Below are 71,816 nucleotides of genomic sequence, written 5' to 3'. Positions count from 1 at the left end.
TCCTTCTGTAACACTCTAGGTTCTAATTGACTCCATTCCACTGCTACTGCCATTATTGGTGGTCATCCTATGTATGGTACTGGCATCTCCAATATGCTGGGGTCTTCCATTGCAACTAGGCTCCACCAAAAGCCCCTTGTAGGCTTTCTTCATGGTGCCAAGGTTCAACATCTTTGTATGACCTTTTCAGTCCTGGACCATCAACTGCAATTGAGGCTGGCTGCACCTTCACCAGTGGCCTGCCTTGACCTCTCACAGTGCCAAACCTCAGTTTTTCTCCATGACTCCTTCATGCCTTCAAATCCAGTACCACCTGGATGACTCTTACACATTACCAGGTCCAGCTTCTATCTCTGGAACACAGCTTCTTTCTGCTCTCAGAAAACACTTCCCAGAAGATTTCACCTCAGTGATTCTGGTCTCTTCTTAATTTCTTAGTTCTAGCTAATCAGCATCAAATTTCCCAGTAACTTTTTCTACGTTTGACTCTAAAGCCACAGCCACATGCTGAAGCTGCCAAGTCCTGCTGCTTGCTGGAGCTGGAACTTGGCTCCCCTATTCTATTACATCCCTCACTACCTATGCTTGGCTGTTCTAGAACTTGCTCTGTAAACTGACCTTGAACTCAGAGATCTGTAAGCCTCTGTCTCCTGGAATTAAAGGTATCACCATTCCTTGACCCCAAGCATTTTATTATAGATCTTAGTCAATTTGACAACTGATACTAGCCATTACAATCCATCCCTTATCAATTTGACACATAATTGTACCTCCTTATGTCCAAATGAAAACAATAACCAGGTCATAATAATGTCTAACATGATACAACTCTCCCTGTTACAATGGAAAATGCATGAGTTTAGCTGGATGGGTACTTGCTCTGAGGTCATCACTCTCTTAATCCCATTTAATATCCTTGAACACAGGATCTAGCCTCATTCCACTTCCTGGTACGCCTTTACTCATTGAACCATACATTTTGTATTTTACTTTCTAACTTTGCTACACTTGATCAAAGCAGTCTTTATGAGAGTAAACCACAGCACAGAATCTAAACTTGGTTGATTTGAAACTTCTTTTGTCAATGAAATTAATCTGATAAATCTTTTCACCTTAGCCATAGGCAGATTCTTCAGACAAGGTAAAAAAGCAGCCACACTCTTGTAGCAGGATACTTATTCTGCTACATTGTATTCGCAGTGGAGCTCGGTGATTAGGCAGTAGAAGAGGAGGTGAAGTTGGGAGAGAAAGAGGAAGGGGAGGGGAGAAAAAGAGGAAGAGAAGAAGAAGGCTATCAGCCATGGAGAACCACAGATGGGTCGAAAGCTGTCCTGGGTAGCAACTTCTATCAAAAGGTTAGACATTGGGTAACAACTGTAATTGTGTGGGCGTCTTGTTGATTGAGCATTTCTAAATATATAAATCCTTTAGATAATCATTAAGCTTTAAGAGTCTCATTTCTACTGGGTACTGCAAGGATGGCAGATATTGGCTGGGGTTCAGCCGAGCTTTGTGGCAGAGCCATCCCCCACACTGGTATCTCATGGGTGCCAGGGCCTGTGCATCTAGCTAGCTGGAGCCCTGGTCAGAGTCAAGGAACAGCAGGAACATGGTGGCTGCCCAGGACCATGCCAGACCAGGTGCCATTTTCTAAATATCACCCCATACATTCTTCACCAAAATATCAAAGAAGGGTATCTAGGTGACACACTAAAATTCTCCTTGGAAGCATCTCACAGTTCCAATCACCCTCAGGACCACTGTCTTCCATATTCCTATTAGGATGCCCCATTAAGCCCCACTTAAAGTATTCCATTGCTTTCTTTCCAAAGTCCCAGAATCTGCATTTCTCCAAACACAAACATGGTCAGGGCTTCATAGCAATATTTTAGTTTCTGGTACCAAATTCTGTCTTAGGGTGTCATTGCTGTGAACAGACACCATGACCAAGGCAACTCTCATAAAGGACAGCATTTAATTGGGACTGGCTTACAGAGTTCAGAGGTTCAGTCCAATATCTTCAAGGCAGAAAGGATGGCAGTGTCCAGGCAGCCATGGTGCTAGAGGAGCTGAGGGTTCTACATGTTCATCCAAAGGCAACTAGGACAGGACTGACTTTTGATCCTCTTCCAGGCAGCTGAGAGGAGGGTCTCAAAGCTTACCTCCATAGTGGCCCACTTCCTCCAACAAGGCCATACCTATTTCAACAAGGGCATATCTTCTAGTAGTACCAATCTCTGGGCCAAGCATATTCAACCACCACAACAGCCTTGAGTGTCTTTCCATTCTTACCTTTTGAAGTAGTTTGAGATTGGATCTCTTAAGCGATATATGCAAATGCTTGCTGCTCAAGTTTGATGACCCACATAAAAGTGTCTGTAATCCCAGTGATCTCTGCTCAAAGATAGGATGTGGTAACAGAAGCATTTCCAGAAGCTCCTGAGCCAGCTACCTGGAGTTCACTGGCCTGCCTAACCTGCTTGGCTAGCACAGGGCCAATGAAAGACCCTGTTGCAAAAAATAAGGTGGAAAGCTCTTAAGAAATGACACTTGAACCTAATCTGCACCCCTTCTACACACTATGCATGCACACACACACACCATGCATACACATGCACAAATATGAATACCCCCACATACATTTAAAGATACAAAGTAGAAGCTCTATACATCGTGCATACACCTAATTGTGACACTAATTAGAAAATACGCCAACAGTTTGTACGTGACCATGTATTGATGTAAGGCTTAAGAGATTTCAGCTGATGATGTAACATTGTTGATTAGCACCTTTGTTTTACACTGTAAGCCTCCATCTTCTTAACACGTTGTTACTCTTTCGCAAGATCCTGGGGAAGGAAACTATTCTGTGTTCTTATTCCTATTTTACAATGACACATTTATTTCACATTTAGCATTTTTGCTCTAAAATCGTTACATTTCTATTGAGATTGATCATGGTTCACAATGGGATTTGTTCCTTGCCAGGTATGCTGGTTGTTTTTGTTTGGTTGGTTTGGTTTAGTTTCATCAGCTTGATACAAGCTGGAGGCATCTTTGCAGAGGAACCTTAATTGAGAATGCCTCCACCAGATATCTTCTTGAATGGTAATTGATGTAAAAGGGGCCAACCTACTGTGGGCAGGAAGTCCTTAAGTATGTAAGAAAGCAAACTGAGCAGGCCAGGAGAAGTAAGCAGTGTCCCCCCTCCCACACTCTCACACACTCCCATCTCTGTCACGAAGTTCCTGCCTCAAGGTCTCCTGCTCTGATTTCCCTCAACATGGAAGGTCATCTAAGAGTTGTAAAACAAAATAAACTCTTTCCTTTCTAAGCTGCTTTTGGTCATGGCGTTCATCACAGCAACAGAAAACAAACTAAGACAATAGGGACAGTTACTCTGCAGGGACTGTTCAATCCAAGAAGCTGCTCACATCTTTACAGTGTTGCTTTGTTCAGAAAGATTGACAGCAGAAGCTGCTGAGAGCCTGAAGGCCTAGGCTCAGGACTCACAGAGTGTCACTTCTGCTGCCTTCTGTTGGCTAGCTGAGCTCACACCGTACCGCTTACTACAGCAAGCGGGTTACCCATTGTGTCTCCCCAGCCCCTACAGAAGGATTTTATCTAATGATGTCAATCTCTAGAAATTAGAATTTGTTTTAATTTATCCACTTTTAGATTTATTTTATGTATGTGAGTGTTTGATTGCATGTATGTGGACGCACCATGTGCGTTCCTGGTGCCCAAGGACATCAGAAGGCATCAGAACCCCTGGAGTTGGAGTTACGGGTGGTTGTAAACTGTCTGACATGGGTGCTGGGGATTGAATTCAGGTCTTTTTTTTTTTTTTTAAAAAAAACATAATAAATCATTAATCAGCAAAAATTATATCTCTAGGGGTTGGAGAGAGAGCATAGTCTGTAAAGTGCTTGCTGTGCCAGAATGAGGACCCAAGTTTGAGCCCCAGAAACCATGTACAAAGTTGTACATGTACAAACTTGTACATGTAGAGCTGTGGAGGGAGAGACGGAAAGCCCTGGGCTCTCTGGCTAGCCAGCCTGGCCTGGTACATGAGTACCAGGTCCAAGTGACAGATCCTGCTTCAAAATCAAGATAGACTTCTGCCTTGTCCTTTGTGAAAGAATAGTTCTGCATTTGTGTGTGCTGGGTACGTGCATGTGTGTGCATGCATGTGGCGTGCGCGTGCATGTGTGTGTGCGTGTGTGTGTGTGTGTGTGTGTGTGTGTATGTGTGTGTATGTGTACATGCACACAGCTCACTGAAACACTTTCACTGTGTGTGGAAAGAAAGGTTGCTGGAAATTCGCTCAGAGACTTTAGAGAGCTTTTTGGGATTTTTCTTTTCTATTTGAATTTTGTGTCTGGAGTGCATGAACACTGGGTATTAAAAAACCTCTCAACATGTAATCACTATGTTAAGATTAATTAAAGGGAGCATTTATAGAGGAGAGAAACAGAGCAAACTTTATTCTTTATGAGGAAAAACCAGTATGAATTTTAATTGCGGTGAGTTTCCCTCACATCTGTTCTTTTGTTCTTTAGTTGAACATGTTGGCTCATTCTAGCCTTGGTTTCTCAGGAAACAATCGGTGCATCTGTTTAGAGTTTCAGCGTGACTAATATTTACAGTTCCACTTCAGAATGCTCTAGCACCTGCTGATGCTTGTTCTTATTTTCTGTATTTCTATGCTCCTGAAGGTACCATGAGAAACTATTAGCTGCTGTGTAGCAATTCAGCAGGAAGGCTTCTTGGGTCAGCTGAAGTCAAGTTCCAGAAAAGAACGAGAACAGCTCCTTAAGGCTGGTGAGATGGCTCTGTGGGTAGGAGCTTGCCAGCAAGCTGGAGCCCCTGGGTACATAGGTGCATAGGTACATAGGTGAAGGGACTGATTTCCAATCAGTGTCACCCGACTTCCACATGGATCATAGCGCACACAGACAGAGAATAAATAAATGCAATTAAAAATAGAAACTGTCATTACATCTGTGGTGGTCTGAATAAGTATGATCCCCACAGACTCATGTGTTTGAAGGTGTGGCCTTGTTGGAGGAAGTCACTGTAGAGGTGGGCTTTGAGGTGTCCTGTGCTCAAGCTACACCCAGTGTGACAGTCCCCTTCTGCTGCCTGTAGATCCAGATGGAAAACTCTCAGCTCCTTCTCCAGGACCATGTCTGCCTGGATGCTTCCATGCTCCCCACTATGATGATAAGGGACTGAACCTCTGAAATTGCAAGCTAGCCCAAATTACATGTTTTCTTTCATGTTTTAAGAGTTGCCTTGATCATGGAATCTCTTCACAGTAACAGAAACCTTAACTAGGACAACAGCCATTATTATAAAGTCATCTAGGAACTGATAGTTCCTCCAGAGGACCCTGGTTCTATTCCCACCACCCACATGGGGACTTACAATCATCTCTATCTCCAGTCCCCAAGTGATTTGAAGCCATTTTCTGGCCTCTGAGGGCACACTATAGTATATAATGCACAGACTTTTTATTTTATTTTATTTTATTTTTTGTTTTGTTTTGTTTTTTGAAACAGGGTTTCTCTGTGTAGCCTTGGCTGTCCTGGAACTCACTCTGTAGACCAGGTTGGCCTCGAACTCAGAAATTCACCTGCCTCTGCCTCCCAAGTGCTGGGATTAAAGGCATGCACCATCACTGCCCAGCTGATGCACAGACTTATTTGCAAGTAAAACATACACACAGAAACACACAAAGGTGAAAATTGATTTTGCATTAATCTGCTCCCTGAAGGGATGCAAAGGGTCTGGGGATTTGTCCACCTGGAAGTCAGGGTCTGGATGGCTGCTGCTCTGGTCTCTTCCTTTGGAGTTTCTGAAATTGATTTTACTTTTTCTTTCCTTCTGTCACTAGCGCCCTGTGTTGAGTACATGAGGCATAGGGCATGCTTTGGTTATCCAACAAGGTATGGGTAGCATTATGTCATCTCTTTGATTCTGGGATTCATTCGCCATCATGGGAGCATCTGTGCTTCATCCAGATGACTTTGACTCTAATATCAACACCAAGGGGTGTTTTCATGAACAGTTTTCTTTCCTAACTTGAGGTATAAGGAAGTTATAAGACCTTAACTATGAGATTCTAATAATTATATTAGGAAGTGTTGTTTCTCAGGGGTAAAGTGCATGCTTAGCATGAATTAAGCCAGGGAGGAGGGGGAAAAGGAGGAGGGAAGAAATGAGGGAGAGAGAGAGGGAGGGAGAAAAGCACACACATACACACACACACACACACACACACACACACAGAGAGAGAGAGAGAGAGAGAGAGAGAGAGAGAGAGAGAGAGAGAAACAGACAGACAGAAACACACACACACACACACACACACACACACACACACACACACACACACACCTTTTACTTATTGCAACTGCTATATACCATCACAGACAGTACCTGATTAAGAAGAGTCAAGAGTTTTCTGTTTTAGTAGCTACTTGAGCATCATTGGGGAACCCCAATCAAACCTACTTGTTCTCATCCCTAGAACCAACTGGTCTAGCAGCGGCTGGCTCCTGCGAGTGCCCTCACCTTCCGGTGCCGCCAGCGGTCTTTCCTTTAGTTCCAACTCCTGCCTTGGAATCTTTAATCATTATTGAAAGGTAATTTTGCCAAATCAACTGGGCTTGTGCATTTAGCAAAATGGACTCCCGTGCACAATTGCACAATCAAACTGAGGGAAGGCAATTAACCCTGCTGACATAGCCTCTGTGTCACACTCATCTATAAAACATCAGGAGCAGACTTGCTTTTAATTAGGACCTCGAGGTTCCCTCAGACTGTCTGGAGGCAAGGCTTCCAGAGCTGCTGTCAGTGTGTAGCCTCTCACCTCTCTCCTCACCTCCTCCTCCATTGCCTTTGCCCTAACTTTAAGCAGCTCCACTTTCTCAATACTTCACAATGGGCCAACATCCACTTCTTCCTAGTACCTTCTCACCCACCTCTCTGTTTCTCCTTTCTTAGTCAGTGCCTGAGGTGGGTGCAGTGGTATGTGCCTATAGTTCAGGCATTTGTGTGGTGGAGGCAGAAGAATCAGGAGCTCAAGGTCATTATTTGGCTACATATGGCGTTTGAATCTCAGAACAGATAGTGTGGTTGGTGCAAGAAAACCAGCTTTCACCTCACAGGTCTTAAGAGTTTATCTGGGGCTGAACCATGCCTGGGAACAGAAATTTAGGTGTTTCACGGGAGTCATAGTTTAATGAAGTCTTTATAGTAACAGAATAAATAAAGTTATGAAACAAGACATTTAAAATATGTACATTTACATTTATTTATTCACTTATTTATTTACTTATTTATTGGGGAAGGGAGTAGGGCACATGACAAGGAACTTCTGTGGAGGAGGTTATAAAGAGTCTCCTTCCACCGTGTGGGTTCTGAGGATTGACTGACCCTAGGCCACCAGGCTCAGAGGCAAGCAAGTGCCTTTATCAGCTGAGCCATCTTGACACTTAAAAATATTGGTGAAAAAGAAAAGGAGGAAAAGGAAGAGGAAGAAGAAGAGGAAGAGAAGGAGGCAGAGGCAGCTCTGGCTACAGGCTTCGATGCTATCTGATGGCACTTAGCTTTTGTGTTGGAGGGTGAGAGGGGTCTGTTCCTACATTCCAAAAGACAGCTGAGTTGTACAAAAGTGTGCTGGAATTACGATGATATGGCAGACGTGGACGGACCAGGTTGGGAGAGTTCAAGGCCTCCAGGGTGTCCTGTGGACCCAGAGGGGCCAGGCCCTGGGGGTCCTTCTGAGCAATTCCTGCCCTCTGTGGGTACCCTCTTCCTCAAATTGCTGGGGGGGGGGGAGGCTGCAGCTTTCTTTTCTATTTTATTTTTGTTTTGAGATGGAATCTCCTGTTGTGTGGGCTGGACTTGAACTCCTGATACTTTTAATTCATTTCTTTGTCGTCGTTTTAAAGAATTTATTTTTATTTTATGGGTATGGGTGAGTGCCCACATGTTATGTGTCTATGTACGGTGATCGTGCCTGGTGCCCCTTGGAGGCCAGAAAAGGGTATCAGAGTCTCTGGGACTGAAGTTACAGACAACTGTAAGCTGGCTGTGGGTGCTGGGAATTGAACTCAGGGCCTTGGGAAGAGTAGCCAGTGTGCTTTTCCCATTGAGCCTTTGTTTTGGTTTCTTGAGAGTTATATGGTATATTCTGATCATAGTCATCCCCTCATCCCCAACTCTGTCATCCATACCTACCCAACTCTGTGTCCTCCTCCCTCCCTCATAAAGAACAGAATCATAGCACTTGGGAGGCAGAGGCAGTTGGATCTCTGAGGTCAAGGACAGCCTGGTCTACAGAGCAAGATCCAGTACAGCCAGGACTACACAGAGAAACCTTCTCAAAGAAAAAAAAAAAAAAAAAAAAAAAGGAAAGGAACAAGAACAATTTGTGCTGCCCAAATATTCATAAAAGTGTGATCTTCCACTGGAGCATGGTCAACTCTTCAGGAGCCACAGTCTTTGAAAAAAAAAAAAAAAAAAAAAACCCTCTCTCCCCTTCTCCCAGTAGCTAACAATTGCCAATGCCTCCTTAACTACAGTGGGATTGTGTGGCCACCATGCCTCTTAGCGCTGGGATTTGGGCTGGCTCGAGTTTGCACATGTTTTGTGCAAGCTGTCACAATCACTGTGAGGTCACACATGCAGCTGCCTTCTGTGTCCAGACAATATTTTTATTCACAGGGCACCAGGCATGTTCATGACACATGGCACACATGTGGGAACCAACTCTGGCTCTTAAACTCTTTTTGCCCTCTCTTCTGAAATGGTTCCTGAGCCTTGGAGGCAGGGCGTGTACAGAATATAGGTTGCATTTAGGACTGAGAACTTTGCAGTTTCTTATTCTTTGCACATCAGCCAGCTTGTGGGTCTCTATCTTGACGTCTACTGCAAATAGAAGCTTCTCAGAGGGGGATGGAAAGGTGGGTTCGTCTATGGCTACAATCCACTGCTAGCATTAGTGTTAAGGAGTGGGGACCATGGTTGTCTTGTATTTGTGTTCAAACAGCCAATCGAGGCCAGCTCATTGTATAAGGTCCCTTTCAGCCTCTGTCTCCTTTCCTGCATGGAACATTTTCTGGCTCTTCCTACAGTCCTGCTTTTGGTACTTTACCCATGATCCTGGTTTGCCCAGAACTATTCTAGTCTTATCAGTGATGGTCCTGTACCCTAGAACCCCCTGCAAACTTCAGCTGTTAAAACTTAGATATGATGTGTCCCAAGAAAGGCTTATGTGATGAGAAGTGACTGGATCATGAAGGCATTAAATACATCATTAATAGATTTATAGCTGAATGGGCTATAAGGAGATAGAACTGATCACTGAAGCCAGTTACTGAAAGTATACCTTTGAAGTGTATTGCCCTGAGATCTTTCCCATTTCTATACCCTTGTCTATGATGGACTGACCCCCTGGGGGTTATAATGCTCCAAGAGGCCCAGAAACAATGGAGCCAGCTGTAGACTGGTGTCTCTGAAAATACAAGTCAAAATAAATCCTTCAACCTTTAATCTGTCTCCTTGGGTATTTGTCACAGCCACAAAAGCGACCACCAAGCCAGTTAAGTGTAAGTCAGGACAGTTGACCACCCTGGTCGCATGCCAAGCCGGGAGTGCTATTTTGGCTCTCTGAACTCTCACCGTTTATCTGGTACCTGGTGTGTTTTACTTTACATGGGGGCCCTTGGCATATAAGAAAAGTTTCAAGATTAGTTTATAACACTGCTTAAGGGCAGAATGGTGTCTTTCATCATCTTTTATTCCAGACAGCATTAAACCAGTGTCAGGCGTGTAAAAGTCACTCAAGAGGTGGAATGAAAGAGTTCATTTGAGGAAAAAAATAACTCTCATCTGTTGTAGTTTGTCAGCCAAGGAATTTCCACATGGAGTCACACAACTGACAGCTAGGAGGTGCACACCTGCCTCTGTTTTTACTTCTGCACTCAAGACTGGTTTCCTGACTTCTGGTTACCTTTTAAAATCTCATCTTTCACTCCTCCACCGTGTTTCCTAAACCACAACTGATGCAAGAATGTCCAGGAGGTAAGACAGAGAGTGCAATGTATTTTCCCAGAGATTAAGTGTTTACACAGAGGTTGGTTTCTAGCACGGGTGAGTGGGATGTGTGACCTTTGACGTAATTAATGTGCTTTGTCAGGTTTCTTCATCTGGAATAATGTGGCGGACCACCAGAAAGTTCTGAAACAAACGTGTGTGTGTGTGTGTGTGTGTGTGTGTGTGTGTGTGTGTGTGTGTGTAGGCAAGGCTCTCAAAGGATAAACTTTGGTATGCTGAAATGTTTTTCTTTTTTCTTTCTTTGGTTTTCCAAGACTGAGTTTCATTATGTAGCACAGGCTGTCCTGGAACTTGCTCTGTAGAGCAGGCTGGCCTCAAACTCACAGAGAACCTCCTGCCTCTACCTCCCGAGTGCTGGGATTAAAGGTATTTGCCACCACATGTTTAAAATTTAATAACTACATGCACTTTAACTGGTTTAGGAATTGGGTAATGTTGGATAAAATGGTTCAGTGCTCTACAAGGTGATGAGAGAAGAAATGTTATTATTTCTTTGTTTGTTTGCTTGTTTGTTTTTTGTTTTAGTTAGCAAAAAATTGAAGGCTTGGAATGATGGTGAACATCTTTAATTCTGGGTTTCAGAAGCAGAGGTAGGCTGTGAGTTCCAGGGAATTCAGAACCACACTATGAGATGCTGTCTTAAAAAAAAATTAATATGAAAATGTACATGCCCCAACTTTATGTTATAGTAAATCAGGTCCTGGGAGGAGTGCAGATACAGATACCTCTGCTGCACAGCCATTCAAGTTCTCTGGGACACCGGGCAGGGAGTGGTGTACGCCTTTAATTCCAGCACTACAGAACCAGAGGCAGGCAGATCTCTAAGTTTGAGCCCAGCCTGGTCTACAGCACAAGTTCTAGGACAGCCAGGGCTACACAGAGAAATCCTGTCTCAAAACAGAAAACAAACAAAAAGTCCTCTGGGGCGCCTTCTAACATGATATGGTTCCAATATTTTTCTGCTGCCGGCTAGTTACCATTCCATGTATTTATTTTGATTTGAGGGTTCATAAAGAGATCAAATCCCTGAAGTATTCCTTGTACGTGTCTGTCATCAGTTCATTTCAGTAATAACTTCCTGTCCATACATTTCTTCAGCTAGGGAGGATAGCCATTGATCCTTGAAGCTAGGAACTAGCAGGCAGCCTGGCTCTCTCACCCAACCAGTGTTGTTTGCATCTCAAGAAGAAACTTTGAAAGGTGTCTGTCATCAAGAGAAAGAAAGCACAGCCTAGAGAGATGGGTAATAAATTTATTTATTTATTTATTTATTTATTTATTTATTTAATGATTTCTATGTGAATGGGTGTTTTGCCTGCATGTATACCTGTGTACTACTTTCAAGCCTGGAGCCCATGGAGACCAGAAGACTGTGACTGATCTAAGACCTGAGTTATAGTCGTGAGCTGTCACGTAGGTGCTAGGTGTTGGACCAGGGTCTTTTGGAACAGCAGCAGGGCTTTTAACCACTGAGTCATCTCTCCAGCTCAGCACTTGTTGCTCTTCCAGAGGACCCAGGTTAATCAACCCCAGTAGCCTAGTAGGACATCTTAGTCAAAAAACTTTTCTGAGGGGGTAGTTTGAAGACACGGCTTTGTTCTCTGGCCCAGGCTTGCCTTAAACCTACTATGGAGTCTGTGGTGGCCTTGAACTTTGGAAATCCTCTTACCTCAACCTCCTGAGTGCTGGGATCATAGGTATGGACTAACACGCCAAACAAGCTTTATTAAAATATATAATAATTTTTTGTGTGTTTGTATGTGTTTAGGCACATCCACATGTGCATCTGTGGAAGGCAGAAGTCTCTGTCAGTCTGGGGATCACTCAAACTCAGGGTCTCTCATTTTTATAACAATTCCTTTACCCACTGACCCTTCAGATTTCTAATAGATAGTCATTGATTATACTGTTAGTAATCAGAATTATCACTTGGATTTCTGGCGTTAACTAGCTTCTTTTTAAATATTTATTATTTTATGTAATATGGTTGTTATGCCTACCTGTATGTCCTTGCATGTGTGAAGTGCCCAAAGAGGCCAGAAGATGACATCCCCTGAAACTGGAGTTACAGATGATTGTGAGCAACCATGCTGATTCTGGGAACTGAACCCACGTCCTCTGAATAAGCAGCCATCTCTCCTGCCCTTTTACTGGTAATATCATTAGACTCCGGGGAGCTGAAAAGTAGGTAATAGGTTCTAGCCCATGGATGCTGTATTCGAAGATGGTTTTGTAGACTGACTTTTGTCTTCGGAAGTTTAATGCCTCTCCACCTTCCACTCCACAAGTCATCCACAGCGTCTCACTCTGACTCACGGGCTCTCTCACCTATATTAGTCCTTCGTTGTGCCAAAGAGTATATAGTAGGTCTGTGTTGCATGTTGGGTAATTGTTCTCTGTTGCATATGCATTGAGTATCCTGAGGATAAGAAACTTGAATTTCAACAGCTATCATTCTTCCTTGTTGGATTTCTTAAATACAGCATCTAGAAAGCTTCACTGTTGTTATTGTTGTTGTTGTTGTTGTTGTTGTTGTTGTTGAGGCAGGTCCCATGTAGCCAGACTGAGTTTTAACTTTAACTTTCCACGTAGCTGTGGATGACTTTGCACTCCTGATTTTCCTGCCTCTACCTCCCAGTCCTGGATTACAGATCTGTGTCACCACACCAAGTTTAGAAAACTTTCTGGAGGTGTACTTCCCACTTCCTATACATGTGATATAGTGACATTCAAAACCTGTTTATTGAGGACCTGCATACCATTACCGTGATAGATACCGTTCAGAGAGAGAGAGAGAGAGAGAGAGAGAGAGAGAGAGAGAGAGAGAAGAAAGGAGGGAGGAGGAAGGATACAGGTACAGGTTTATGTGTGCCATAGTGTGCACAGGTCAAAATACAACTTACCTCCTTTCACCTTCTTGAGACAGGATCTTTCTTGTTTATGTCATGCTATGACCAGACTCCAGGGTAGCTGGTCCTTGAGCTTCCAGGTGACTCTACTGCCTCCACCTCGCATCTTGAGGGAGGAGGGAAAATAATATAGATGAATACTGCCATATTGGGATTTTTTGCTTGGTTTTTTTTTTTTTTTTTGAGACAGGGTCTCATTCTGTAGCTGTGGCTGTCCTGAAACTCATTCTGTAGACCAGCCTGTCCTCAAACACACATAAATCCCCTCTGCTTCTGTCTCCCCAGTGCTGGGACAAAAAGCTTGCATTACCATCCCTGGCTGGGATATGTATATATGTATATGTGTATGTGTATATGTGTGTATGTGTATATGTGTATATGTATCTATGTATCTATATATCTATGTCTCTATGTATCTATATATGTATATATGTATAAACATATATGTGTGAGAGAGATGTGCTTTTTTGTTTTTGCTTTTTGTTTTGTTTTGGTTTTGCACATGTGTACCACAGCATGTATGTAGAGGTCAGAAGATAACTCTGTGGAATTGGTTCTCTCTTTCCAGTTTTATTGGGGTTTCAACAATCTAACTCAGTTTACCAGGCTTGTAACCATGCCTTTAACCATAGAGCTGAGGAAACAAATATGTAGTTTTAGCTCTTATGGTGCTTAGGTTTGAGCACAATCTAAGCACACACTTTTCCACAGGGCTCCACTCCAGCCAAGGAGGTGGTGCCACACACCTTTAATCTCAGTATTCAGGAACAGAGACAGACAGATGTCTGAGTTTGAGGTCAGTCTGGTCTGAGTGAGTTCCAGGACAGCTAGGGCTACATAGAGAAACCCTGTCTCAAAAACCAAAAACCAAGCAAGCAAGCAACCAAATAAATGTAGGGTTTCAAGCTGGAGAGATGGCTCAGCAGTTCAATGTACTTACTGCTCTTACAGAGAGGATCTGGGTTTGGTTTCTAATGCCCACAGATGGCTCACAGACATTCATAATTCTAGTTCTATGGGTTTCAGTGCCTTCTCCTGACCTCCTTGGGGACACCAGTCATGTCTGTGTTGCACACACATAACATGCAAGCAAAACACTCATGCACATAAGATAAAATACATAAATCTAACATATTTTTCAAGACTACAGTTTCCTGTTTTGTTTGTTTTGTTGTCTTCAAGACAGGGTTTATCTGTGTATCCATGGCTGTCCTAGAATTTGTTCTGTATACCAAACTGGCCTCAAACTCAGGGATCTGCCTGCTTCTGCCTCCTGAGTACTGGGATTATGCACCACCACCACTGGCTAGGTTCACAGGGTTTTCAGTATATCCAGAGGTTTGGAATTTCACTTGCAATCATTTTAGAATAGTTTTATGCTTCCCCAGAGAAATGGTATCTATGAGCAGCTCTGGACAACTACAGATCTGCTTTCTGTCTCTTGTAGCTTGGTTAACTTTTCTAAATATTTCATATAAATGACTCATAGAAACTGTGGTTCTCAGCAGCAGCCGTTTCCTTGATTAGTGTAGCACAGAGGTTCACCCATGTTGGAGCATGTGACGGCTCGCAGCTCTCGTCACTGCTGAGTAGTCTTCTGCTGTGTAGATGCCTCTCGTGTGTCTGCTCATTGGCACGACATGGCGAGTCATTTCCACTTCCTGCTGTCATGCACGAAACAGCTGTGGTAGTTTGGAATTCCACGTCCTGGTACTGGTGTTTTGGAGTCTTTGTTTCCAGTTCTCTTGGATCTTCTCAGGGCTGCTGAGCGTCATAGCGATCCTGCTTGACTGTTGCCCAGAACACTTGTACTGTTGTTGTTTTCCTTAAAGTCTATTGTGTTTGATAACCTATCTCCCAATAGCCACTCTGGCTTATAGTTTCTTATTATAGTCTGTATTTCTTCCTATCCTTTGAAAGGCCTGTGCATTTTGAATTTAATCTATGTTTCCTGAAGGTGGTGTTCAGTTAGGTCTTATTATGCAGTCCAATCACTTCTGGTTTAATCATTCTTGTTTTCAGTGGCAAGTGCCTTTACCCTCTGAGTTATCCTGATGGCTTGCTTTCTCCCCCTCCCCACTCTTGAGCTGTTAAAGCTGTGTTTTGAAATTTTTATTTAACAATTCCATATATTGATACGTGACAGGAGAGGTCCATACTTTTTTTTTGTTTTTTTAAATTACTGTTATGTGTGGGTTTGAGTGCAGTCCTGTGGATGTCACAGGGTCACGTTGGGGAGTCTGCCTTTCCTTCTTTCATGGGCTCTGTAGATTGAACTCAGGTCATCAGAAAGCAGCTGTACCTGCAGAACCGTCTTTTTTTTTTCTTTCTTTTAAATGTTTTATTACCCAATTTCTCTCTATCCCCCCCCTCTCTGTCTCTGTGTGTGTGTGTGTGTATGTGTGTGTGATGGTGTTCATATGGAGGTCAGATGACAACTTAAAGAAGTTCATTTTTTCCTTCTACCATTGGGTTCTGGGGATGGAACTCAGGGAGTCAAGCTTGGTGCAAGCACCCTTACCTGTTGGGCTATCTCACTGGTCACCCTTACCTGCTGGGCTATCTCACTGGTCCCCACCCTTTCCAGACAGGATCTTACTGTGCTGCTTGTTGCTCAGCCTAGCCTTAAACTCAGTATTCTCCTGCCTCAGCTTCCCAACAGGTGGCACTTCAGGCATGCACTGTTTGTCCTCAGCTATCATCACAATTGGTACAGTTGGATTTAATTGGGGGGGGGGGTGAGTTTTTGAGACAGGGTTTCTCTGTGTATCCCTGGCAGTCCTGGAACTCACTCTGTAGACCAGGTTGGTCTTGAACTCAGAGAACTGCCTGCCTCTGCCTCTTGAGTGCTGGGATTAACGGTGTGTACCACCATCACCCAGTGGATTAAATGTTTTGTTTTCATTCTTCCTCCTTTATTGTTTATTATAACAGATACAACTCATAACTTACCACTGAGCAAGCAGCCCTTTTGTGTGTATGCATATGTGTGTGTGTTTGTGTATGTGTGATAGTAATTGCATGGGATGAGATCCAGTGCTCACTTTGATACCTACAGGCACCAAGTATATACATGATACACATAAATATACATATATGCACTCAAAACAATTATACATACAGATAAAATGAACATAACAATATTTTTCTAAAGCAACGGTGGTGCTGGAGGGATGACTCAGTGGTTAAAAGTGCTCGTTCCCCTTCCAGAAGACCCAAGTTCCATTCCCAGCACCCACTGGGCAGCTGGTAGTTGCCTGTAACTTCAGGCTTCAGGGACTCTGATGCCCTCTTTGGCACTGGCATACACATTGTATACACTCACAGAAACACACATTAAATATACATAAATAAAAATAAATCTTAAAAAAAAACAAAACAATTGTTTTTAGATCTGTTACTATTTTGTGTGTTCAAGTGTTTTGCCAGGATGTATGTGTGTGTATCATGTGTATGCTTGAGAAAATTGGAAGAGGGCACCAGATCCTCTGGGGGATAGAGTTCCATAAGGGTGCAAGCTGTCATGCAGGTGCTGGGAATCAAACCTTGATCTTCTACAGGACCACCAAATGCTTTTAACCACTGAGCCATCTCCTCAGCCACAGTGTGAATCTTTGTATGTTGGTGAAAGCATTGTCAGTCCTTTGAACTTTCTCACATTGAATACACACATGCGGTACCTCTCTAGTGTGAGTTCTTTGAAGGGAATTGGAATGAGGAATGGTGTTCCCACACTGCTTATGCACAAAGGGCTTCTCGTGGCTGTGAGTTCTTTCATGTATTTGTGGGGAACTAGAATAAGTTATCATGGGTTATCCACCAGAGAAGACTGCTTGCACATGGATGTAAGCCAATAGAAAGTCTTTATCAGCCAGCCTGCCACTACCCTGGGTCTTTGGGATCCCAGCATAGCCCCCAAGCTGTTCTCAGGGTTAGCTTTTAAGCATAAAAATCATGTCATGGGTTGACATAATTTGGTTAACAAGAACAGTTAGCCTGAAGTGGGACTACAGAAGCCAATTTCCCACAACTATGGATTTTGATGGATTAGGCCTTTGTTTTAGCTTGGGTAGATGGTGCTGTCTATATGCTGAGTCTTACAGCCTGAATGGTAGGTATTTCCACCATGGAGTCAGTTGTGCTAAGGTCTCAGAGCCAACTAAGGACTGGGGCCTTGTTATAAAGTGAGGGCTTTTTCTTCACATATTATTGATGAAAGACCTCTCTATACTGTGAAGTTGTTCATCTCTTTGAAAGGAATAAGAAGAAATGAAAGCTTTCACACAAGGCTCAGCATTATGTACACTATGTTTTTCTCCAATGTAAGTCTTCTCTTGACTTTGATCAGTACAGAAATACTCAAAGGCTTCATCATCGTGGTGGTGGTGTGTGTTTGTGTGTGTGTTTTGCCTGCACCATGAGTGTGCCTGATGTCTGTGTAGGCCAGAAGGCATGAGCTCCCCTGGAACTGAAGTTTAAGATGGTTGTGAGCTGCCATGCAGGTACTGCCATCCAGGTCCTCTGCAAGTGCAGCCTGTGCTCTTTTGTTTGTTTGTTTTGTTTTTTGTTTGTCTTTTGAGACAAGGTTTCTCTGTGTAGCCGGGCTGTCCTGGAACTCACTCTGTAGACCAGGATGGCCTCGAATTCAGAAATCCGCCTGCCTCTGCCTCCCAAGTGCTGGGATTAAAGGCATGCGCCACCACTGCCCGGCCCAGCCTGTGCTCTTGACCAGGGAGCTAGCTCCGCCATTCACTCCCTTCTCTTGTGGGTTTAGTCACTCACTAGTGCCACCTACCTTCAGCCTAAAGACCTCTACTTCTTGCAAGGGGAATCTGTTAGCAACAGACCCTCTCAGTTTTGGATAATCTGGGAATGCCTGCACCTTTGAAGTTTTATTTTTTCCCCCCTGACTATACAATTTTTGGTTCACAGGTGTTCTCTCCACGTTCCAGTTACTCGAATATGCCACCTGATGGGTTTCTGGTCCTGTTGTTTTTGATGAGCTGTTAGCTACCGATCTTTTTATAGCTCCACTAGGTTGTTGCTTTCAGGATTTTGTCTTGCAAGGCTGACACTGTTACTTTGCTGTGTCTCAGTGTTAAGTGTATCCTACTTAGTGTCTGGTGAATGTCTTGGGTGTTTAGGTTCATATTCCTAATCAGCAATTTGTCTTTTTGGCTTAAGTTTTTTTTTTTTTTTTTTTTTTTTTAATTTCCCTTTTTCTTTTCAACTCTCTTCTTCTGGAACTCTTAATATATGTATATTTGGGCAACTTAATGGAAGGGACTTGCTTCCTTCTTATAACCCAACCGGAATTTTTCGATTCCACGAAGAAAACAGATTCTATTATTAGATGAATAAGAGAAGAAAAAAAGAAAAAAAGAAAACCTCAAACAATATATCAGATTATAAGAGCAGAAAAAAATGTACCAGAAATGATACCATTCTGAGATAACCATTTTTAACACTGTAGTCTTTGTTTTACCTCTTTGCATACGATACTTTATGCATCTTAGACATGTACAAGCGTTGACATTTTTTTCACTGAGTTTCCCCCCTATTTTCCTGTGTGTGGTATTCTGTGGGTGCACATATGTGGTGTGATTAATTCAGTTTGAGTGTGTGCATGTGGAGGTCAAAGGTTAATGTCGGGGACCATCCTTTGAACTTTGCTTAATAAGACAGGGTCTCTCAATCGAATCCAGAGTGTCTGAATGTGGCTAGTCTGGCTTGCTTTGGGGACTCTTTATCTTTGTCTTCTGAGGGTGAATTACAGGAGGAAGGGTCAAGTCCAACCATCTTTATGCAGGCACTGAGACTCTGGTTCTCATAGCTGAGTGGTAAATGCTCAATCAGAGACATTGCCTCAGCCCCGAGAATTTTTCTTGGCTTTTGTTTGTTTGTTTGTTTGTTTGTTAAACAGGCTTTCTCTGTGTACTTCTAGAACTGGCTATGTAGACTAGGCTAGCCTCAAACTCAGAGATCTACTTTGCCTCTGCCTTGTGAGTTGCTGGGATTAAAGGCATGGATCACCATGCCTGGCTTTCTTGACTCTTTTTGAAAGATTTTTATTTTAACTTTTTGTCAGGAGCCATAACGGGACAAGCTAATAATTAGCAGATGATCATCCTGAAATGCTTGCTTCGGATTATTATATAATCTGCGACGAGTGTGCTCCATCCAGCAAAGCTGTGAAGACGTAATTTTAGGAAAGATTCATGCTATTAATATGCTTTTCCCGTTATTACTATTATTAAACATATGTAACAATCACTAAGCAATAGCACACCCCTTTGTAGCAGATCTCTGCAGATCCATGAAGATGTACTGTCTATAGACAAACAGATGACTTCTTAAGTCTTAATGATGATCCTGTAAGAATTCCTAAAATTATATCAATGATTATTAAGCTCTTTTATAACAGGACCACTATTAAGTTCCCCAGGCATAGTCAAAACTGCAATGAGAATGCTGCCAGTCTCCCGAGTGTTATCAGTTAATTGCCCTGAGAGAGATAGTAACTAGACCTTCTCCTGCTCAGAGCACATTCCAAGAAGTTGTAAAACAATTAACCAGGATCACTAAAAGGGAATTCACAATTTATTATAGGTACCAGGACAGAAGAGAAAAATTGCCTGGGTTTATCTATACAAAACTTCACTAACTTCTTAAGTTTATAGTTTCAAACTTTCAGTGAACCTGTGGAGCTAGACAGGTGATGAATGTCTAGTTAGATATTTACTCCTAATGGATATGCATGTAAACATTTTGTGTTGTAAACTTCTATTTCAATTTATGACTCGAATTTTGGTGTGAACTTGTGATGAACTTGTAACATGTGACCATGTACTCTGAAAGATGTATAAGTTCTGAGGACAAAGAGAGTAGTCATTAGCAGTAGAGTAGTCATTAGAGTAGTTATAGTTGTAGACGTCAGTTAGGAGCCCTTCGTCCTTTCCTTTTCTTCTCCCTGCCTGGAATTTTTCTCCCTTAGAATTTTTACTTTGTTAGAATCTATTCCTTTTCCTCACTCAGGACTTTCCCACCTTTCCCCTCAGATAGCTGCATAGGATACCTTTTACACTTAAATAAATCTATAGCAACTTTTAAAAGTGTCTTTTCTTCCTGCGGGGACCTACTTGGATTAGCAGATGTAAGTTAGAGTCCAGCAGTTCCTGCTGAGATAGAACAAAGGCCACGTTGCCTAATCCTCTGCCGTTAGGCTGCAGGTGTTAATCACCCTAGCCTGCAGTCTCTTACCCTCAGAAGAAGTTTTTAAGATAGTACAAGGCTATTTACTTAACCCCTTGCTGGTCTTAGGGCTGGGATGCAAGTGCCAGTTTCTGGCCACAGGATCGCTGACTGCAGGTCAGCTACAGTAGCATAAGGCTGCCTCAAGAAGAACCCACAGGAGGAGAAGAAAGAAGAAGCTGCTTCTCCCCCTCTCACTCAAGCCGTGGGTAGCCCCCCCCTCAACTTTTAATTATGTGAATGCATAAGTGCTGTTTGTGGGTATGTGCATAGGGGTTCAGGTGTCCACAGAGACCGGAGGGCATCGGATCCCCAAGAGCTGGAATTTTGGGTACTATGAACCCCCTCGGAAACACCCAGGAGTTCCGAGAGAGCAACGCCAGCTGATATAAAAACGCCACAGATATAAACTCAGGTTTAGGTCGATAGGAAAGCAGAATTCAGAGCCGCCCTATAGACCTTCTCACATGTACAACTCCCTCCTTATCAAAATCCCCTCTAGTGGTACACTGTGTCAAATAATGGGCAGACACATCCTTGTCAACAACATATGCTGTTCATGCTGTTCATATGCCATTCACTGCTGGGATTTTTTATGCCCCACCTGCCACCCCCCTTCCCTGCAACCCTCAAACATAGGGTTTATCTGTGTAGCCCTGGGTGTCCTGGAAACACACCTTGTGGATCAGGCTGGCCTAGAACTTAGAGATCCTCCCGCCTCTGCCTCCTGACAGCTGGGATGAAGGGGCGGGCTAGAGACTGATGACTCTTGCACTGTGTATGTTAAAAACATCTCTTTGTAGAACACAAGTGATTCAGAACTTTCAAGATGACAAAATCACCAAGAGAAGAAGGAAGGAAGGAAATCTGTGTCTGACCTGCACTCCAGGCCTTCTGTTGGTTTATCAACTCATTTAAAAAGACTCATTTAAAGTGAAATACCAATGGTTTATTTTTTTTATTTTTGTTTACTTATTTTTTTGTTGATATAGGGTCTTACCATGTAGCCCAGGCTAAGTTGAAATGAGCCTGTTATCCACTTTGGACTTCTTGCTCAGCCTCCAGAGTATTGGCATCACAGGTGTGAACTACCTACTACAGATTATCACTTCATTTAATATTTAATGTGTGACACACAGGTATTGTGCTAGGTGTTTCCAAAAACTATAAACAGGACTGACCCACAGGATCAGGGTCAGTCGAGTGTATATGGGTTTATGTTTACGTTCCGAGCACGTGTTGGTTATTTGGAGACTGGTTCTCTCTCTAGCCCAGGCTGGTCTGGAACCCATCAGGTAGCCCAGTCTGGCAATTCTCCTGTCTTAGGCTTCTGAGTACTGGGATCAAAGGTGTGTATCATTATGCCTGGCCCTTCATTCTTAATCAACCTATTTTTCTGTATGTTTTAGTGTCCATGGTGGCAGACTTGAGCTGCCCATTTGGTGTCATTAAGTGTTCCTCTGAAGAACTAAGATGCTCAGTTTTTTGTTGTTGTTGTTTTGTCCTTCTGTCTGTCTTTTTTTTTTTTTTTTTTTAATCTTTTTTCTTTGAGACAGGGTTCCTCCATTTCTGGTCTGGCCTGGAATTCCCTATGCAGACCAGGGTAGCCTTGAATCACCTGCCTCTGCATTCTGAACAGCAAGATTGAAAGCAGGCATCAACTTGCCCTGCTAATGTTCACATACTCTTAAAGTTCCATCTCTATTTTAGCCTTTCTGTAAAACCTAGCACGTTCTGGAAAAGGGGCTCAGAGGCACTGCTCTCCTCTGTCACATCAAAATCTAACTGCATCTCCAATTAAAACGTAATCTGACTTTTATATTTACACTTTTTCTTCCTTCCTTCCTTCCTTCCTTCCTTCCTTCCTTCCTTCCTTCTTTTTTCTTTCTTTTTTCTGGTGCTGGGGACCGAAACCAGGGCCTTGAGTTTATTAGGCAAGCCCTCTTGTGAACCAAATTCCCTAAGCCCTGTGATTTTCTGTATTTGGTTTTATTGCCTGTAGTAAGTATACATCATTGATATAACCAGACAAAACATAAAGGCTAGTTTGCTTGCCTTGTGTTCAGTTCCTTCAGGTCTCAGAAGGAGTGGAGTAATGTGGCTTAAACATTAACCTGAGTGAAGCCTTTTCTTGCTTCTTCTCCAGGATGTATGTTCTTACCTCTGTCAGCATTGAATCCTGCAGCCTGCTTTCTAAGTCAATGCTGAATACACCATTAACTCCCACAAACAGAATACTACTTTATTCTGTTTTTAAAGATGTTTCAAATATCAGTTTCCCTATTCTTTGGGGCGGGGTCTCATGGCAGCCAGGCTAGTCTCAAAGTCCCTGTGTTGCAGGGATAACTTTGAATATCTGATCTTCCTGCTTCCACTCCAATGCTGGGTGACATGGTGTTGAAGATCAAACTCAGGGCATTTTAAGTATACTGGGCTAACAACTGAGCTACATCTCCAGCCCTCTCCCCATTCATCTGTCTCCTCATTCTTTCTCTCCCATGTGGCTATTGCCTAAGCTGAGTCTTTAGCATCTCACCTATATTACACATAACCCTTCTAATTAATCTACCCACCTCCAGCTGCATCTCTGTCCAGTAAGGTCTTCTAAATCACGAGTCTCTCCTACTTGGCAGCCATCACTGGCTTGCCATGTCTATGGGATTCTGAATCAGGATGTCTCAGACACACTGGCTTTATCTCTTCTTGCTTCTCAGGAAGTGCCCTGTAGTTACGGATACTCTGCTACCTCTGTGTTCCTTGGACTGGCTCTTTTTTGTCTTGTGGATTTGGACCTTGTTCTCCCTTTATTTTGAAAATTCTTCTTTCCTTTCCATGACAACCATTCTACTAGTTAGAAAGTTAGGCTCAGGATGCCTCCTCTCCATTCTCACTCCCCTCTACCCAAATCTGATCTTGCTACATCAGAAGAGCAGCTACAGAGACAGTGGTTACTAATGGAAAGCTTTGAAAACATGGACGTATTAAATACAATGACCCTATTAGGTAGACATTGCCTTAAACATTTTTTTTTTTTTTTTTTTTTTTTTTTGTTTTTTTTGAGACAGGGTTTCTCTGTATAGCTCTGGCTGGCCTCGAACTCAGAGATCTGCCTGCCTCTGCCTCCCAAGTGCTGAGATTAAAGGCGTGCGCCACCACCGCCTGGCCATCATCTTTTTTCTTGTAACATTTGACCCACAGTTTTCTTTCTTTCTTTTTTTAAAGATTTGTTATATAATAAATCTTTACACACACACACACACACACACACACACACACACACACACACACACACACACTGTAGCTGTCTTCAGACACACTAGAAGAGGGCTTAGGATTCCATTACAAAGATGGTTGTGAGCCACCACGTGGTTGCATGGGAATTGAACTCAGGACCTCTGGAAGAGCAGTCAGTGCTCTTAACCACCGAGCCATCTCTCCAGCACCAATACACAGTTTTCAAATGGCGTGTTAGCTCTGTTTCCACTAGACAGTCTCAATCAACTGGCTACAGGTTCTGTAAATGTTTTATTGGTTTTGTTTTCTTTAATTTGGGTGTTTTGCTTTGGAATGCGATGAAATGAGTAGCATTTAAGTAAGCCTTGATTTTAGGATTAGGTGATGTGAGATTTTTATGGGCCACTTTGGAAGGCACTTGGATTCTAGCCAGAGGCTCTGGAGTTTTTCTTGCCACCTTTACACTAGATGATATCGACACCCACCTCGTTGCTCAAAGAAATGACCTGTAGTTACCTTGTGTCCACGTTTCTTCACTTCTGCACCTCAGGGAAGTACTCTGAACTCTCTCACCTTTGATTTCTACAGCAAGCACCCTAATCTAGGGACCGACTATGATCTACCCCACATGCTTAGCCAAGAACATCTCTGTTATCTTGTTTCTCCTTGTTCCACTTCTGCTGTTCTGATGAGATCCTTCTCTATATTCTTTATAAAATAGGTTAAAAAAATAAATGGAAAAACCCTAGATGAAAACAAACAAGAAACACACACACACACACACATACACACACACACACACACACACACACACACACACACACACACACACACACTAACAAAGCCCAGGTTAGCTGTGGTGGCTCTGGCCTTCAATACCAACTGAGGCAGGTGAATGAATTACAGCCAGTGCTTCACAGTGAGGCCGAGGTTCAATTCCCTCCCTACCCCCAAGAACCTTTTATCTTCTTCCCTTTGAACTTATGAATAAGAATCCAAACAACAGGATTGGGCTCTTGCTCAAGGCTCCAACCTTCTTTCCCTTCCCCCCACGTGTGCTCCAGGCCCCTGCTCCTCAGAGGAGCCAAAGATGTTCAGTATCAGGCTCATCCCCCTCACTATCTTCAGTCTAGAATGTTCTTCCTGCCTATGGCTGGGATTACTAATGCTTCCTTATTTAGGTCTTAGTTCAGACCACCTCAGAAAAATCAGCCTTTCCTTTGTGTTTACAAAACCTAAGTGGTTAATCGTGTGTAATTCATGCTATCCAACTCTTTCTATTTTTTTTTTTTTTCCAAACCTGGGAAACCTTTAACATTAATCATGGCATGGTTTCACATCTTTTCCCAACCACTCTATTTTTACCTAACACGTACCACGACTTGCAATTGTCTTATTTTTCTTCCCCACTAGAAAGACAAGCTTGCAATTGTGGTGGCTGCTTCTGTTTTTAATTCATGATTGTACCTTGATGTGCCTTGAAGTAATGGGACATTCAAGTCATTTAAAAGGCGTCCTTGGGACTAAATAATCAAAAGATGATTTGGATTGATTTAGGAGGTAGATAAAGCAGTTTAGGCCTTGGACTTCTCAAAAGCAAAGATGTGAATTTAGGGTAAAGGTGGGTGAAAGAGAAAGCCAAAAGAAACAGAGGCTGAAGAGACACTGTCAGCATGCAAAAATTGAACTCTCATCCTCCTACTTCTCTATCTATCTATCTATCTATCTATCTATCTATCAATCAATCAGTCAATCAGTCTATCTATCTTTCGATCTACAGGGTCTGTTTACAAAGCCCTGGCTGTCTTGGAACTCACTATGTGGACTAGGCTAGCCTCCAACCAACAGAGATCCAGAGATCCACCTGCTTCTGCCTCCTGGGTGCTGGGGTCAAAGGTGTGTGTCACCAAGTTCAGGAGCTTTATTACCAGCTCTGTATTTATTTATTTATTTATTTATTTATTTATTTATTAACTGAGTAAATGAAACAACGAATAGGCAAGTGTCTTTGTCAAGAGTCCCAACAGAAGTGAATTTTTTTTAGTTTCAAATGCTCTAACTGGTGGGATAGGAGGAGGAAGCAAAGGTGGTTGAGCACTTTCAAATGCTATCACCAAACTGTTGCCAGAACCATTAATCACAGTTGTCCCAGAGAGGACAAAAACTGGGCACACCTGTGCAAAGCCAAGATCTAAGGTGAGTAGTGTTGCCTGCTGTGGGCCAGCAGGGGAACTCCTTTTGTGGAAAGTCTACAAAGAAGGCAGCTCTTGCAAGCCTCAGGCTTTGTTTAGGGTATCTGACTTGGAAGTAATGGTCAGCTGGGCAGATTAAGGACTGACTGAAAAATTAATGAAGCCACTTTAGCTGACACTGTTTTGCAGGCCGACTGTGTCTCTTCAGCCTCTGTTTCTTTTGGCTTTCTCTTTCACCCACCTTTACCCTAAATTCACTCACATCTTTGCTTTTGAGAAGTCCAAGGCCTAAACTACTTTATCTATGTCCTAAATCTGTCTGTATCATTTTTTTGACTATTTAGTCCCAAGGATGCTTTTTAAATTATTTGATTGCCCCATAACTTCAAGTGACTCACTTCTGTCTTATCTAAGTTATGTGATGCTGAAGGACAGACTGAGTCAAGTAGAATTTAGACCACAATGCAACTTATGACAAGTTTTTGGCCACTGCTTCTGTCTTATTCCATAACGGTCAGTGTCAGACTCCTCTTGTCCTACGCTATCTCGCAGGCTGCCTTTTCAAACTCTCAGGAAGTTGACTCAGTCTCCTCGCCGCCACACTGGAGGCGTTGGGGTGGAGCCAGAAAGCCAGGTAGCCGGAGAAGCCCAGCGGGTACCTTAGAGCTGGCAGTGGGCGTGGCAGTGGGCGTTGCCAGGCGCCGCAGGACCACCAATGGCATCCGGAGCTCGGGGCGATGCGCGTGACGCAGCCGCCGGCTGGGAGGTTGGGGCGGAGAACGGGGGTGGGGGCCTGCGCTTTATCTTCCTCCGTAGCCCGGCTGGCGGCGTTGCGGGCCAGCAAAGGGACATCCTAACGCAGCGACCCTCCCGCGGCCGCCCAGCCTACCGCCTAGACCGCCAGAGCTGCCCTCGGGTCGCAGGTAACCCCACGCTTCCACCCCCCTCCTCCTTTCCTGACCAAGTCCACCCTGAGCCCGAGAGGAAGGGGACTGCGGTGGCGGCGCTGCTCCGGCTCTGCGGGCCTGGCCTGGGCCGGACTGTCCCGCCCGGACGCTGCCTGCTACCGGGGGAGGGTCCTGCCGAGTTTAGAGGGGAGAGCGGGAAAGTTACCCGCAGCCATCCGATGCATCCGATGACTGGCAGCCTTTTCATTATCAGTGATGGTTTGATGTCCCCTCCGAATCATGTGGCGTCTCTAAAGCCAGTCAGTGGTGAAGAAAGTTGAGAATTAGAAGTCATCGCATTCTTTGAAAAGCGACATCAAAAAATGCGCTCAGGAAGTCAAGTTTTTTTTTTTTTTTTTTTTTTTTTTTCCTGATGTGGGCGGGGGAGATGTATATATCTGAAGGGAAAGATGGCACTACCAGACACCAGACTATATGGGCTAGGGGCGCCGAAACCTGTCGTCAAGCTCGTATTCTGTTTCCAAGTAGCAGTGGGGAGTTAAGTTTCTGTCTTTGATCTTAAGTGCTAATAGGCATGTAACTTAAGCTATATATGTATGTATATTCAGCGGTTATTATTTGGGAGAAATTATTGCAAGGTCCACTCTCTGCATTTTATATAAAACTCCTTGGTCACTGTAATACTTAAGTAGTTGCCACTGTTTTTTTTTTCTCCCAAACTTCTTGCCTTCTTCAAGAATGCAGACTCTAACTTGAATATTTCTTTTCTTTTGTTTGCTTTCAACTGGGAAATATAACTGGTTTTTAAAAAGCCAGCTCAGGCAGCAGCACGGGAATGGGGCTTGCAAAGAACTCTGCTGTGAAGAGTAAGCAGAGTAAAACGTGGAGGAGCACACGGCTTAGCTTGTCACGTGCTTGGAACTGGTCTGGGGTTTCACGTTCTTTTAGGACTCAGACCAAGCTACTGGGCGCCTGAGCTCCTATTATCTTCACGCCTGGGCTGGCTCTCCAGGCTCCAGCTTCCCTCCCTGTCCTTGGAAGCTTCCTCTTTCCCCCTCAGGCCTGATTCCCCTTCTCCCAGCCCCCTAAGCATTCCTCAAACCAAAGATCACTTCCCGGTGGGAGGCACTGGTCAGTTTAAGCCGGTTAGCACTTTGAAGTTTCCTTACCTGCAGGTTGCAAGTAGGTGCTTTAATTGTTTTATAGTGGATCTCCCGAGGTTAGTCTATCTTTTCTGTGTCTGGCCCAGTACCTCGAAGGAACAGAACTAAAGAGTTGGAGGGCCAAAGGAGGAACTTTGAGGAAAAAAACCATTAACTTTAGGCATTAACATAGGAGTGCCTGCTTCCAATGGAAGTTCCATTTGTCAGACAGGACTCTTAGAATTAATTAATTAATTAATTTTGCCACATTGGATAACTAGTTATATTTAATCATTTGTTAGTAAACTCAGATGTAAATAAAATTTGCCCAAGTTCTTGTGTTCTTCTGTCTTGTTAATTGACCCAGTTCTCTTTGCTACATGAAAATGTTGTAGGGTTGCCAGGTGGTGGCTCGGGTAGCAGAGGCAGTCGGATCTGAGTTCCAGGCCATCTTGTTCCACAGAATGAGTTCTAGGAGAGCCAAGGCTATATAGAGAAACCTTGTTTTGAACCCCCTCCCCCAAATCTGTAAAATCCCCCAAACAAAACACCCCCTAAAACATTTTTGGAGGGAAGAAAATGAACACATTATGCTTTGGATTATTTATGATTTGGGTTATTTCTTCCCCTCCTTACTTCCCTTCTTCCCTTCCCTTTTTTCTTTTGACAGGATCTCATGTAGCCCAGACTGTTCTAACACTGTGTAGCTGAGAATGATCTTGAACTTCTGCTTTTCCTGGCTCAACCCCCCCTCCCCCAGCCTCCCAAGTGCTAGGATTATAGGTGTGTACCATTGTTTCAGGGTTGGATGTACAACCTATCCACAGTGGTTTTTCTTTTCTGCTGAACTTCAGGGTAATGTAGGAGTTACTCACCTGCAGTGGGCACCCAGTATTTATTTGTGATACAGCCTTATAGGTTCTTTTGAAATCTTTGTTAATGAGAAAACTGCCGGGAGGCTAAAGTTGACATTTCTTTGGGACATGATTCATTTGTTTCTCTAATTCTTTTTATTTGCTTTCTGGAGACAAGTTAAGATGCTTACCGCAGAACATTGCACAACTTCCCTGTACAGATTGGTTTCTTACATTCTTGTCTAATCAGTGTGTTACATTTTAATACAATTGTTCGTGTGTGATTGTAGCTCAGAACTTTGCACAACTTCCCTGTACAGATTGGTTTCTTACATTCTTGTCTAATCAGTGTGTTACATTTTAATACAATTGTGTGTGTGTGATTGTAGCTCGCTGGGTAGGGATGGTACACGAGTGCCACTGTAGTGAGTTTGGAGGTCAGAGGACAACTTGGTGGAGTTGGTCTTCTCCTTCTACCTTTATGTGGCTTCCAGGAACTGAATTTGGGATGTCAGGCTTGTGTGACAAGCATTTTTACCCACTAGGCCAGCTGACCAGCTTCTCTGGTCAACTGTATCACCTAAAAGGAGGATAGTTCCACTACACAAACATACATCTTTGCACCTGGACTGGAAATGCGTGTAGTGGTTTCAGGCCTATTATCCCAGCACTTTGAGGAAGAGGCAGGCAGATCTGAGTTCTAGGGCAGCCCGGGCTACACAGTGAAACCTTGTCTCAAAAAACAAATGACAAAGAAACCCCCCCCCAAACAGACAGAAATCAACAAGAAATAAGATGTTCAAATGTTGAGTGAGTTAGTGGCCTACCTCTCCTGGTGCCCAGTGCTATGGACGGTCCTTACTTTCCTTTACTGCTGGGCTCTCATGAGAACAGTCCTATGATCTGTTTTCAGTTCCTCAACACATTTTGCAACCTACTCCAATACACTTGCTCTTCCTGAAACCAAATGTACACGTAGTTAGTAAGTCACCCACTTTAGCATATTCTCCACATTGTGAAATAGCTGTCTCAAGCTGTATCTTCTTGTTTTTTTTAATAACCCTTGTGATATATATCTCCTTGTAAATAAACACTGTCACACACTTCTGTTCTTTTTGTGATTGTTCTTTACTTGAAGCATCCTGTGCTCCTTTTTCTCCTTTAATCTCTTTGCTGTTAAAGTTTTAAATGCCCCACAATACTGGGGAAAGCACTTCACCATTATAAGATGATATTCTTGTATCGGGTGCTTACCACGTTAACTAAGTGCTATGCAAATAGTAGCCTGGTTATTTCCTGGGTGACCTACCTGGTAAACTTCCTGAACTTGTGCCTTAGCCTGAGTTGTCAGTGCAGTGGTGCATGGCAGATCCCTGTCTGTCTTCAGTCCGGAGCCCTGTGTGTTCAGCTGCCCTTTTACACCTTGACTGGCCTACAGGCACATAATACTGGCCTTATCTAATTTTCCTCCTCTCTGTAATTAGCATAATGGTATTCCTAGCCTTTCTGAGTTAGCATACTCACTTGGGATCCGGGAACAACTGCCTTCTATGTAGCCAGCCACACATCTCAAAGACTTCTCGGGTTAATCATTTGTAAACTTATCTGCTCTCCCTTATCTCTTCCCTCTTCATTTATTTTTTCCAATAAACACGTGTCATGTGAATCTTCAGGCCTTATGGCTTTGTATATGAGCTCATTGTTGGCACTGCGGATCCTGCTTTGCTTTTGACTCAGCTGTCCCTTTAGTTCTGAGTTAATCTCCCTTAAGATAAGTCCTTTTTTTGGTTTTTCGAGACAGGGTTTCTCTGTGTAGTCCTGGCTGTCCTGGAACTCACTCTGTAGACCAGGCTGGCCTCGAACTCAGAAATCCGCCTGCCTCTGCCTCCCAAGTGCTGGGAGTAAAGGTGTGTGCCACCACCGCCCGGCAACATTTTTTTTTTTTTAAACTTAGAGACTGAACTGAGGACCTCCCATGTGCTAGACAGATGAACTTGGTATTAACCTTCACACTGTGCTCCCAACCCTTCCTTTTAACGAGTAATTCTAGTGCTATGTTTGAGAGGGAGAAGAAAACCAGTAAGACTAGAAGAGGAGAGGTGATTAGGAGACTACCACAGAGGTTAGTGGAGGTGTGTGTGTGAGAGACAGAGTCCAAAATGTCCCTAAACTCATGGCCACTTTTCTGCCTCAGCCTCCTAGGTGCGGGGGATACAGGCATGAGTCACCATGCCCAGCCTTGTATAGTGCTTTTGACTTAAGTAGCAAATGTGTGAAGAGATTAGAATGATTCCAGAGACAAATGGATTTGTCTTGGATTATATAAGGGAAACTTGTAATTTTGAGGAAAAAAACCAAACCAAACCAAATGTGTACAAAGAATGGCTGTAGTCCTATTAATTGGGGCGGAGATGAGAAAGGTGGAAATGGACAGGACCTTAGTAGTTCAAGCTGTATGATGATGCACGGCATATAATCCTAGCACTTGGGAGGATTGCCTCACGCATGACCAAGGCATCTCTTAAAAAGGAAAACATTTAACTGGGGATGGATTACAGGTTCAGAGCTTTAGTCTGTTATCATCATGGTGGGAAACATGGCGGCATGCAAACAGGCGTGGTCCTAGAGAAGGAGCCGAGCGTTCTCCATCTTGATCGGCAGGCAGCAGGAGAATGTGTACCACACCGGGCATAGCTTGAGCATAGGACCTTAAAAGCCTGCGTCCACAGCTACACACTTCCTCCAAGAAGGCCACACTTCCTAATATTGCCCTCTCTATGGACCAAGCATTCAGACACATGAGTCTGTGAGGGCCACAAGTATTCAAGCCCACACAGCTTCCTTCAGACGAATTCTCAGCGTTCACTCCTACTGATCACTGCCCTAATCATTTCTGTGGGATAAGTAGATGCTCTGTGGCGTCCTCTCAGACTGCTACATGGATGCTTTTTAAATCTTTATCAGTAGCGGAGACCAAATTGATTCTAAGTTCCTCCTTTGCCCATGTGCATATGTGTGTGTGTATTTTTAGATGCCTTCATTTTATGTGTGTGCGTGTTTTGCCTGTATGCATGTGTGAGTCATATGAGTGCTTCCTGCCCACAGGGTCAGAAGAGGGCATTCGATCCCCAAAACCACAGTTACAGATGGTTGTGAGCCACCGTGTAGGTGCTGGGGATTGAGCCCAGGTCTTCTGTAAGAGCAGCCAGTCCTCCTAACTGTTTAGCCACCTCTGTAGCCCCCATAGCTGGGGATCTGAACTCAGGTTCTCATACTGGGCACAGGAGGCACTCTGCCTATAGACCCCTGATCCCAGTTTCAGGTCTTTGATACATTTTGGATTAAATTTCACCTGGAATGTGAGACGAGGGTCTGCCTTAGCTTAGCCTTTGTCTCTCTGTCTCCTTCTTTTCATTCTATCTTTAAACAGTGTCAGTTGATTTCACTCCATTCTGTCAGTCATCACGGACAAGAGGAACGAGCATGACATTGTTACCACAGACAAATAACTGTGACTCTGACTCAGCTCTTAGCTTGTAGTTCAGTTACCACTGAAAAGATGAGGAGTCTGGCTAATGAAACTGCTGTTAGCAGGGTCAGCACAGAGCAGGGTCTGTTCTCTCTCTCTCTCTCTCTCTCTCTCTCTCTCTCTCTCTCTCTTTCTCTCTCTCTCTCTCTCTCTCTGTGTGAATTTTTGCTGTGTGTGTATAGGTGCCAGAATAGGGTGTCTGGTCCCCTGGGGCTGTAGTTGCAGGTCATTGTGAGCTACTGACCAGGGTGGGGCCAGGGAGGTAGAGAGTAGGGTATTCTGAGAACCAAAATGTGTTATCTGGAAGAGCAATAAGAACAGTTAGCCTCTGAGCCTTCTCTCTAGCCAAGAGAGTTTCTGTTTTAACTCTTTCTCACACATGCGGTGTTCATCCTTCAAGGCTCACTCAATGAATGCGTTGTCTCTTGAAACCATTATCTCGATTTCTGATCTAGTCTCTCTTAGAACTGTAAATGTTTGCAATTATTACCACTGACTTGGTAATCATACTCTAGGTTGTGGTTTCATGTGTGACTGTTCCTGAGAGATGTAAAATTAGCACCTGCCTCCAAACTGGAATAGTACCAGCAGCCCAAGGACTGAGTCACTCACACTAGCTCATCTCTATAAGGATCACTTAAGTAGCTATGAACGAATAAAGATAGCCCTATATCCCCTCCTCCTTACCCAGCATCTGTTGTAAAGTCTACAACAGAGTTAATGAAAACCTGGCTTAAGGGTAGTGCCCACTGTTAAGGCAGTAGTGGTGACTGGTGACTGATGGTCACACTTTGCAACTCTCAGGCAATCACAGCATACAGCACTACAGCTGACTACAGACCCAGCCCCTGAAAAGCATGGTCAGGTGTACCGAGGGAGGGAAGTTTCTTGTATGTGTACTTTGCCATTGCCCTTCCCAGTCTGCTGCCTTGGAAGACACTTCAGCCATGGGGAGGGTGGCTTATTGTACTACAGTCTGCATGCAGAACAGTTAAATGGTGGCCAGTGAAAGATGGAGGGCCTCTAGCTGGGACTCCGAGGTTTGGGCTCATACATATCTTTGTCTTCTGCTATTCTTTTTCTTTTCTTTTTTTAAATTGTTGTTTTGAAGCAGGATCTCTCTATATGACTATCCTGGAATTTGGGATAGACCAGGCTGGCTTCAAATTCACAAAAAAAAAAAAAAAAAAAAAAAAAAACCTTCTGCTGGGATTAAGATTAAAGGCATAGGCCCACATGCCAGCTCTTCTACTGATCTTAGGTTTTCATCTGCTCAGTGCCTTGCTCAGTTACATTTTTCTTTGAGAGTGGGGCTGTGTCTAAAAGAAGGACCCTTGGAACCAGCCAACTATTTGATAGGGGCTAACTTCTTCAAACTTGTTGCAATATCTTATACTTAAAACTGATTAAGACAAAATCAAAGAAGGACACTATATCACTATTAGTCTCCACCTCTGTTAAACATAGCAGTGATATGACGTGTACTGGCCTAGTACTTAGTGAACTTGTTCTCCAGCTTTTCATTTTTAAGTTAATCTGTTTGTGATATTATGGTTCGAATCCAGGGTGTCAGCCATGTATATTAGGCAAGTGTTGTGCCTTTGAGCTTCAGTCCCCACTTGATTCAGAGTTTTAATAGACACATAAGTATTAGGCGCACTTATGATGCGCAGTGATGTTTTCCTGTGTACTGATCAGTCAGGGCAGATAGCTTGTCCATGAATCAATTGCTCCTTCGTGTTGGGAACATTCAGCATCTTTATTCCTGGCCCTTGTTCTTTCCTAGGAAGCTGGACGGATGGTAGGAAAAGAGAAGATGTCACTAAGAAACCGGCTGTTTAGATCTGGAGAGAATCCTGAGCAAGATGAAGCCCAGAAAAATCTCTTGGACACACACAAAAATGGTAAGGGTTTTAATGTTTCTGAGGTAAATTACTTAGCTACAGAACAAGTTCACTGTTTTAGGACAGGGCTTGTAATTTGTTATTGCAAATTCATTTTGGTGGTTTTGTGAATAAGATCATATTAATTAATTTAGTGATGATCTGGAGAGATGGCGCCGTGGTTAAGAGCAGTTGTTCCTGGTGAGGTCCCAAGTTTGAATCCCAGCACCCATGGACATGGTGGTTAATAACTATAAATCCAGCTCCAGGGAATCTGCTGCCCTCATCTGGCCTCTGAGAGCACTGCATGCGTGTGGCACAGATACGCACAGACAAAACTTCTGTGTGCATAAAATAAGAGTAAATAAATAAAAACGAATTCAACACACATTTCTATTGTGTTTTAGATGTACCCATTCACTCAGCCAGCCCAGCCTACCAGTGACTATTGAAATGTCCTGCTGGATCCTTGGTTACAGAAGTGATCGTTACTTATGTGTTTGCATATATGCCTCAAGTTACATGAATGGCATAGCCCTCAAAATCATGCAGTTAGGGATGCAGTTTACTGATGCCCTGGGTTTGTTCCCCAACATAACCAAACCAAACAGGAACAAAACAAAAAACATCACTGTCTTAGTTAGGGCCTGGCTTACAGGTTCAGTCCATTATCATCAAGGCAGGAGCATGGCAGTGTCCAGGCAGGCACTAATTGGTACAGTAGGAGCTGAGAGTTCTATGTCTTCATCTGAAGGCTACTAGGAGAAGACTGGCTTCCAGGCAGCTAGGATGAGGGGTCTTAAGGCCCACACCCACAGTGACACACCTACTCCAACAAGGCCACACCTCCTGAGCCAAGCACATACAAACCATCACAGCCACATAATTGCATTTCTATAGATAAGTATAATCTTATAAAGTTACTAATTATTCTTATATGTAATATGTAATCAAGTAGGGAACAGAGTCTGAACTGATGTATAAATTTCAGGAGAGGGGAAAATTGGGCGTCTCGTTTTTGCTTAATACATGAAGAGTGTGATGCAGTGCTTGTTAAGGTTGGGGCTTCTGAGTAAGAATGGTAGATTCCGAGCTGTAGCCTTGTGACGCTGTCTGCTGCATCAGGGTATTTACTTTTGGCAATGGCATTTGTATAGTTTTCCTTTCAGTAGAGATTTGAAACTCGAGACTTGTTTGGTTAACAAATAGGGGAAGAATTTCCAGAGTTGTCTTTGGCATCCTCAGGCCTCTTTTCATAAAGAGGCTACCTTTAACCTTTCCTACTTTAAGAACCAGCAGCCAGATTGCACCAGGACGATAAAGGAGTCTGTTTAGTTGGTATAATGAGGTTTATTGACAGACTCCGGTCACCTATTTATGACGTATTGCATGTGGTTGAATTCTAATATGTTCTAGAGAGTGAGGTTTATGCAAAACAGGACGAGGCAGCCCTGGAAAGAAACACTCTCCTTCCCTCCGTTATTCATGGTCTTGCTGTAGTCTGGGTTGTCTCCTTTGCCTGGATTCCAACAAATAAGTATTTCACTTTTTTTTTTTTTTTAATGTTAATACTTCTTAGAGACTGAGAAAGTATTATTGAAATCTGTCATCATTATCACATATTATTGTTCTCTTTATATTTTGATGTTTAAAAAGCTGTTTTGTTTTGCCAAGAGGGTTTTTCTCTGTTGCTTTGCTTCAGTCTCCTAAGTGTGGGATTAGAGGCATTCGGCACCAAGCCCAGTTTTCATACAGGGCGTCCTGTTTGCTAGGCAAACATTCTACTGAGCTCGAGTCCCCAGCCATGTTTTGTAGTCATTCTAGGTTTTAATGCAGCTGTTAAAAAATTACATTGTTTAGCTTAAATTCAGAAGTGTGTTCCTCTCCTGGCCTTAATGCAGGTAGTGCTGATGGGAAAGTGTGTTTTTCCACTTTAATGTTTTATAGAAGCCTGGTGAGTAAACTGTGACCTTTCAGTTGCAAAGGCTTTGAAGGCCTGTCCGTGTGGCTGAGGAGCCAGGCCAGCCTAGGAGCTTGTTGCTTTCCTCATATGTAGAGAATAAAAATTTCATTTTGATAGGGTCCCTGGTGGTTCATATACAGGTTAAAATTTGAGATATAGCTTATAAACAACCTAAAATGTGAGAAAATAGCCTTTATTTATTTAGAACCCCCCTCTTTTTTCTGAGGCAGGCTGTAACCCAGGCTGGGCTGGAACTTGTTATGTGGTTGATGTTGGCCTTGAACTTTTGATTCTCCTGCTTCTACCTCCCAGGTGCTGGGATCATGGCTCCATGATCCCATGTCCAGCTTGAGACATAGCTTTTGGGGTGGCACATATCTTTTGGGGTGTGAATGAGAATAACCTCTGAATGAAGACATTATTCAGAACAGCAGCTTGAGACCTGAGTCAGAATCTCTGCAGGGTGGCCCCAGGGTGTGAAGTATGAAAGAGCCTGCTATTGGTACTGATTGCTTTTTTTTTCTCTTGGTCAGATAGCACTGCCGTGAAGAACTTTGATGCCTAACTTCATTATACTCCTCTGATAAAATTCCACAGGCATAGTGACACGTGCATTAAATCCCAGCCCTCAGGAGGCAGAAGCAGATGGGTCTCTGTGAAGCCACATTGAGCCCAGGTCTCAAAAACAAACAAAAAAGATAATAATTGGCCGAGGGGGTTGGTTCTGTAGGGATGGCTTTGTGCTTAAGAGTACTCACCGCTCTCTGCGCCCACTAATGGCTTGCAACCATCCTAACTCCAGTTCTAGAGACTCTGACTCTCTGGCTTCCTCAGGCACCAAGCATGCACAGAATGCACAGACACACATGCAGGCAAAACATCCATATATATAGAAAAACAAATCTAGGGGCTAGAAAGATGGCTCATCGGTTAAGAGCCCTGGCTGCTCTTTCAGAGGACCCAGGTTCAATTCCCAGCACCCACATGGCAGCTCATAACTGTCTCTAAATCCTGTCAGTTCCAGGAGAATCCAACTCCCTAATGCAGACATATTTAGTCAAAATACCAATGTCTCTAAAATAAATAAGAATAGATTATTAAAAAAAAAAAAAAAAACTAAAAAAAAAAAAATACTGGTATGTATAATGTGTCAGAGACAGGGAAGCCAGCCAGGGTTACACAGTGAGACTGCGTCTCAAAAACAAACACTCAGAGTACAGAGAGCTGCTTGGGCAGAGGGTGGTACATACCTGAGTGTGGTGTGGGCTTCCCAAGAGTGTCTTAAGATCCTTATTGGTGATCTCCGTGACGTTGACGTCCTTCAGAGAGTTTCTCGGCCACTTTTCCCCTCCTCTTTTCCAGTAAATGAGATTGTCACAGGGTTTCCTGAGGTGCCTTGGGTACAATTACAGTCTGATAAGTAAAACCACGGGTCAGAAAGGGTTGCTCAGGGACTGAAGACCTGTTTTTATTGTAAATAAACTTCATAGTCTTGTTTTTTGAGATTGCCAGAAAATTGTAAGTTTATATCTAGGAAAGGAGTTTACACTCTTAGGCCTGGTTTGGTGCTGTTTGAATGGCCCTTCTTGGTTTTTCCGAGACAAGGTTTCTCTGAAGCACTGGCTGGCCTGGAATTCTGTGTGGAGCTATGTGGATCCTCTTGCCTCTGCCTTCTGGGCACTGGGATTAAAGTCTGTGGGACCATGCTGGCTGTTTGAACATTCGTATTGGAAATGTCTCTTCAAGGGATATATTCTTTCTGACAAGCAACCTTTACTGAAGTTTTTAATTTTGCTGGGGTATATATTTTTTTAAGATTTATTTTTATTTATTTATTTTTGTGTATAGGAATATGTGCATGTGAGTGCAGCTACCTACAGAGGCAGAGGAGGAGAGTCAGCAGGTCAAGGCTGATGTCATTTATTTACATAGTAAGTTTGAGGTTACCCTCAGATAACTGAGACCTTGTCAGAAAACCACCACCACCACCACCACCACCACACACACACACACACACACACAGAGAGAGAGAGAGAGAGAGAGAGAGAGAGAGAGAGAGAGAGCGCCTTAATTATTCTGTGGATCTAGATTAGAGATGGCTTTCTTTTTTTCTTTTTTAAGAGTTACTTATTTTTGTTTTATGTGTATTGGTGTTCTGCCTGCGTTACGATGCCAGATCCCCTGGAACTGGAGTTACAAACAGTTGTGAATTCCATGTGTAGCGGCTCAGAATTGACCCTCTGGAAGAACAGTCCATGCTCTTAACCCCTGAACTGTCTCTCCAGCCCCCAACAGATAGCTTTCATATGACTCTTATTTTTATTTTTTTATGGCAAGCGAAGTAAAGCTCGGATGAAAGTAGTCTGTTTTAGGGAAAAAATGGGAAAGGTAAAAAATGCTTATGTATATGAGTGATTGCATGTATATATGTATATATGTATATATGTATATATGTGCACCATGTGTACTTGGCACCCACAGAGGTCGGAAGAGGGCATTAGTCAGCTTATTTATTTTGAAAACAAAAATGGGACAAACTCCTACTTTTTTCACTGGGTTTTGGTTAAATTATTGATGTGCGATACATTCTTTACAGGATGTCAATGGAATGATTGATTATGTTTATGGATCAGATCTCGACAGTGTTTGCAGCGATTAGATCAGGGTAACTGGCATCTCTGTCACCTCATAGTTATACTTTCTATAGATTGGTAGTGAGCTTCATGGTAAAGGGTTAGCAGATCAGAGCCCATGGTGGCACCACGGAGTAGGGTAGGGCAAAAGTGAAGGCCCTTTGCAGAAGTGCTAAAGGAGAAGTGTGCGAGACAGCTGGTCACAAGGGCTGACTGGATCTCTGGAAAGAGCTGTTGTTTAGTTTAAAGTATTGCATCTCCAAGTCAGGATTTTATTTTTCTAATACACAAAGAATGGGTTTCCTTTTCCTTTGTTTTTTAAAAAATTATTATTTATTGTATGTGTATGATGTACATGTGTGAGTGTGGATGCACATGTGCCATAGCATGTGTGGAGGTCAGAGGTCAGTGACAGCATGTGTGGAAGAGGACAGAGGTCAGTGACAGCATGTGTGGAGGTCAGAGGTCAGTCACACCATGTGTGGAAGAGGACAGAGGTCAGTCACAGCATGTGTGGAAGAGGACAGAGGTCAGTCACAGCATGTGTGGAAGAGGACAGAGGTCAGTCACACCATGTGTGGAGGTCAGAGGTCAGTTACAGCATGTGTGGAAGAGGACAGAGGTCAGTCACACCATGTGTGGAAGAGGACAGAGGTCAGTCACAGCATGTGTGGAAGAGGACAGAGGTCAGTCACACCATGTGTGGAGGTCAGAGGTCAGTCACAGCATGTGTGGAAGAGGACAGAGGTCAGTCACAGCATGTGTGGAAGAGGACAGAGGTCAGTCACAGCATGTGTGGAAGAGGACAGAGGTCAGTCACAGCATGTGTGGAAGAGGACAGAGGTCAGTCACAGCATGTGTGGAAGAGGACAGAGGTCAGTCACACCATGTGTGGAGGTCAGAGGTCAGTCACAGCATGTGTGGAGGACAGAGGTCAGCTTTGGGAGTTGGAACTTTGGTCCACTCTGGGTTCAAGGTACTGAAGACAGATTGTTGAGCTATCTCGCAGCATTTGTTGCTTTGGGACTGCATCTTACACGATAGCCCAGGTTGGCCTTGAATGCTAGGTAACCTTCTGTCATGCTCTCACTGCCCCCAATATCACTGTACTGTGGCATGTGTGTGGCGTCAGGAGACAAGTTTTGGGAATCAGTGTTCTCCTCCTAGCATGTGGGTCCTGGGAAATTGAACTCAGGTCGTCAGTCTTGGCAGGAAGTGCCTTTACCAGCTGAGCCATCTTACCATCCCCAGCCCAGGTGGTTTTCATTTTGTTTTGTTTCTTTAATTTGGTTGGTTGGTTGGTTGGTTTTTCAAGGCAGGATCTCTCTGTGTAGCCTTGGAACTCACTTTGGAGAGTTCCCTGCTCTCTCTACCTTCCGAGGTGCAGGGATCAGAGAAGTGCGCCACCATAGGGACCCCCCAGTTCAGTTTTAACAATAGGCTTCCTCTTAGATGGCACCCACCCTAGCTCTCTGACTTGGAGCAGCCCTTTTTAGCAGAGAAGTCACAGTCTCAGCAAGACCAGAGGTGGTTTGAGGCATATGGGAGCTGGCCCTGGCCTCGGGGCAGGCTGGCTGTTTTTATCACCAGGCTTCCTGGTTTACTTTCTGGATGAGGTAGGTGTGGTGAACCCTGAGCCACATGCTCTGTTATTCCTCATTTTCCTATCATGCTGGAAGGGTTTCTGAAACGCTTCCTTTCTGGAATAGAGTCTGTACTGTGTTTGTCTTATTTTGACACTTTTGTACTGTGTCATAGAGGCAGATTCCAGTTCGCCAACTTACCTTGAAGTCTTATTTTATAACTTTTTAAAAACTCTTATTAAGCAGGGTATGGTGTTACCACCTATAATCCTACAGTTTGTGAGCTGTATGCAGGCAGATCAGGAGTTCAAGGCCAGCCTGGGCTGTATAGTTTGTGAGTACTACCCTGGACAACACTGATTTACTATGCAACTGGTAACCTAGAAACTGAGTATATAATATTTGACTTTTGGCAAAAAGCATATTAAATACAATATTGTAAAGCAATGTGAGCTTGACATTTGACCAAGGTTAAAGTCCCAGGAACCTAAGGAGTCTTCATACTATTTTGTTTTTTTCTGGAAAAATCACTTTCAAATTTGTTTGCCATCATTTTTCTTTATTATTTGAGACTATCTATACATACATACACACATATATACATAATTAAGCATTTAATAAAACTATACAAAATACATATACATAACATGTATGCACGTGTGTAAATGAATGTTGTTTCTTTGGCATTGCTGATGTCTCTTCTCTCTGACCTGAGCCCTTTTGTTCTGCCACTGCTGCTCCTCTTGTGCTTTGTAACCGGAAGGGAGGAACTTCTTTGTTCTCAGAACTCTATCTTAGAACTGTTGAAGGCCTTGGCTGATTCCGTGACCTTCCCGGGAGGAATTGTATTTATCTGTTGGCAGTCTAGGAATACAGCTTGAATGTGCTGTTAAACAAACACACTCGGAGGTTTTTGAGATAACAAAAAAGTTTAGGTTGCAAAATCCACTGAAGTGTTGCAAGTTTTCAGGGGAGTCTGTCCTGAAATGTCTGTCTTTTGAATGAGAGACAGACACATTTCCTTTCTGCTACCTTCTGTTTCTGTCCAGGACACTGAGGATGTGGTCATGTGGGTCCTTAGCTCTAAGGAGGTATTCTGTTAGACTTCAGAGTCTGAAGTCCAAGTAAGCCCTAGGTTTTGCTATTCCATAAAGAACCAGACCTTGGATCCGGTTTAGTGAAGACCACCTGCCGTGTGGCCGCCAGTGTGCAGAAGCTCTAGCACTTGGCCAGAGCCCATGTGCTAATCACATGTCCCTTAGGGGCCCAGCTTCTTTTTATCTTTCATTCTATGGACTTGGCCAGATTTGCAATGAATTTTTTTTTTTTAAGATTTTTCTAAAAGTTTAATTATGTATTTATGCACATGTGAGTGCAGGCGCCTTGGGAGGCTACAAGGTGTCGGATGCCCTGGAGAAAGGGACCGTGTGCACAACCTGACTTGAGTGTTGGGAACTAGCTTGGGTCCTTTGCAAGAGCAGCAAGCACTTTCAGCCGCAGAGCCTTAAGCCCTCCAGTCCCAGCAATGAGCCTTAAAAGCACATTTTCCATTCTTAATATTTTATTCAGTATCTTCATAGTCTCCAGAAGATCTGTTCTGGGACCTGATGTCTCACCTTGCCAGAAGTGGACCCATAACTGTTCATGTAATTGTCCTAGACTGTCATGCTTCTGTCTGAAGGGCTCTGTTGTGTTTGCGCCATGATGTATGCACTCGTCCTTATATTTGCCTGCTTTCCACTTAATGATTTTCTGCTGCTAGATAATCAGCTTAAGGCTGGGTTTTAAACATCCAATTATTATTGCCCGTAGGTCACATGACCATGAAACAGTTGATAGCCAAGAAGAGGCAGTTGGCAGCAGAAGCAGAGGTAAGTATCTCTTTTCTTTTTTTTTTTTTTTTCAGAAGGGGGAACATGGGGCTTTAGGTAAAGTAACAGTGTAAATAGTCCTCATTTATTTAGTTAGGTTTGATTTGATTTTATCTTTTAGACAAGTTCTCACATAGTCCAGGACTGACCTGGAGTTCCTGATCCTCACCCTCTGCCTTTTGCTTTATTTTATTTTTGTTATTGTGTGTATGTGTTGAACATGTATGTGGAGGTTGAATCAGTTCTCACCTTTCCGATGTGAGTCCTGGGGATTGAACTCAAGTCTCCAGGTTTGCCAGCGGGTGCTGGCGTCCTTTACCAGCTGAGCCATCTCACTGGCCCAGCCCCATTTTTGCTTTTATTTATTTTTTAATGTTTTGAGACTCCCAGTCTAATCCAGGCTTGGAACTGTAGCTTCTCTCACCTCCGTCTCTCCAGTGCTGGGATTACAAATGCCTGCCTCCTCGTCCTACCCGTTAAAGAGTTATTTGCTTTTCTTATAAGTTGAACTCTTGCTGCGAACAGGAAAAGATGTCATTTTGCCACCCCACATAAGAGCGCACGTTGCCCTTCTCTCTGGTTCTGTCCATCAGTGTCATCATCTGGCTTTTGCAAGGAAATCTTTGCAGTGGTGAACCCTGAGAGCAGCTGGTGCAGGTGTGTGTGTGTGAGTGCGCAGGTGTGTGTGTGGTGCAGAGTGTGCAAATGTGCACATGAGTGCATTGCTGCTGTGGTTCTACTACATCTGTTCATATTAAATGTTTTGAATCTAAAAGCTAATTACCTGTCAAGGAAAGAGAAATAATTTAAAAAACTAGTGTGAAGCCATTTTAAATGTAGACAGACTGTCCTGTCCTATGAACCATATAGGCTTAGCAGTGTTGTTAAGTTTTCTAAAGATATATGATTTTATTTTGACTGTGTTAAACTTTTCCCTTTTTGATGAGATCACTAGCAAAGTTCACTGACAAAACTGAAGTTATACTCCGGTCCAGTGATTGGTTTTAGTCTTCTAGTTACCTTTCAAGGCCATAAGGATGTCATTCCCCTTTATTTTAATTTGCTTGAAACATTGAACTTTCTTGAGCCTTGGATGATGCTATCACTAGAAATATTAGTACAAGACCCTATTTGCTTAACATTAATAGATTATTCTCCACACATCGTACTCTAAGGCTGTGGTTCTCTGCTTTCCAATGCTGCGTCCTGGTAATATGGTTCCTCCCATGGTGGTGACTCCCAACCATAACGTTATTTCTTTGCTACTTTATACTGTAGTTTTGCTACTTTTATGAATCGTAATGTAAATATTTGATGTCTGACTCCTGTGGTGTTGCAACCCACAGGTGGAGAACCCACTTAGAAATCCAGTTTCTAAGTATATTTGTGATGTCTCCTTAACTGTTTTATAAAGTGGTACTCAAAAAAGTTGTTAAATTACATTTTACTTATTTTGTGTGTGTGTGTGTACCCGTGCGCTCACACAAATGTGTAGGCATGTCACATGAGTGTGGAGATCTCAGGATAGCACCTTCCATCAGATGGGTCCCAGAGCTTGCACACAGGTTGCCAGGTGTGATAGCAGCTGCCTTTACCTCCTGCTGAGGCATCCTGCTGGTCCAGACAATGTCTTTTCTAACTAGTACATCATTGTTCCAATGTAAGGGCCTGTTTAAAGACTCATTAGCCTAGATAGGTAGCACATATATGCCTGTAATATGAAATCCTGGCAATTGAGAGGTTGACACAGGAGGAGGATTTCTCTGACTTTAAGGCCACCCTGGGCTACATAGGAGACCTTGGCTAAAATGTGGAGCTGGAGAGATTGGTCAGTGATTAGAGCATTTGATCTTGCAAAGGACCCAAGTTTGGCTCCCAGGACTCACATCAGGTAGCTTGTCTTAACTCCTTCAGCTCTAGGGGATCCAACTCCTTCTTCAGATCTCCATGGTCACTGGCATACATGTGATTCACATACATACACATGTCTGTACACATGTACACATGTCTATACACATAGACGCTTAAAAAATAAATCCTTTAAAAAGGTCACCAGGTGCCATATTTTTTGTGAATCGACTTAAGAATGACATTGGGGCCTAGAGTGATGGCTCAGTGGGTAAGAGCACTGGCCATTCTTCCAGAGGACACGAGTTTGACCCCCAGCACATCTGTGGAGCTCGCGACCTCTGTAACTCCAGTCCTAGGGGATCCATTGGCCTTGTCAAACCTCCAATGGCATTTCACCCATGTAATTTGCAGAAATACATGCAGGCACAACACCTGTCCACACAGAATAACAACACCCATCCACACAGAATAATACATAAAGAAGAGTGAAGTTGGGCTGCATCGCTAATTTCCCCAGTACAAGTTAGTGTCACAGTGGATAATGGGCAAATCTGTTCTCCCTGAGTATTTACAGAAGTATGATAAAAGATTTCCACAAGAGAGAAGAAAAAGCTGAAGTGGCAGGAATGTTTTCATACAGTTTCCCAAACCCATAGGGGGAAAGAATGTGGAGAGGGAAGTAGCGGGGAGGGGAGGAGGGGTGTCAGGAAGAGCACAGAATTGGGGGAAGTTCCACAGATCCAAGTTGTCTTAGGGTTTCACTGCTGTGAGAAGACACCATGACCTGGGCTCTTATAAGGGCAAACATTTAATTGGGGCTGGCTTACCCTTTCAAAGCTTTAGTTATCTTCACAGCAGGAGGTATGGCAAGCAGACAGACATGGTGCTGGAGAAGTTGCTGAGGGTTCTACATCTTGATCTGAAGACAGCCAGAAGACTACATTCTACACTGGGCGGAGCTTAAGCACAGGACATCTCAAAGTCCACCCCAACAGTGACACATTTCCTCTGACAAAGCCACACCTATTCCAACAAGGCCTCCCCTCCTAATAGTGCCACTCTCTGTGGACCAAGCATTCAAACCCATGAATCTATGGGCGGGGGGGGGGGGGGGGGGGGAGGGGCGGCAAAACCTATTCTTTATAGGCTTGATTTTATTATTTTGGGACAAGCTCTTGCCATGTAGCTCAGATTGTGTTTGAACTCAAAACAATCCCCTTGCCTCAGCCTTGGAGTACTGAAATTACTAGTCTGAGCTACCCTGCCCAGCTAAAAGCTTTTTAAAGAAGGGTACTCTATCTGTTTCATGTATTCACAAATAAAACCATTAAATTCTGGGACATGTGAGATGCCTTAACGAATAAAGGCTCTGCGCCCCACCCCACCCCCCAGTCAGTAACCTGAGTTCAATCCCTAGAATCCAGGTAGTGGAATTTGGGAATTGACTCCCTAAAATTGTCTTCAACCCTCTATATTCGTGTTGTGGCATTTACATGCCCACACATACAATAAATACATAAGTAAGTAAATGCAAAATTCCTTTGTTTGGTCATTAGGAATCTGAAGGAGAAAGAAATGAATGAAGTAAAGAAAAAGCCCACAGCATTGATTATGTGTGGGGCAAAGGGTTATGAAACATCTTTCCTGCTGTTAAGGGCGGGTAGCCATCTGAACGGTGGTGCAGGGACAGACAACCCACACTGTCTCTCAGTTCTTTGATGCTTATTTCTGCTCTACTGGGGAGCAATGGAAAAGGTCATTGGAAAGTTGGCCTTCCATTGTATGTTCTAACTCATGCCCATGTGGTGCATCTCTCTTTACCTGCTTGCTTTGACTTTGTTCCTTCACCAATCAAAACAATGCATTATAGTCCTCAAATTCTAGCTCATCCCACTGACTACAGTTTCCTACCATCCTTGATTTGAGTATGACCTCCCCAATTTGTACTCCTGAGTTCTTAGTCTTCATTTTGATTGATTGAGATACGGGGAGAAAATGGAGGGCCTCACGTGCTCTCCCTGTACCACTGAGCTACATTGCTCGCTCCATTGGTTTGCTGAGAGATCTTAAGGTATCTATCTGTCGGGCAGGAGAGATGGCTCAGTGGCTGAGAGCACTGCTTGTTCTTCCAGAGGTCCTGAGTTCAATTCCCAGCAACCACATGGTGGCTCACAACCATCTGTAATGAGATCTGGTGCCCTCTTCTGGTGTGTCTGAAGACAGCTACAGTGTACTCATCATATATATAAAATAAATAAATAAAATATTTAAAAAAAAAAAAAGGTATCTGTCCAGTTGACCCAGAATTCAACTCTGGCTCAGGCAGGCCTCAGCTGAGCACCTTCCCCCTCTCTATATAAATGATATAAATGTGTTTGAATCGGCAGTTGTGGGCTAGGGGTATGGCTTGCTTGGTAGAGTGTCTTCCAAACATACATAGATCCCTGGATTTGATCACCTCTGACATAATGGTCCCTTTTCTTTTGTCCTGATGTCTTCCAGTCAAATGTCAAACCTCACTTTCTATTTGGTTGTGCAGGTCTGCTTACATCTTTCTGAATTTCCTTTCTCATTTTACTTAAACACACAGACCACACTCTAGTCTACCTTGGAGACTTTTGGGAAAGTTGGGTCATTGGTCTTTTTATTTCATCATTTAAAAAGACTAGAAAGTCCCTGCCTTTGGGGATGTTCAGTCTACTAGACTCACAGGACCCCCATCTGTGTTAGTGTAGACTCACAGGACCCCATCCATGTGTAGTGTAGACTCACAGGACCCAGTTCATGTTTAGTGTAGACTCACAGGACCCCGTCCATGTTTAGTGTAGACTCACAGGGCCCCATTCATGTTTAATGTAGACTCACAGGACCCCATCTGTGTTTAGTGTAGACTCACAGGACCCCGTCCGTGTGTAGTGTAGACTCACAGGGCCCCATTCATGTTTAATGTAGACTCACAGGACCCCATCTGTGTTTAGTGTAGACTCACAGGACCCTTCCATGTTTAGTGTAGATTCACAGGACACCATCCGTGTATAGTGTAGACTGACAGGACCCCGTCCGTGTGTAGTGTAGACTGACAGGACCCCATTCATGTTTAATGTAGACTCACAGGACCCTTTCATGTGTGGTGTAGACTCACAGGATCCCGTCTGTGTTTAGTGTAGACTCCCAGGGCTCAGCCGCTCCACCTGCCTGGTATTCTAGATGCTTCTGTGTCTTTGTACTTCATGCACTGTACAAAGTGAGTGACAGGTAGCATGGATCAGTCAGAGACCTGTGTCAGGTGGTGTTCATAAGAAGGACTTCCCCAATGTTAGAGGTATTAAAGACTCACTGGGGAACTCTAGTTTATTTTATTATTTTGTGGGAGGTTTGGATTATTTATTTATTTATTTTTGAGACCTTGTAGCAAGATCTTAGCTTGGAACCTAGACTGGCTTAAAACTTGAAATAGTCCTCTTGCCCCAGCCTCCCCAGTGCTGGGATTGCAGACTTACCTCATCAATTGCTCTAGTCTGTTTTATGGTTAATAAAGCCAAAACATTAAAATTAGTCAAAGAGTAATGGTTTGCATGACCCTGATTGAGGAATACATTTTCCATATGTTCTATTTAATATCTCTGAAATTGGAATAGACATACTGGGCTGTGTATAATTCGTGTTCTCCCCTCTCTCTCCCTCTCTATCCCTGCTTCCTCCATTCCCTTACCCTCCCCACTCCCTCTCTCTCTCCCCCATCTTCTCCCTTCCCCTCACCATCCCCTCCTGGGAAAACAGGGCTTCTTTTCTTTTTTTCTTTCTTTCTTTCTTTTTTTTTTTTTTTGGTTTTTCAAGACAGGGTTTCTCTGTGGAGCCCTGGCTGTCCTAGAACTCACTCTGTAGACCAGGCTGGCCTCGAACTCAGAAATCCGCCTGCCTCTGCCTCCCAAGTGCTGGGATTAAAGGTGTGTGCCACCACTGCCCAGCGAAAACAGGGTTTCATGTAGCCCAGGCTGGACCAAAGGCACGATGAAGTTGAGGATTGTGTTGAACTTGATCTCAATCACTATACCCATGGCATGTGTCATGTCTGGAGAGGAAGCTTTCTAATCTTAGTACCACACAAAAATCAGTGTCATCTGGATTAGATAGACTACTTTAAAACAATGAGAAGAGAGCTGGGCACGATGACATATACTCATTAATTATCCAAGCACATGTGGAGTGGGGGGAGGGGAGGAAGAAGAGGAAGAGGAGGAAGAAAAAGAGGAGTTGGAGTAGTTCAAGGTATCAAGTTTGACATCTGGGCATTTGAGACCCTGTCTCAAAACAGTACAAACAGCAAAATCACCACAAACAGAAGACGCTCTGATTCTCTTCTCGTTATATCACTTTTACTAATTAAAGATATCCACAATTTAAGATTTTATCTTAATGATATATTGCCACACCTATTGATTTTATGAGCAGGAGGAATATATTTTAATATATATATATATATATATATATATATATATATATATATATTATATATAATTGGAATAGACATACTGACATATATACAAATTATATATATTTATATATTTATATATAATTTTATATATATTATATATATATATATATTTTTAATATATATATATATATTATATATATATATATATATATATATATATATATATATATGTATGTATTTTTTTCCTCATTGTAGATGTGGTTGTTATAGGCTCATTGCAGAAAACCCCTAAGAGGAATATTTAAAAAAAAAGAAATAGCTACCAACTAAATGCCCACTACCAGGAGATAACATTTTGCCTCATTTTCCTCCTGACCATTTGTTTTCCGTTTTCTGTCATACACATAGTTCCACATAGACAGACTGTGCAAAGCTTGCATCTGTCTATAGAGGGAGAGTGCACACACATGCACACACACACATACATACATACATATATAATGTGTACATTGCTATGTGTTTAGTTTGCATAACATCTTAAGGATTAGTGCTTTATTATATATTTTGAAGTGATTTTAAAGTGTTCTCATCATAGTTCTTTGAATGGATATCTCATTGGTTAACTATGAGGAATATATTCTTACTACTTTTCTAGTTTTCTGGGGTCTTCACAAAGTCTAATGAAGTGAAGGAGGTAGATAAAAAAAAAACACAAGAAAATAAAATCTACCCTTTGGGGACTGGGTGTGGTAGCACACCCCCACAATCCCAGCACTCATTAGGCTGAAGCATTTCAAGGTTAGCCTGGGCTACATTGTCAAACCCTCTCTTTAATAATACTTAATAAACTAACAAAGCATTTGGAAGGTAAAGATGAATAGGCTACTTAAGTGGAAGATTAAAGTAGATACATATATTTTGGCTTAGTGTGGACTGATTAAATGAGATTTACTAAGAATATTATAGACTAAATTGGGTGATAACCCAGTGTGAATTTTGACATAAGGTCTCTATCTTAGGTCGGCCTTAAATTCTGTAGCCAAGGATGACCCTGAACCTCTGGTCTTTTTGCCATTCCACCATATGAATGCTGGGATGTCAGGCTGACAGAATCCTGTGTGGTTTGTGCTGTGCCAAGAACACATCCCAGACCTCCTCCATGTTAGGTGAGCTTTCTGTCAACTGCTCTGTATCCACTGCTGCTCCCTGCCCACCTCTTACTGTTTGAGACAGAAGCTCAAACTGTTAGCCTAGGCTGCTCTCAAACTGGAAGCAGTCTGCTCTAGCTTTCCGAGTATGGGGTTACCATCCTGTACCACCATGCCCAGCGTGCAATACCCTGCTTAGGTTTTTACGTACAGAAAAATGCTTGTGATTGACTTAACCTATATAAGGCCTTCCTTCTTATTAGATCACCTGACATTTTTACCTGAGTGAGGCTATTAAGATATTAGATTACCAGCCATTTTCGGGCTACACGTTTATATTGATTTTTTATTTATTTATTTTTTTCAAGCAGGCTCTCTCTCTGTAGCCCTGGCTGTCCTGGAACTTTATATTGACCAGGCTGTCTCAGACTCAAGGAGACCCACCTGCCACCTACTTCTGCCTCCCCATACACATTGATATTTCATAAATTTTTTTCCTTCCTAAAATTTGGGTTTTTAATTTTTGTTTATGGTACTGATCATATATAGAGAAAATATTTCAGATAATGTTTGTGGAGAGCAATATCTTGTAATGAAGTCTGAGGGTGTATGAATCCAGGTTTTCTCCAGTGTGGCAGCTGACAAGTTCTGGGATTTTGCATACACCACTTGACCTGCTTTTTTTTAATTAACCCTCCCACCTCCAGGTTAGGGCTGGAACTCAGGGCCTTGCTCCAGCTCAGCAAGATCTGCCAGTGAGCTACAGCCCTAGTTCCTCAGTTGACTTTTTTTAAAGTCTAGGTTGAGGCTTGTGCCACCATTGCCTGGCTTTGTCTTGTTTTTAATAACCACTTTCTACAGTTTTTATAACAAAGACTGAATTAGCCCAGCTGTAGTATGTATGGGAGAGCTTACTGGCTGGTTCCACAGTTGTTTGGAAATTACACAGTCACTTAAGTAACTTCTCTGAGTGCTGGGTGCATAACATACAAATAGAGGTGGTATCAGCTAGACAGAGCATCAAGTGCCTGTAAGCTCAGCATTCAAGAGGCTGAGGCAGGAGGATCAACTCCAGTTTGAGGTCAGTCTGGGCTAGAGAATAAGACTCTGCTTCAAAAGACCAAAAAACTAACAACCAACAGAGACATTGAAAGTTGGGAAGGCAAACAGGAAAAAGAGAGATAAAGGCTTTTCAAATGGAGGTAAGTAATGAAACTCAGTAGAGCAGTCAACCCAGAACCCTGGGTACACTGGGGCTCATCGGAGCAATCACCCCAGAACCCAGGGTACACCCCGAGGCTCAGTGGAGCAGTCAACCCAGGACCCCGCCTTCCTCGTTCCTTATATTGCTTGTTTTGTCTAGAAAGATTGGTTTCTGTAGCACTGCGAGGTTGAAGGGTTCTCTGTGCTGAGCCAGGCACTGAGTCAGAGGAACAAAACAATTCCCAGACTATTAGAGGCCTTGTGGAGTCAGCATAATCTTCCTTAAAGCCATCTTTGAAGAAATTGTGATTAAGTCATATGGGTATTTGAGGTGCTAAAAAGCTGGGCCCTGATTGGTTTGCTCTGTGCTTTTTCTTCTGGCCTACTTGAAGTTTTTCAGCCTTTGAAAGAGTTATTTTATTCATCTACAAATGAATCTTTTCTTATTTCAGCACCCAGTCCACATAGCTTCTTTCTGAAAGCCTTTCTGGAAGAGCTGCTTTCTGAGTTTGGATCCGAGCATGTTTATAAATCTGCCTAAAACGTCAGTCCATCCTACCCGTTCGTCTGTCCCGTCCTGAGTACTTGGGCTTTTATTGGGTAGGTTCCTAACCACAGGGTCTTTGTTGTTCTGTATTCTTAGGATCTTTCAGGTGATTGGATTGAGCTGCTTGTTTAAAATAGAGGGTTCATTTGAGCTGCAGCACACAGTGCATTTTCCCCTGGATTTCTGTTCATTTGGTCTTTGTTGCTATGAAACAGGGTCTTATTCTGTATCCCATGATGCCCTGGATACATACAGGATGGCCGGCAATCCTCCTGCCTCAGTCTCCCAAGTGCTGGGATGCTTGTTAGATTATCTAAATACCTTCCTTTTCTAGTCAGTTTCTACCCCCCCCCTTGTCTGTCCATTCCTGCGTCTGTCCATCCCACAGCTTCCTTGACTGAGTGAAGTTAATACAGACAGATGAACATCTGAGAGAGAGTCAGTCGTGAAGCCTCCTGACACCATGTCACCTGAGGTTCCACAGGCTTTATTCCCACTCTCTGTGCTCACGTTTTGAAATCTGAATAACAGCAGTTTCATGTGCTTGGAGAACGTGGAAGGCAGAAGATCCCTTTGTTAGGTGTGCCTTTCTGCTCCCCCTCACAGAGGGGTGACATGTAAATAGTCACTAGTGTCCTCTCTGGGGATTTTTGAAAGGACTTTTAAGAAACTTAGTGGTCTCCACAAAGGAATTTTCCTGCATCCCACTGGCAGCAGCTTCTGGTGTCTTTAATTCCTCGGAGAACGAAAGGCATTAAGAATGAACATATTAGGCACCTAATTATAATGCTGTATATAAGAAGCGCTGTATTTGATGATTGGCTTGGATTGCAAATTTGAGCTCAGAGGGAGTAAAGGGCAGGAGTTAATCCTGTTGAAATGCCTTGTGCGTCCTCTGGGGTGTCAAAAACTTGAAGCCTTCTGCTTCATACTGGCTGTCACCATTGGTGCCTGTAAGTTCCATTTCATATTGTCCGCGCTGTCTTGTTACTTGGGCTGTCTTTCAGTGTGACGCTGTGCTTTCCCTCATTGTTAGACAAAGGCAGAGGTTCTGCACGTGGTGGATATGGAGTCAGAGCTGTGTCATAGTTAGGGGTGGCGGCACATGCCTGTATTCTCTATTCGGGAGGCCAGGGTGGGAGGAGTGCCTTGAATTTGGAGATATCCTGGGCTATATAGCAGAATTTTTTTTTTTTGTCTTAAAGAAAGAGGAAAAATAACTCATCAATTAAAATTATTATTATTGTGTGTCGTGTGTGGGTGTGTGACATGTGTGTGTGACATGTGTGTGTGACACTTGTGTGCCATGGCACACGTCTAGAGGTCAGAGGAGTCAATGCCCTCCTTCTACATAGTGTTCTGGGGGAGTCAGACTTGGCCTGTCAAGCTTGCACCAGGAGCACTTTTACCTGCCTCCCCTCATGGTGACTGACTGCCTCCCGCACCCTGTAACTTAAGACAGCCATTATCCATCCAGCTGATATGGAGTGAGTGACAGCCTGACTCAGCAGTCCTTACTGAAGTTTGTACAGCATTCTTTAACAAGTCTTCATGCTTTAAGTCCCTTTAACTTGACACCTGGGTGTGCCACACTGATGGCCATGTGAGGAAAGCTGGCAAAGAGAGGTGGCTCGGAAACCTTTACCATGTCTAAAGCCTGGGCTTCTCCTTTAATGCTGGGTAAAAGATGGAAGCTCGCCTCCAAGCACAGATAGTGCTGAGCTGAGACCTTGCATGGCTTGTCCCCTGCACCTTTCTTCCCATTCCTGACTTCAGCTCTCAGCACTTGGCTGTTTCAACAATGAAGAACTCCATTCCAGTTGTTTCTGGAACATGTCAAGGGTATTGCCGAACTGCAAATTCCACAAGGACAGGGTCCTGGGTTTGTCATTATTTATTGCCTCTCTAGTGCCTTACACTGCCCAGAATTTGTTCTAGCCCTGGATGGGATCAAAGGATCCTGCCCCTTCTCTCTCCAAATTCTCTTTCCACAGGACAAAGTGTTTACTCTTTAAAAGTTTTATTTTGGGGCCTTGTGCGGTAGCACATAACTTTAACCCAGCACTTGGGAGGCAGAGGCAGGTCCTGCATCTCCATCCGTATCACCATGTCCGTATCACCGTGAGAGCACTCTAGCGCTCTAGCCCACCCTCACTGCCCTTCGTGCAGTTACTTGCACAGGCATTTTTAGGCTTTATTTTTGTTTTATTTACTCATTCCCATTTATTTACTGTTTGACAGGGTCTCTCACTAGAACAGCCTGTGCTGTACTAGAGCTGGTTTGTGTAGCTTGGGCTGGTCTCCAACTCACAGCATATTATAACCTGAAAAAATATATTCATAATATTTAAATATATTCAAAGACTGCAAGTGTTTGTTTTAAAATGCTAAGATCAGGGTGGAGAGATGGCCCAGAGGTGAAGAGCACTGGCTGCTTTTCCAGAGGTCCTGAGTTCAATTCCCAGTAACCACATAGTAGCTCATAACCAGCTGTAATGAGATCTGGCGCCCTTTTCTGGCACGCAGGTATACATGCAGGCAGAACACTGTATGGATTATAAATAAATACATCTTTTACAAAAGTCAAGAACAGCTGAAGGTCCAAAGCAATAACAATTGTATATACTTTTTATTTATGGTGATTTTTTTGAGACAAAGGATCTTCCTGCTTCTGTTTCCTTAGTGTTTGGATTACATGTATGTACTACTTCACATGGTTCGACATATATATTTTTTATAAGATAGATTTATATATAAATACAAATGTACACACACACTTAAAAGTTTTATGTGTGTCAATATTTAGATGGACAGCTATGTACACATATATTCATGTTTTATGATTAAGTGTGTGTGATTAAGTACATAGTTATGGAATGTAGAAATAACTATTATATGAACATAAATATGATACAGAATGACATGGTTTAAAATGTAAATTGTGGGGGCTGATGTCTCAGTAGACATCTCTTCCTTGAGCATTTGCTGCTCTTGCAGAGGACTGGGACTTGGTCCCCAGCACCACAGACACTAGGCATGCACGTGGTGCACATATATACATGCAGGCAAAACACATAAAATAAGATAAATCATTTTAAAAAGCTGTTTAGAATATAAATTGTGGGAACTTGGGGGGCAAAGGGATATCTTTAGGGGAAAATCATGGTAATTACATAATATAGATATGATACACTGATTTTTGATTGAGGTCAACTTTTTGTCTACGTAGGAACTTTGAGGCCAGCCTGGGCTACATGAGATCCTATCTAGGGGGAAAAGCAAGGGAGGAAGGTGGAGGGCATCCATTTTTCCTGGGGTATGCATTATTACTGGGTTTTCAGTAGCCATGTCTATCTGTGAACTCACTTGTCTAGCGTGGCTTCCTGTTGAAGCAGCTCTGTTTGAGGAATTGCTTCATCCCTTCAGAGGAGGATTAACAACCCACAAGCATGTGCTGACGGTTTCCTGTATTTGTTCTAAACTCAAGGAGCTGAAGCCACTGTTTCTGAAAGAAGTTGGGTGTCACTTTGATGACTTTGTGACCAACCTCATTGAAAAGTCAGCATCTCTGGACAATGGCGGGTGTGCGCTCACAACCTTCTCCATCCTTGAAGAAATGAAAAACAACCACAGAGCCAAGTGAGTATACGAGCGCTTGTCTCTCAGTGTAGACCCCTACACCAGCCGCACAGCTCAGTGGTCAGATATGGAGTGCAGTGGATGCCCCATCACAGGCTCGCCACTTTCACTTCATTTTATTTTCTGAGGTAGATTCTTATTGCCTTGGCTAACCTTGAACTCTCTTTGTAGACCAGGTTGGCATGGTCTACATACTTAATAGAGCCTTACATACAAACTTACAGAGCCTGCTTCTGCCTCCCAAGTATTAGGATTAAAGATTTTTTTCTTCTTAACATGGAGTTCTGTTCATTTATTGTCATAGCCTTAAATTTTTGTTATATTCCTTTACTATGTATATAGACATGTATGTATGTGTGTATGTATGCATACAATCCACAGTGTACATGTAGAGGTCAGTGAACTGTTTTTGATTGTTAGTTCTCTCCTTCCACCATGTGGGTCTCATGTTGAACTAAGGTCAGGTTTGGTGACAAGTACCTTCACCTGCTGAGCCATTGCACGGGCCCAGTGTGGGGTCTATAGCATGTGTACATACCCTCCTTAGCCAAGCCCCTCATTGTGTGCTTGGTATCATAGCTATCTGCAGCAGTCTGTGGGATCCCACAATGGGGGATTTAACCCAGAGTCTGGATCCAGAGTCCTTGCTTTTAATCACGTCATTTCATGCCTGTTACAGTTTATTCGGTGTGTACTTGTTATAAAGTGCCCTGTAGTTAAGAAGTGTTTTTCCACTTAATAAGTTACCAAAAATAAGAGGGAAGGTATCAGTGGCTAATATGTGCTAATTTGCTGTTCTGGGCTCTCTGCCCGTGTCTCCTGGAGAAGAGTTTTGAGGAGCAATAGCCGACCATGGTGCCCAAAGTAAAATGGTATATAGGGTGCTAAAATGTGAGCTTTTATTACCCAAAGCAGCTGATATGATCAGGAGGCTGTTAGGAGTTGATGTAAGTTCTTTGCCACTGGGAAGAGCTCCATAAACCTCCAGGCAGAAGATGCTTGCTGCCAAGCCTGAGTTCAATCGTTGGTTTAGTGTGGAGGAAGGAAAGAACTGACTCCTGCAAGTTGTTCTCTGACCACTGTGCACATGTGCATGCCACCCTCCCCTGAATAAGAAACCGAATAAAATGTAAAAAGTAGACAAACATCGGGACAGCGTGGAGGACATATCAATAGCAGTGTACAGCATGGTGGGGGCCCTGCATCCCTCAGCAGTGTACAGCATGGTGGGGGCCCTGCATCCCTCAGCAGTGTACAGTGTTATGGGGGCCCTGCATCCCTCAGCAGTGTACAGCATGGTGGGGTCCCTGCATCCCTCAGCAGTGTACAGCATGGTGGGGGCCCTGCATCCCTCAGAGGCTCTTAGGATGGGTGATATAGGGACTGCCTTTCCATGGCAGCTGGAAACAGTCTAGGGCTTCAGTCTAGGTATCTGATGTAGGCCTTTCCTAAATACAAATCATCCACCCACTTTAGTTCACTGTTACGAGTGGTGGGAGGACTTGCATAAGACCCTCAACATGGTACTGGAGTGGAAGGGGAAGGAGCTCAATAAATGTTAGTGAGCCAGCACAGCTGCCGGTGAGCAAAGCACCCTCGCTCATGGGAGTGAGTTTCTTATCATACTTCCCTTACCTATGTTTTCTTGTAATTTTGTTTTCTTTTTCCAGAGATCTGAGAGCACCTCCAGAACAAGGGAAGATTTTTATTTCAAGGCGGTCTCTGTTAGAGTGAGTGATAATTGCTTTTTGTTAATTATCAATTTAATGTGGGAAGAAAAAAGCTGTCCTGATCCATCTGTCTGTCCATCCGTCCGTCTATCCATCCATCCATCCATCCATCCATCCATCCATCCATCCATCCATCCTTCTATCTGTCCCAAGTCCATATAAATCATGAACTCTTGTGATGTTTTTGTGTTCCTTCTTGCTTATCTTCTGGTTCTCTGGCTTCTCTGGAAAAGATAGACAGAAAAACAGCTATCTATCCTTTGACAAATTCTTTGAAATTGTGCTACAAGGAATTGTTTATCCAGAGGGGTGGAGCAGAAGTAATTCACTTGGAGAGAGTTAATATTGAGTTTGTGAAAATTACCTCATGTGCCGTAATGTGCCTTTGTTTAAAAATGAACCTTGTTTATGAAAATTTGCTGTCTAAGGGAAATTGGTGTGCGCTTCCTAACCTTGATGAGAAGGCAGAGCCTTTTAAACTCTGTTCATGTTGAGACTGGGTTGTGTTGTAGTTTCGAGAGAAGGATCTTCTAAAATTTACATCTGGAGAAAAATGCAGGCTTCTTATATAAAGGAGTAACATAAGAATTGCATTATTGAAAACTTAACAAAATGAAAGGGGCTATAGCTCAGTGGTAGAATGCTTTCCTAGATCTGCCTGAAGCCCACACGGAGTTCAGTCCTCATTAACAAGAAGGGAAGGAGGGAGAAAGCAAAGGAGAAGAGAAAAATTATCAATTAAAATATACTTAAATTTTAAATAAAAAGAAAGAAATGTGACTAAGGAAATAGCTTAGCTAGGTTTTTCTTAGGCTTTGATGAGCATTTAAATAGAGGCTTAAAAATATTTTAGATCTTCCAAGTTGTTTAGAAGCTGCACACACTTCCCAAGGCCAAGACTACAACCCTTGTTAGAGTTGGATACAGAAGGTGCTCGTTGGGCAGCAGTCATCCAGAAGCTCATTTCTGTTGAAAGGAAGAAGCCCAGTCTGAAGAACCATCCGCCAGCCGAGTGTGGAAGGTGTTTAGGAATAGCTGTGCTTTAAGTTGGTGGGAGGTAGCTGCTTACTGTCCTCAACAAAGGAGCAGAGACTCGTTAGTAAATCTTGGGATTTGAAAAGTGAGTTCTTGTCAGTGACTAGCCTTTGCACACATAGTAAAGCACCATGGGTGGGTTCAGATGCAGATTAGGGGCACATCTAAGGCAGCCATGCTGCTTCTGAGTCACTGTCCTATTTTGGAAAGAAAAAGTTTAAGGATCCATTATTTTTCACCTTGATTATATCTTTTAATTTCTGTATATTGCAGGTTTAATATTGTACTTTTTTGAGCTTTTATGTTTTGTTTGTTTGGTTGGTTCTGGTTTGAGACAAGGTTTCTCTGATAGACTTGGCTGTCCTGGAACTTGCTCTGTAGAGCAGGCTGGCCTTAAACTCCCAGCTGGAACCAAAGGTGTTTTTTTGGTTTTTCAAAGAGATTTCTTGAAAAGTAGATTAAACATCTTGTAAACTGCTTTAAAGAGTGCCTTTGCTGTGTGGTTCTGTAGAATTGAGCATAGATTACCATCTCATGACCTGCCTGACCTACCCTTGCAGCGAGCTGTTTGAAGTGGACCACATCAGAACAATCTACCACATGTTCATCGCACTCCTCATCATCTTCATCCTCAGCACGCTCGTCGTGGATTACATCGATGAAGGGAGGTGAGGCAAGAGGCTGCCTAGCCTGTTGACGTGAGAAACGTTGACAGTTCTTATTTGCTTAAGAAAATTCTCAGGCAGCCGATTTGGTGATGAATTTCTTCTCTCCTAAAAGTAAGAGAGAAGGCTTCGTTTCTCCTCGCTAGCATCATGAATAATCGCTCTTGAGAAAGTAGTCCAGCCAGACTCAGACTGACCACGTAGCTGACCATGGTCTTGAGCTCCCGATGTACTTTCCTCCCTCCCAAGGGCTGAGCTGACGCCTGCAGCAGTCCTGCTGTCAGCGGTGCTGAAGCATGCCGCATGCCACGGCTGCGCTGTGCCACGACTCTCTAAAGTTCTCTGTCTCTCATCCAGGGTACATAAGGCTACTTTTGTGCAGGTGTATGCCATTCAGTGAATTTATTTTCCCCTAGAGGACGAGGCTGCCCTCCTTTCTCCTCCCTCCTCTTGATCCTCTTTCTGCCTCTGTCTGCTTTCATATCACCTGTACATACATGATCTTGAGTGTCTATAAAGACCAGGACCCACAAATGATAGAAAACATGTAATATGTATCTCTCTGAGACTGACATAATTCCCTTAATAAGATTTTCTCCAGTTGCACCTGTTTTCCTGTAAATAACTTCATTCTTAAGAATGAAAAAAAATTCCATTATGTATATAAACCACATTTTTATTACACATCCTCCATTGAAGGACATTTAAGTTGGCTCAATAACCTGGTTCTGTGAACAGTGATATAATGAACACATGTGACATGCTGCTGACATCCATGATCTTGATGTGTTAATATTTCCAAAAGTCAAACATGCGTGCGTGCGTGCGTGCGTGTGTGTGTGTGTGTGTGTGTGTGTGTGTGTCTGAGACAGACACAGAAGGAGAGAGAGAATTTTGAGTTCTGTTAATTCATTGCATATCAAAGATTCACTTTTTTTTTTTCCTTTTCTCCCCCACAGGCTGGTACTTGAGTTCAATCTCCTGGCCTATGCTTTTGGCAAACTTTCTATTGTTATTTGGACATGGTGGGCCATGTTCCTATCTGCACTGTCAATCCCCTATTTCCTGTTCCAGCAATGGGCCTACGGTTATAGCAAGAGTTCTCACCCGCTGATCTATTCCCTTGTCCATGGCTCGCTCTTCTTAGTCTTTCAACTTGGAATCCTAGGTTTTGTACCAACGTATGTTGTCTTAGCGTACACACTGCCACCGGCCTCCCGGTTCATTCTGATACTGGAACAGGTAAGGATTTGAGTGTTACTGGAATGACGGCATGCTTAGCTGCATAACAATAATGATCTGATACTGATGCTGTTAGTAACCGATGCTAGTGCTGGATTCATGTTCAGAAGTATGTCAGTACCACATGCATACCAACTTAAGTCCTATATTCCTGCCATCTGCTCACAAATCCTGGGGCTGCAGGTATGCTCCCCCATGGCTGGCTTTAGAATTGAAGTGTTTAACTGGGTAATATTTTTAAAAATTCATTCTACTTCAGTTATCTGGATCTTAAATTCATTATATTGAACTGTTTTTGTTTGTTTTGTTTGAGACAGGGTCCCTCTATATAGATCTGGCTATCGTAGAACTTATTATGTAGACCAGGCTGGCTTGGAACTTACAGAGATCCACCTGCCCCTGCTTCCCAAGTGCTGGGATTAAAGGAGTGCACCATCACACCTTGCTTCCTTGAACAGATTTTTAATTTCCCATTAAAAAAATAATAAACTGGTGATATCCATGTCTCTATTTGTGAGGTCTTTTCCCACCTTTTTATAGGCTAACTTGAGATGGTATGTGCAGATTTAAGTTATTTTGTGTGAATGTTATTAGCCAGTGTAGTTCTGGAGTTACTTATAGGAGACAGAGATAGGAAATTCATTTTCCCTCTGCTTTGACAGATTCGTTTGGTAATGAAGGCTCACTCGTTTGTCAGAGAGAATGTGCCACGAGTACTAAATGCAGCCAAGGAGAAGTCAAGTATGTAACTGTCACCTTAGCGGGTTTTGGATGGGACATCTCGTGGTCTGGCTCTGGGATGACATTGTGTCCTTTAGGGACTGTTCTTCATATAAGTGCATGGGGTCCATTTTGATTTGGAAGACTCACTGTTTTCTGACTATTCCGTTTGGTCCTTTTTATCTACAATAAGAACAATTATCCTCAGACTCCTGTAACTGAGCAGCCATGGAATGTTAATAACCTTGTTGCACTGGGTCTGCTTACTTTGCAAACCGTTGCTTCCCACTCTGGAATTTTTATCTTAGTCACGAGAATATGCTTAGAGAGATTGGCAGTGCTGGGCTATTGCATGAATAACATGGCATCTTAGTAGACCAGGAAGAAAAATGGGAGTCAACAGGTCATGCTGGTCTTTCCTGTTCTGTTCTTTTGTTTGTTTAGCTTGGGTTTTGTGTTTTGTTTTTTGAGGCAGGGTTTTTCTATGTAGCCATCACTGTCCTAGAACTCACTGTATGGACCAGACTGGCCTGGAACTAAGAGATTTGTCTACCTCTGCCTCCAGAGTGCTGGAATTAAAGATGTGCCCACACTACCCAGCTTTGCCAACCATTCTTAATCTGCCTGAGCTTAAAGGCGTGACCACTACCCTCCCCACTTCCCTGTTCTTGTTGCTGTCTTTGGCTCTCCTGGTTTTCTGGGTGAAGTCAAAGATCCTGTAATCCACTAGTTTTCCTTTTTTAGGCACAGTTCCGGTACCCACAGTCAACCAGTACCTGTACTTCCTGTTTGCTCCGACACTTATTTACCGAGACAACTACCCAAGGTAACCGTGGAACGGGGAAGTGTGGGGGGAAACGGGGAAGTGGGGGGCACAGAGGGATCCAGGGAGGGACGGCTTTGGAGGCAGGCTGTCCATGCAGGGCTATAGAATGCCTGAAGTGCTCATTCTAGCAGGGCAGTGCTAATGAATAATTCTTGATAGAATTATATAATCTTGTTATTGTTGAGGGGGAAGTTGGAGATCAGATTCAAGGCTTTGTGGCACACTGCCCTGTTAAACTATTCCTCCAGCCCATAAATGATATTCTGTGTAGAAAACCATAGTTAGATCTTTTACATTGTAGATAAAAGGACAAAACAGAAAAAGTTCATTGCTTATTTTTAGAAAATCTTCTTTTTTTTCTCTCTCTCTCTTTTCAGGACTCCTACAGTAAGATGGGGTTATGTTGCTATGCAGTTCTTACAGGTAACTTTTTAAAAACTGCTTAATGTGTTATTGATTGGTATATTTTATTTTATTTTAGATTTTTATTTTATTTTTTAACAAATAGGCTTCTTGTTAGGTAGTGGTGATGCATGCCTTTAGTCTCAGCACTTGGGAGGCAGAGGCAGGCAGGTCTCTTAGTTCAAGACCAGCCTGGTCTATGGATGCAGTTACAGGATATCCAGTGCTACACAAAGAAACCTTGTCTTGAGAAAAACAACAACAAAACCAAATGGACTTCTTTAAATATATATATAATTTATTTTTATTTTATATGCACTGGAGTTTTGTCTGCATGTATGTCTGTGTGAGGTGTCAGAAGCCATGGCATTACAGATAGGTGTGAGCTGCCATGTGGTTGCTGGGAATTGAACCTTGGTCACTTGGAAGAACAGCCAGTGCTCTGAACCTCTGGGTCATCTCTTTAGCCCTATACATTTGTTTTTGAGAGGATTTCTTTATTATGTAGCTTGGCTATCCTAAAACTTACTATGTAGACAAGGCTGGCCTTTGTCTTTCTTGCCTCTGCCTTCCTAGTGCTTAATTAAAGGAATGTGCCATCAAGTCTGGCTCTGTTTTTAAAAATCTATTTAAAATGAGCTAGGGTTGGTGGCTCATGCCTTTGATCTTAGCACTTGGGAGGCAGAGGCAGAAGGCTCTTTGAGTTCTAGTGTCAATCAGAACTCCATAGTGAGACCTTGTCTCAAAAAAAAAAAAAAAAAAAAAAAAAAAAAAAAAAAACCCTAAAAAAAACCCCCTCCAAAAACAAAAAAACAAACACCCCCCGAAAAATGACAAACAAACAAAACAGCTCAAGAATGCTTTCTGTGGTCATTTTCTTCATTAAAGAATATTTAAATTAAAGTAATTCTGATTGGTTATTTCAGTAAGAACCTAGATAGCTTTCCCTTTGCCTTTTCTGGGGGGTAGTGGTATGTGTGGGATGTTTGGAACTTCCCACTTCTTCCTCACTCATTTTGAGAATCAGAAACCCCAGAAAAATCCCATTTAAAATTCTGTTTAAGTCAAATACTCAGTTGTAAAATGAGTTTTCTTATTCTAGACTTCATAAACAGGTTCCTTGATAATTGTCTGAAAATGCCATTTGGGCCAGATGTGGTGATACCTGTCTGTAAACCCAGTACATAGGCTGCTGAGGCAGGGAGATTATTGAGTTTGAAGCCAGCCTGGGCTACACAGCAAGACACAGTCTTCAGTAAATGATCAGGAAGAACCATGCTAGATGTGAAGCCTGAATACCCTCTCTGAAGGGGTGTGGCTGTCTCTGCACTGGGGTTAAATGGATATGTGTAAACATTAGTCATACATGTATTTCTTTGGGAGGAAGCCATACCCTCTCTTTCTTTACTGAGACGCCATGGTTTCTTTGCTCTGTGTTGCAGGTTTTTGGTTGCCTGTTTTATGTGTACTACATCTTTGAGAGACTCTGTGCCCCACTGTTCCGGAATATTAAACAGGAGCCCTTCAGTGCTCGTGTCCTGGTCCTGTGTGTATTTAACTCCATCTTGCCAGGTAACCTGGGTGCTCATCAGTTTGTCCATCCATATAGATAGTCAGGAAGAAAGCAGGAAGCTGCTGTCTGTCCGTACCTTTAGTTCCCTGGTTTTCCTGTGAACTCAGCTGTACATACACCTACCCACCAGGTCTCCGTCTGCTCCACAAGTAAAGTGCCTTTCTAGTTTCAATTCTTGCTTAAGTCTGCTTCCTCCAATGGTGGGAAGTCCACATTTATGTCTATCTTCCTCTTTCTATTCAGTTCTCTATAGCCTCTCAATCTCACCATCAAATACCCCATGAAGTCATTGGTAACCTCCTCCTGATGCTAAATCCTTTAGTGGCTTACTTTAGGGGTCACTCTCCAGGGGATACAGGATGCTCTGGCCACATTTTTTGAAGTCTTAATTTGCTACCATTTCTTACCTGTCTGCTTTTTACCAGAGTTTGTCTTTTAGCTTCATTCACTCAGTGTACTTTTTCCTGGTCACACACAAGTTCCTACTGTGTGCCAGTGCTGTGGATGCAGGGGTGGATGATGCAGACAGTCTTCACTTCAGGGAGCTTCCTTGACTTAGCCATCTTGTCTCCACTTGCTAAATTTTAGCATTGTCTGTTGTCACCTTTCATTGCTATAACAGGGACAGCTCCCTAGGTAACATAACTCACGTGAGTGTAAACTGTAGGATTAAGGATCATATTTTAAGATTTTTTTTAAATTTATTTTTATATTATGTATATTAGTGTTTGCCTGAATGTATGTGCACCATGTGCTTGCAGTGGTTGCAGAGGCTAGAAGAGAGTGTCCAATGCCCTGAGACTGGAAGTCACAGACAGCTGTGAGCTATCATGTGGGTGCTGGGAATCGAACTCAGGACCTCTGGAAGAGCAGTTTATGCTCTTAACTACTGAGCCATCTGTCCGTTCCAAGGACCGTATTTTAAAGCCACTTTCAGTTTATCCTGTATCATCCAGCAAATTCTTCTTTCTGAACAAGTGAATGAAGTGGGTGGGCCTGCAGTGGGTATTTTACAGTACCGTGAGATATGATAAGTACTATACAGAGAAGATGACTGTGGGTTTTGTTTCTCATGTCAGAAATGACATTTAACACTGGGCATTGGAAAATATGCCCAACTAAAAAAAAAATTCTTGATTACAAAATATTGCCTGTAGAAAAGTGGTGTGAAGGTTTCAAGACAGAAGGACAGATAGAAAGGCCTTGGGTACCTTGGAATGGCAGAAGTCCCGTTGTAGATGGTGTTTGCAGCACACGGGGCAGAGGTAAAGGGTTTTGGGTACCACGTTCATCTGCATGTCCAGGCATTTCTTTAAACCAAGCTGGAGCCATCTATTTACCTTAAAATTACATAGAAATAACTTTTTTTTTTAAGTAAAAGAATAATAATAACCTAGCTTTCCAAGGTGCACTGTATCACCTCTGCATTGGGTGAGCTGGGATCCCGACAAGCTTCATGGCAGCGTCCAAGCTAAACACACTGGCATGTTTATGACGGCTGGCTACACAAGCTGCTGGGAAAGGCTTCACATTGTCACTCTGGTTTCAGGTGTGCTGATGCTGTTCCTTTCGTTCTTTGCCTTTTTGCACTGCTGGCTCAACGCCTTTGCTGAAATGTTACGCTTTGGTGACAGGATGTTTTATAAGGTATTGTATACATTATATAGTATATATGCTTAGGTGTGTGTGTGTGTGTGTGTGTGTGTGTGTGTAAAATTGAAACATATATGTTTCTCTATGTAGTTGTGGCTGTCCTAGAACTCACTTTGTAGTCCACGATGGCCCCACAGAGATCCACCTGCCTCTGCATCCCCTGTGTTGTCATTAAAGGTGTGTGCCACCATGCCTGGCATTTCTAATAAATTTAAAAAAAAAAAAAAAAAAAAACTATTGGGGTGGGGAATGGACACACACATGTAGCACAGAGTTCATGTGTGTCCAAGAGATGGAACTCAGGCTGTCAGGCTTGGCAGCAAGCCCTGAGCTATCCTCCCGGCCCTCACGTCCCATTTTATTTACATGTTGTTAAGCATTGAGTTTTTGTTGATAAGTATCACCAGCTTTTTGACACAAATCCTGTAAGATACTTTTCTTTTCTATGAGTTTTACCAATGTTAAATCTGAAATTCTGATACAGGTATAATTAACATAATTACCATGGGTTCTAGGCCAGTCTGGGCTGCATTAGAGTAAGACCCAGTCTTGGCTTTCCTTCTTCCCACCCTCCAAAGAGCATAGTGTCTGCTGGATCCTGTAACATACTGTGACTGTGGTGAGAAAGTGCTTGTCAGAGGATATGCCAGCGCCATCACTCCACATCTCAGATTGGCCATATGACTTTTATAAAGTGGCTTCAGTGGGTCAGTCACTTAAGACTAGAGCAGTTCACAAGGGAATCACTTCTTCACTTTCAATGGTGTTTTTTTCTGCTTCAAATGGTATTAGCCTGCTAAAGCTGGCCTTGTCAAGTTGTGTTGTTTTGACTTCAAGTCTACCCCTTCCTTCTCAAAGGCAGTCAATATGGATGGCAGATTTTTAGATATATGATAGATACTAGATAGTTCTACCTTGAAATTGGGAACCAGAATTTAAAAGGGATATTGGGACCCTATCTCACTTCACTCCCTCATAATTAAATGTTGCCACGGTGGTCCCAGTGGGTCTGTTTCCATGTGTGCCCAGTTCTCTTACGTTTAACACAGTGGAGAGGAAGTTTACTGACTCTGTTGTGGCAGACATTAGATTTAAATTATAGTGTGTTTTGTATCTTTCCTCATAACATGTTAATAACAAGACAATGCCCCCTGAGACTTAGTCCATGTATGTATGTGTGTGTGTGTGTGTGTGTATATATATATATATATATATATATATATATATATATATATATATATATATATATTTAGTATTAATACTAACTGCCCACATGCCTTTTGAGATTTTTAGCACCAGTGTGTGGACAAACACTTTTATCATAATGTGCTCCAGGCTTTATTTACATCAGGCATGTGTACTCTTTGGAAGCGGCCACGGGTTTTGCTCTGTGTGTGATTTTGCAGCTTCTCTTTCCCCCAGGACTGGTGGAACTCTACGTCATACTCCAACTACTACAGGACCTGGAATGTGGTGGTCCACGACTGGCTCTACTACTATGTTTACAAGGACCTCCTCTGGGTAAACAGAAAGACTCGTTAGTGATATATAGGACATGGGGGTTCTAAGGGGCCTAGAGGCTGTGAGTTCTCTCTCTCGCACAGTGAAGTCCCATGTTTGGCTGAGGCAAGTCTTGTTTTTTTTTCTTTTTTTAAATCTTAGTTTTGGAAAGGGTACCTGCTCTGTTCTACATAGCATCTCTCTGATGATTGAAATTTGAGCTTGGTGTAGTTCTGTGAGCACTTGGAAGGTGGAGGAAGATCAGGAGTTCAAGACCAGCCTGTAGTATATGAAACCTGGCTGAATAATGTTTTTAGAACTTCCCAAAATAGCACCACAACCCAGGAAACCAAGCCCTCAGCACACAAGGCTTTAGACAGGACACTTCATATGCAAGCTAGAGCATTGAGCGTGATCTTGCAATTATTTTAATAGGTTCAGATTAACCTCAGGAGTAGGTTGGAAAGTCAAATACAATTGAGCAGATGCCCTTAGTGTGTGATAATCACATATCGTATTGTTTGTATGTACTATTTTTTTTTTAAGTTACTAACTCTGATATTTCCTCTGTGCTGTAGTTTTTCTCAAAGAGGTTCAAATCTGCCGCCATGTTGGCCGTCTTTGCCCTGTCAGCCGTGGTGCATGAGTATGCCCTTGCTGTCTGCTTGAGCTACTTCTACCCAGTCCTCTTTGTGCTCTTCATGTTCTTTGGAAGTAAGTGACGTGGCTGCTCCGGCCGCTGTTACTCCAGAGGAGAGATTGAGACAGGAAGGAAACTATGAAGTCACTTTAGCAAAGCTGGATGGTGACACCGTTTCAAAGCAGTTCATTTAGCAGGGGTCAGAATATTGACTTTGAATAATTGCATGCAGCTCTGTCTACAGGTGTTTGCACACTGGCGGGAGATGTGAACTAGGTAGCCTTGGGGACCAGTAGTAAACACTGTCACTGTGCAACTCCTGAGAATGGGCCCATGATTGAGCGTGTAGAGAGGAACCATAAGAATAACTCCATGAAATGGGCTTTCACTTTGTCTCAATACAGTTGGTTTCCTAACAATTAGTGATAATTAGTAGGGATAACTGATACATTTCAGTGGCTAAGCATCACTTGTGGAGGAAGTGAGCGGGATGAAAGATGCATCTGAGAGCTCACCGCTGGGAGCCAGCCACAGCCTGTGCTGAGCCCTCACTCCTGGTGGACTGCAACTGGATAACTGGTTTTTTGTTTTCTTTCTAACTTCAGTGGCTTTTAACTTCATTGTTAACGACAGTCGGAAAAGGCCAATCTGGAACATTATGGTTTGGACTTCTCTGTTCCTGGGCCATGGAGTCATTCTGTGCTTTTATTCTCAAGAGTGGTACGCCCGTCAGCACTGTCCTCTGAAGAATGTGAGTTGTCAGCCCTGCTAGGCTGTCTGTCACCCCTGATGTGAGGGGCAGGTGGTGCTCCAGAGGGTAGCACAGTAGTGGAGACCGAGGGTGGCTTGAGAGGAGGGAGTAGGAAATAAGCCTCAGTTTACCTCCCAGTTTGACCATGCGCTCCTTGAAAGCCTGCTCCTTCGACTTGCTTCGTTCAGTGCTGCGGATTCTTGGTTTTCTTTTTTCTTACCTCCCTGTGGCTTTCTCTCTCCAGGGTTTTCCCAGTGACACATTCTGAAACATTGGTATTTTTCATCTCTGTCCCCGAGGAGTAATAAGCTTTTCTAAATGTCATTCAACACCCTGCCTGGACTGCGGTTATTCTATTCTTTTTTTTGTCTTCCTTATGTTTGGGTTTTGTTTGTTGCATCTTTCCTGTTTGGGACAGAGTACTTCATTTTGGAGTGGATCACTAACAGCCATATGCACATGCTTTATTATCTAGTCTTCCTTCTAGACTTCAGGCTAAAACTGAGTTTTGCTAAAATAAGCTGTCAAGATGCTGAGAGACAGTGTCTGTTTACAGTTTTATCCATGGTCCATGGAGCTGAATACAGTTCACTGAAACTGAGAGACTTCCTGGCAAAGCTTCTCAGTTGAATTAATTGGTGCTGTTAGTAGAAAATATCTCAATGTCTTTTGAATTAGGGGGTTTCTTATACCTTAAAGGTCACTGAAATGCTGGGAGGTAGCTTAGAGAAGGCAGTATATAACATTCAGCCAATACCCACCCCATACCTAATTCACATGCACCGCGGACATAAATAAACTGTTCTTCCCTTTATTTTTCCCATCATAGTCTACATTTCTGGATTATGTCCGGCCACGGTCCTGGACTTGTCGGTACGTGTTTTAGAAGCCCTGGCTCTGCTTCCTTTCTTGACACTGAAGATTGGATATTCTTCCTGATTCCGAGCCAGCTGTCTTCAGCAGTTACTGAATACCTATGCCACGGAGTTTAGAGCTCTCAGGCCTTGCCGATGGACACCTGGAGTTGGACTGTGGGAAGTTCACTTAGTGATTTTTTTTTTTTTTTTTTTTTTTAAATTTTGTTCCCTTTGGGGGAGAAAGGAGACCAAGTGCAGATTTTTGTAGGTTATCTCAGGTCAAGCCTTGGTAGTTTTATCTGTTTATTTCCTTTATTCCATCCAACCAGAGACTAAACATATCTTGACCATGAATTAGCCAAAACACTTAGGAAGACATCATTTCAGTATCTCTGAACTTAGAAGTTTTTTCATGCACACTATCAGGAGGTATGCTAGTGGATTTGGGAAGAAATATATATATATATATATATATATATATATATATATATATAAAATTTATATTTGGTAGAGAAAAAAAAACCCCTATTTTACAAAGATAATCTTGTTACCCATTCTGCTCATATCTTTTGTTGGTTTTCTGTTTTGCTTCCGTGCTGGGAATGGAACCCAGGGCTTGCTCAGGGGCAGCGCACTGAGCCACACCCCAGCCCTTACGTTGTATTTTTCCTGAAAAATACTGGTCTACTGTTTGTTTCCCATTTTCTGTATAAGTTGTGATTGTTTTAAACAATTAGTGTTCTTTCTCTTGAACTCAACACGAGTACAAATTCAAGGGTCAGGAGGAGAAAGGGAAAAAGACATTTCCTTTTGAAACTTCAAAAGTCATTTTAATATAGACTCACTGAGCTGACCATGTGTTTTTAATTATTCTATCATAGAAGTTCTATGGAAGATTTTATTGTTGTTGGTTTGATTTTGGTTTTTTAGAGGTGGAGTCTTGCTACGTAGCCCAGGCTGGTCTTGAACTTGCTATGTAGCCTGGCTAGCCTTGAACCCCTGACCTCCTGCCCCTGCCTCCCAAGTGCTAGGATCACGGAAGACGTCTCTACGCCCGGCCAAGATTTTTTTTTTTAACCTTTAGGTTATAACTTCTTTGAAGTTACTTAGAAGTATCCTTTGGTTCACTTGCTTTATTGTCTAACACGTGGTGACTTTCCTTGTTATAGACTAGTGTGTCCATAGTGGAAGTATTGATCTTTCTCTACTAATGATCCTAAAATGGCTACTAAGAATCCAGAAGCTGGCTTCTGAAATGTCTGCTCAGTCATTATCCTTTAACAGTATATTTTTAGATGAAATAAATTACTATGTGATCATTTGTAAGGACATGTACTCATTATGTGACATTTGCAAATTATGAGGTGCCGGTTTTTCACCTGGCGTGTCACAAGGACCCGCTGTGCGTGTGTGCAAGGGTGAGCCTGTGTGTGTGAGGATTGTGCATCAGAAGGGTACCACAGACCATGTAGTTCAACCTCCTGGCCTAAGAAGTGAGCCTTACAAGTTGTCCACACACATAAAATTTCATGGCACAGTCACTTCGGTGGCTCCCTGGCAACTCTCCATACAGTTTTGGGAAGTCTTTTCAGAGTGGCTTTAAAAATCACTTTGAGTCTCACGAGAAGATCTGTAGAGCTCTTTTCTAAGCACTCTCAGTGAGGACCGCGTGTCTCCAGGTTTCTTACCTGCTTTATTTCCCAAGCTGGAGATGAGTTGTGGCTGTTTTTGTTGGCAATTCTTTGTTCCCAAACAACAGGGTTCTGTGTCATCATAGAAGCATAGCCCCTCAAAAAGCCTGTGAATGGAGCCTATGAAGTCCTGGCTTGTGTTTTAAAGCCACAAAAATTAAAAGAAGCTGGTCACTTTTATGTGTAATGGCATTTTAAATATAACGAGGACACAGACTGGCCTAGGACTTGGTTGTAAGCTGAGGGAACAGACTGGCCTGGAACTTGGTTGTAAGCCAGGCTTCTGAAGCAAAGGGATGGGATTTCATGGAGTCCCTTTCTTTGAAGTACTGTGTATCGTTTTCAGGAAAGGGTGTTACTTTGTAGCAGGTCTCCATTCTAACTTGTTGGCCTGATCATGGCTGCCCTTCCTCCTCACCTGCTCGTTTTGAAACATGGTCTTTCTCAGTGTGGACCTTACATCCTCCTGCCTCAGCCTCCTCAGGTGCCAGAGTTTATAAGCATGTGCTGCCACAGAAGGCCTTTCATTGGGAATTCTTTTTATGTCAAGATTTTAGGTGATAATAATGTGTGTAAGACTGCAAACTAGTTAGAATTCAAAGAACGTCTTAGGAGAACCTTGAAAATACAAAACCCTTAAGTAGGTGGCCACTTCTGTGAAAGAAGACTGGGTTGGCAGCCATGACCACATTGCTGGCTGCGGTAGTGGGAGTCTTTTTTCAAACCATGCCTGAACTCTTTAAAAAGAAAATAAAACCAAAACCTCTTGCTAATAATGTGTTCCAAGCGGGTTTGTTTATTGTTCCCTGTTGTGCCAATGGGAGAAAGTTGTTTTCTGTTAAGAATACTTATTTGTCTGCAAAGTAAGGGACTTAGTGTTTTCTATAAGAAGTATTAATGATGATAACTGTGATTTTAAATGAGCACACAAGAAAACTACTGTGTGTACAGTATTTCACTTTGCATTTGGATGTCTGCTTTGGTCTTTTATTGCTTCTATGTTGGATGTTTAAAGGGAACAAGTTTAGTTTTTTGTTGTTGTTGTTGATGTTGTTGATGGATGAATGTATTAAAATTGCCTGGGTAATGTTACTTGCCTCATGTTAGAATTTAATTAGAACACTAAGGCTGGGATTTTTGTTGTTTGTTTGTTTTTGAAACAGGGTGACTCTACATATCTCTGTCTATCCTAGAATTCTTGTTGACCAGGTTGTCCTTGAACTCACAGATCTGCCTCCCAAGTGCAGGGTTTAAAGGCGTGCACCACCATGCTGCCTGGCGCTGGGGACTCTGAGTTTGGAGCTAGCCTGGTCTACCGAGGGAGTTCCAGGACAGCCAAGGTTACACAGAGAGACTCTGTCTCTCGAAAAGAAAAAAAAAAAAAAAAAAAAAAAAAAAAAGATGAAATTTATTAGTTGCCAAGAGAGCCTATTAAAAACATCTCTTTTGCACAGGTATAAGAAATTTTGAGACAATTCCAGTTTCATGTTTGTGGGAGGAAGGGATGAAGCTAAAGCAATGGTTGTCAACCTGTGGGTAACAACCTCTGGGTGGGGGTATCAAACAACCCTTTCACAGGGGTCATCTAAGACTGTTGAAAAACACAGTTCATAACAGTAGCAAAATTA

General features: G+C 42.9%; 1 protein-coding gene across 3 annotated transcripts; it reads left to right on the top strand.

Annotated features, from left to right (window-relative positions):
- Nucleotides 1–26,483: 26,483 nt before the first annotated feature.
- Soat1 (sterol O-acyltransferase 1) lies at nt 26,484–71,595 on the top strand. Of its 3 annotated transcripts, none has more exons than XM_034513607.2 (16): nt 26,484–26,637; nt 33,934–34,051; nt 42,022–42,080; nt 54,752–54,903; nt 56,574–56,633; nt 58,229–58,336; nt 59,293–59,575; nt 60,238–60,316; nt 61,040–61,121; nt 61,499–61,544; nt 62,966–63,095; nt 64,646–64,743; nt 66,172–66,270; nt 66,828–66,963; nt 67,495–67,640; nt 68,470–71,595. In XM_034513607.2, the coding sequence occupies exons 2-16, from the start codon at nt 33,946–33,948 to the stop codon at nt 68,524–68,526; spliced, it is 1,641 nt and encodes a 546-aa protein (XP_034369498.1). In that variant the 5' UTR covers nt 26,484–26,637; nt 33,934–33,945; the 3' UTR covers nt 68,527–71,595. The 3 variants fall into 3 exon arrangements, with proteins under 3 accessions (XP_034369498.1, XP_076797512.1, XP_076797513.1); XM_076941397.1 differs by lacking the exon at nt 26,484–26,637 and adding an exon at nt 51,170–51,317 and having other exon boundaries at nt 33,973–34,051; XM_076941398.1 differs by lacking the exons at nt 26,484–26,637; nt 33,934–34,051; nt 42,022–42,080 and adding exons at nt 49,517–49,532; nt 51,170–51,317.
- Nucleotides 71,596–71,816: the final 221 nt, after the last annotated feature.

Source organism: Arvicanthis niloticus, chromosome 10 (assembly GCF_011762505.2).
Source record: "Arvicanthis niloticus isolate mArvNil1 chromosome 10, mArvNil1.pat.X, whole genome shotgun sequence".
Lineage (NCBI taxonomy): Eukaryota > Metazoa > Chordata > Mammalia > Rodentia > Muridae > Arvicanthis > Arvicanthis niloticus.
Note: the sequence above shows the minus strand (reverse complement) of the source record. Positions and strands in the feature narration are given on the sequence as shown.

Excerpts from the sequence above, each read along its gene's own strand:
- Soat1 (XM_034513607.2), top strand. The coding sequence starts at position 33,946 with ATGGTAGGAAAAGAGAAGATGTCACTAAGAAACCGGCTGTTTAGATCT. Across the intron at positions 54,904-56,573 it reads AAAAACAACCACAGAGCCAA|AGATCTGAGAGCACCTCCAG; the intron begins GTGAGTATACGA and ends TTCTTTTTCCAG. Across the intron at positions 63,096-64,645 it reads ATTTAACTCCATCTTGCCAG|GTGTGCTGATGCTGTTCCTT; the intron begins GTAACCTGGGTG and ends CTCTGGTTTCAG.